Source organism: Oncorhynchus gorbuscha, linkage group LG24, assembly GCF_021184085.1.
Source record: "Oncorhynchus gorbuscha isolate QuinsamMale2020 ecotype Even-year linkage group LG24, OgorEven_v1.0, whole genome shotgun sequence".
Lineage (NCBI taxonomy): Eukaryota > Metazoa > Chordata > Actinopteri > Salmoniformes > Salmonidae > Oncorhynchus > Oncorhynchus gorbuscha.
Window position 1 is genome coordinate 43,442,677 of NC_060196.1, and position 72,089 is coordinate 43,514,765.

Sequence of the window (72,089 nt, forward strand, 5' to 3'; positions counted from 1 at the left end):
GCAGGGTGTTGTGTTGTTGTTGTGGAGGGGTTCAGGGTGTTTTGGTGTAGTTGTGTAGTGGTGGGGTTCAGGGTATTGTGGTATAGTTGTGGGGTTCAGGGTGTTGTGGTGTTGTTGTGGTGGGGTTCAGGATATTGTGGTGTAGTTGTGGTGGGGTTCAGTGTGTTTGTGGTGGGGCTCAGGGTGTTTGTGGTGTAGTTGTGGTGGGATTAAGGGTATTTTGGTGTAGTTGTGTAGTAGTGGGGTTCAGGGTATTGTGGTGTAGTTGTGGTGGGATTAAGGGTATTTTGGTGTAGTTGTGTAGTGGTGGGGTTCAGGGTATTTTGGTGTAGTTGTGTAGTGGTGGGGTTCAGGGTATTGTGGTGTAGTTGTGGTGGGGCTCAGTGTGTTTGTGGTGTAGTTGTGGTGGGGTTCAGTGTGTTTGTGGTGTAGTTGTGGTGGGGCTCAGTGTGTTTGTGGTGTAGTTGTGGTGGGGGTCAGGGTGTTTGTGGTGTAGTTGTGGTGGGGTTCAGAGTATTGTGGTGTAGTTGTGTAGTGGTGGGGTTCAAGGTGTTGTGGTGTAGTTGTGGTGGGGTTCAGGGAGTAGTTGTGTTGTGGTGGGGTTCGGGTATTGTGGTGTAGTTGTGTTGTGGTGGGGTTCATGGTGTTGTGGTATCGTTGTGTTGTGGTGGGGTTCAGGGTGTTGTGGTTTAGTTGTGGTGGGGTTCAGGGTGTTGTGGTATAGTTGTGTAGTTGTGTTGTGGTGGGGTTCAGGGTGTTGTGGTGTAGTTGTGTAGTGGTGGGGTTCAGGGTATAGTGGCGTAGTCCTGTTGTGGTGGGGTTCAGGGTGTTGTGGTATAGTTGTGTAGTTGTGTTGTGGTGGGGTTCAGGGTGTTGTGGTGTAGTTGTGTAGTGGTGGGGTTCAGGGTATAGTGGCGTAGTGGTGGGGTTCAAGGTGTTGTGGTGGGGTTCAGGAAGTAGTTGTGTTGTTGTGGGGTTCAGGATGTTGTGGTATAGTTGTGGTGGGGTTCAGGGTATTGTGGTGTAGTCCTGTTGTGGTGGGGTTCAGGGTATTGTGGTGTAGTCCTGTTGTGGTGGGGTTCAGGGTGTTGTGGTGTAGTTGTGGTAGGGTGTTGTGGTGTAGTTGTGGTGGGGTTCAAGGTGTTGTGGTATAGTTGTGGTAGGGTTCGGGATATTGTGGTGTAGTTGTGTAGTGGTGGGGTTCAGGGTGTTGTGGTGTAGTTGTGGTGGGGTTCAGGGTGTTGTGGTGTAGTTGTGGTGGGGTTTAGGGTGTTGTGGTATAGTTGTGTAGTGGTGGGGTTCAGGGTGTTGTGGTGTAGTTGTGGTAGGGTTCAGGGAGTACTTGTGTAGTGGTGGGGTTTAGGGTGTTGTGGTATAGTTGTGTAGTGGTGGGGTTCAGGGTGTTGTGGTGTAGTTGTGGTGGGGTTTAGGGTGTTGTGGTATAGTTGTGTAGTGGTGGGGTTCAGGGTGTTGTAGTGTAGTTGTGGTAGGGTGTTGTGGTATAGTTGTGGTGGGGTTCAAGGTGTTGTGGTATAGTTGTGGTGGGGTTCAGGGTATAGTGGCGTAGTGGTGGGGTTCAAGGTGTTGTGGTGGGGTTCAGGGAGTAGTTGTGTTGTTGTGGGGTTCAGGATGTTGTGGTATAGTTGTGGTGGGGTTCAGGGTATTGTGGTGTAGTCCTGTTGTGGTGGGGTTCAGGGTGTTGTGGTGTAGTTGTGGTAGGGTGTTGTGGTGTAGTTGTGGTGGGGTTCAAGGTGTTGTGGTATAGTTGTGGTAGGGTTCGGGATATTGTGGTGTAGTTGTGTAGTGGTGGGGTTCAGGGTGTTGTGGTGTAGTTGTGGTGGGGTTCAGGGTGTTGTGGTGTAGTTGTGGTGGGGTTTAGGGTGTTGTGGTATAGTTGTGTAGTGGTGGGGTTCAGGGTGTTGTGGTGTAGTTGTGGTAGGGTTCAGGGAGTACTTGTGTTGTGGTGGGGTTCAGGGTGTTGTGGTGGGGTTCAGGGTGTTGTGGTATAGTTGTGGTGGGGTTCAAGGTGTTGTCGTATAGTTGTGGTAGGGTTCGGGATATTGTGGTGTAGTTGTGTAGTGGTGGGGTTCAGGGTGTTGTGGTGTAGTTGTGGTGGGGTTTAGGGTGTTGTGGTATAGTTGTGTAGTGGTGGGGTTCAGGGTGTTGTGGTGTAGTTGTGGTAGGGTTCAGGGAGTACTTGTGTTGTGGTGGGGTTCAGGGTGTTGTGGTATAGTTGTGGTGGGGTTCAAGGTGTTGTCGTATAGTTGTGGTAGGGTTCGGGATATTGTGGTGTAGTTGTGTAGTGGTGGGGTTCAGGGTGTTGTGGTATAGTTGTGGTGGGGTTCAGGGAGTACTTGTGTTGTGGTGGGGTTCAGGGTATTGTGGTGTAGTTGTGGTGGGGTTCAGGGAGTACTTGTGTTGTGGTGGGGTTCAGGGAGTACTTGTGTTGTGGTGGGGTTCAGGGTGTTGTGGTGTAGTTGTGTTGTGGTGGGGTTCAGGGTGTTGTGGTGTAGTTGTGGTGGGGTTCAGGGTGTTTAAGTGCAGTTGTGGTGGGGTTCAGGGTATTTGTGGTGTAGTTGTGGTGGGGTTCAGGGTATTGTGGTGTAGTTGTGTTGTGGTGGGGTTCAGGGTGTTTGTGGTGTAGTTGTGGTGGGGTTCAGGGTATTGTGGTGCAGTTGTGGTGGGGTTCAGGGTATTGTGGTGCAGTTGTGTTGTGGTGGGGTTCAGGGTGTTTTGGTGTAGTTGTGGTGAGGTTCAGGGTGTTGTGGTGGGGTTCAGGGGATTGTGGTGTTGTGGTATAGTGGTGGGGTTCAGGGTATTGTGGTGTAGTTGTGTAGTGGTGGGGTTCAGGGTGTTATGCTGTAGTTGTGGTGGGGTTCAGAGTGTTGTGATGTAGTTGTGGTAGGGTTCAGGGTTTTGTGGTGTAGTGGTGGGGTTCAAGGTGTTGTGGTGTAGTTGTTGTGGTGTAGTTGTGGTGGGGTTCAGGGTGTTGTGGTATAGTTGTTGTGGTGTAGTTGTGGTGGGGTTCAGGGTGTTGTGGTGTAGTTGTGGTGGGGTTCAGGGTGTTGTGGTGTAGTTGTGTTGTGGTGGGGTTCAGGGTGTCGTGGTGTAGTTGTGTTGTGGTGGGGTTCAGGGTGTCGTGGTGTAGTTGTGTAGTGGTCGTGGGGGTCAGGGTGTTTGTGGTGTAGTTGTGGTGGGGTTCAGAGTATTGTGGTGTAGTTGTGTTGTGGTGGGGTTCAGGGTGTTGTGGTGTAGTTGTGGTGGGATTCAGGGAGTAGTTGTGTTGGTGGGGTTCAAGATGTTGTGGTGTAGTTGTGTTGTGGTGGGGTTCAGGGAGCAGTTGTGTTGTGGTGGGGTTCAGGGTATTGTGGTGTAGCTGTGGTGGGGTTCAGGGAGTAGTTGTGGTGGAGTTCAGGGAGTAGTTGTGGTGGGGTTCAGGGTATTGTGGTGTAGTTGTGGTGGGGTTCAGGGAGTAGTTGTGGTGGAGTTCAGGGAGTAGTTGTGGTGGGGTTCATGGTATTGTGGTGTAGTTGTGGTGGGGTTCAGGGAGTAGTTGTGGTGGGGTTCAGGGAGTAGTTGTGGTGGGGTTCAGGGAGTAGTTGTGGTGGGGTTCAGGGTATTGTGGTGTAGTTGTGGTGGGGTTCAGGGAGTAGTTGTGGTGGGGATCAGGGAGTAGTTGTGGTGGAGTTCAGGGAGTAGTTGTGGTGGGGTTCAGGGTATTGTGGTGTAGTTGTGGTGGGGTTCATGGTGTTTGTGGTGCAGTAGTGGTGGGGTTCAGGGTGTTTGTGGTGCAGTTGTGGTGGGGTTCAGGGGATTGTGGTGTTGTGGTATAGTGGTGGGGTTCAGGGTGTTGTGGTATAGTGGTGGGGTCCAGGGTGTTGTGGTATAGTTGTGGTGGGGTTCAGGGAGTAGTTGTGTTGTGGTGGGGTTCAGGGTGTAGTGGTGGGGTTTAGGTTATTGTGGTATAGTTGTGTTGTGGTGGGGTTCAGGGTGTTGTGGTTTAGTTGTGGTGGGGTTCAGGTTGTTGTGGTGTAGTTGTGGTGGGGTTCAGGGTGTTGTGGTGGGGTTCAGGGTGTTGTTGTGTAGTGGTGGGGTTCAGGGTATTGTGGTGTAGTTGTGTTGTGGTGGGGTTCAGGGTGTTGTGGTGTAGTTGTGGTGGGGTTCAGGGAGTAGTTGTGTTGGTGGGGTTCAAGATGTTGTGGTGTAGTTGTGGTGGGGTTCAGGGTATTGTGGTGTAGTTGTGTTGTGGTGGGGTTCATGTTATTGTGGTGTAGTTTTCTAGTGGTGGGGTTCAGGGTGTAGTTGTGTCGTGTTGTGGTGGGGTTCAGGGTGTAGTTGTGTAGTGGCGGGGTTCAGGGTATTGTGGTATAGTTGTGTTGTGGTGCGGTGGGGTTCCAGGTATTGTGGTGTAGTTGTGGTGGGGTTTAGGGTGTAGTTGTCTTGTGGTGGGGTTCAGGGTGTAGTTGTGTAGTGGTGGGGTGGGGTTCAGTGTGTAGTTGTGTAGTGGTGGCGTTCAGGGTGTAGTTGTGTAGTGGCGGGGTTCAGGGTATTGTGGTATAGTTGTGTTGTGGTGGGGTGGGGTTCCAGGTATTGTGGTGTAGTTGTGGTGGGGTTTAGGGTGTAGTTGTGTTGTGGTGTGGTGGGGTTCAGGGTGTAGTTGTGTTGTGGTGGGGTGGGGTTCAGGGTGTAGTTGTGTAGTGGTGGGGTTCAGGGTGTAGTTGTCTTGTGGTGGGGTTCGGGGTGTAGTTGTGTAGTGGTGGGGTTCAGGGTGTAGTTGTGTAGTGGCGGGGTTCAGGGTATTGTGGTATAGTTGTGTTGTGGTGGGGTTCCAGGTATTGTGGTGTAGTTGTGGTGGGGTTTAGGGTGTAGTTGTCTTGTGGTGGGGTTCAGGGTGTAGTTGTGTTGTGGTGGGGTGGGGTTCAGGGTGTAGTGGTGGGGTTCAGGGTGTGGTTGTCTTGTGGTGGGGTTCAGGGTGTAGTTGTGTAGTGGCGGGGTTCAGGGTATTGTGGTATAGTTGTGTTGTGGTGGGGTGGGGTTCCAGGTATTGTGGTGTAGTTGTCTTGTGGTGGGGTTCAGGGTGTAGTTGTGTTGTGGTGGGGTGGGGTTCAGGGTGTAGTTGTCTTGTGGTGGGGTTCAGGGTGTAGTTGTGTAGTGGTGGGGTTCAGGGTCTGTCTCATCATCTTGCAGGGATCAGGTGGGTTATTGTTGGGGGGGGGTTCACAGCAGTAGGACCTGCAGGCAGAGCTGACCCCCCCTGGCCCTCCACTGTCAGAGGATGATGCAGCAGCGACACAGCCTCTGGCCCCCGCCGTGCACCGAAGGAGGGGGTGTCACCGGGGCAAAGTAGGCGTGGACTTTTATCTCTGGGAGATGAGCCTGTATGGAGACGGAGGAGCAACGTCATTCCCAATGTAACATACACATCCAACAATATTTCACACAGTTGTATATTCTCCCATGTATTTCATATGACAGTTGCAACGTTGCAATAAACTATATTGGCGTATATTACAACAGTGTGCAGGTCATTCTATTATTTATACAGGAGCAACATCAGCCTCAGTAAACTGCGACTCCCACCAGGCCATGCAGGAGCTTTGACATTACAGCCACAGTGATGCAGCTTGGGAGATGTAGTGCAGTAAGAGAGTCATGGTGATGACTGACCCGTATGCGTTTGATGCCGGCCCTGGTGACCTGCTGGCAGTCGTAGAGTTCTATCCTTTCCAGACGGTGGCAGTTCTTCAGGTGCTCCAAAGTCCCGTCTGTGATCAGAGGGCAGTTATCCAACTCCACCACTGTGAGGCGCTCCTGTCCACACACACTGCTGCTCAGCGCCCTGATACCATCGTCTGTTATCAACTCACAGTGGGAGAGAGACTGGTGGAGAGGATAGACAGTAGAAACTATATTACATACTGTAATGTACACACACGCACATGCACACAAACACACACAGTTTGATAGGGGGGAGTTATGAATGAAGACACACACACACACACACCAATAAGTACCAGTGCTTGCAGGCGAGGGCAGTGAATAGCGAGCTGGACTAGTGTGTTGTCAGTCACCTGTGAGAGGAGACAGACTCAATCAAACCCAGATACAGGACATATAATCAGACAGGCTCAATCGATCTCTGATTGAATGCAACTGTAGATTGAGTCTGAGAAAAGAACCCCATGAAATCTTACCAAAATACATTCTTCTAAATCCATCTTTTCCATCTCATGACAATTCTGTTGAAACAAAAGATGCATCAGGTCAGCATTTCAGGGATCGAAACACACAGATCAAGACAGAATAAAAGTGAGGAAGGAGACAGAGAAGCACTTACCCTGGCCAGTACAGTAAACCCAGCGTCTGTAACCTGTGAACATCGCGCAGCCTCCAAGATCCTGACACACACACCCAACCATTGGTTATGCATTGGTTATGCATTGGTTATGCATTGGTTATGCATTGGTTATGCATTGGTTATGCATTGGTTATGCATTGGTTTAGTGTATGTATGGGGTGTTTATCAGTAGACCTAATCCACAATTACAAGAAAGGGACACATTTCCCATTTCTTACTTCAGTCGGGGACAGTTGAGACCCAGAGCAGTGAGAGAGGCGTCTGTAATGTTACTGCAGCCAGAGATACACAGGACCTGCAGCTTGTGGCACCCCCGACACAGACTGACCAAGCCATCATCAGTTATCTGCTGTTAACAAACACACATTACGCGTGCATATCTGTCTGTCTCTCGGTCTGTCTGTCTGTGTCTCTGTTTGTTTCTGCAATCACTTACAGTGCCTTCAGAAAGTATTCACACCCCTCGACTTCCACATTTTGTTGTGTTACAAGGTGGGACTAAAATTGATTTAATTGCTAGGCAGCCATTTTCAAGTCTTGCCATAGATTTTCAAGCCGATTTAAGTCAAAACTGTAACTAGGCCAGTCTGGAACATTCAATGTCATCTTGGTAAACAACTCCAGTGTATATTTGGCCTTGTGTTTTAGGTTATTGTCATTTTTATCCAAGTGTCTGCTGGACAGCAGACCGAACCAGGTTTTCCTTTCGCTCTATTCTGTTTATTTCTATTCTAAAAAACTCCCTAGTCCTTGCAGATGACAAGCATACCCATAACACGATGCAGCCACCCCCATGCTTGAAAATATGAAGAGTAGTACTCAGCGATGTGTTGTATTTGCCCCAAGCATAACACTGTATTCAGAATATAAAGTTAATTTCTTTGCAGTTTTTCTTTAGTGCCTTATTACAAACAGGATGCATGTTTTGGAATATTTTTATTCTGTACAGGCTTCCTTCTATCAGTAACTACACTGTTATGGATCCATCCTCCGTTTTCTCCTATCACTGCCATTAAACTCTGTAGCTGTTTAAAAGTCATCATTGTGCTCATGGTGAAATCCCTGAACGGTTTCCTTCCTCTCCGGCAACGGAGTTAGGAAGGAGGTCTGTATCTTGGTAGTGACTGGGTATATTGATACACCATCCAAAGTGTAATTAACTTCATCATGCTCAAAGAGATTTTCAATGTCTGTTTTATTCTACCAATAGGTGCCCTTCTTTGCGAGGCAATGGAAAACCTCCCTGGTCTTTATGGTTGAATCGGTGTTTGAATTTCACTGCTCGCCTGAGGGACCTTACAGATAATTGTATGTGTGGGGTACAGAGATGAGGTAGTCATTAAAAAATGTTAAAACTATTATTGCACACAGAGTCCATGCAACTCATTATGTGACTTGTTAAGCACATTTTTACTCCGGAATTTATTTAGGCTTGCCATAGTAAAGGGGTTGAATGCTTGACTCAAGACATTTCATCTTGTCATTTTTAAAAACATAATTCCACTTTGACATTATAATCTCAATTTAATTCATTTTAAATGAAAAAAGTAAAGGGGGTGTTAATCTCCTGCTTATAAATAACACACGTTACACACATGTTCTGTCTTTCAATCCCTACAAATTAATACACACACTCTCTCCATCTCTTTCTCTCGGTCTTACTGAGCAGGACTGCATGTTGATAGTGGTTAGTTCAGGACAGTGTTTCTGAAGGGGTTTCAGTGCTCCATCCTCCAACTGTAGAGAACACAACACAAAGAAACCAATCACTACTGATAATCAATCAGTGGCGACCCGTCATCCACACCTGTTTTGAGCACCACACTTAAGGAAAACAAATAAAGATTCTATATACAGTTGAAGGCGGAAGTTTACATACACTTAGGTTGGAGTCATTAAAACTCGTTTATCAACCACTCTACAAATTTCATGTTAACAAACTATAGTTTTGGCAAGTCAGTTAGGACATCTACTATATGTGCATGACACAAGTAATTTTTCCAACAATTGTTTACATACAGATTCTTTCACATATAACTCACTGTATCACAATTCCAGTGAGTCAGAAGTTTACATACTCTAAGTTGACTGTGCATTTAAACAGCTTGGAAAATTCCAGAAAATGATGTCATGGCTTTAGAAGCTTCTGATAGGCTAATTGACATCATTTGAGTCAATTGGAGGTTTACATGTGGATGTATATCAGGGCTACCTTCTAACTCAGTGCCTCTTTGCTTGACATCATGGGAACATCAAAAGAAATCAGTCAAGACCTCAGGAAAGAAAATTGTGACCTCCACAAGTCTGGTTCATCCTTGGGAACAATTTCCAAATGCCTGAAGGTGCCACGTTTATCTGTACAAACAATAGTACGCAAGTATAAACACCATGGGACCACGCAACCGTCATACCGCTCAGGAAGGAGACACGTTCCGTCTCCTAGAGATTAACGTACTTTGGTGGGAAAAGTGCAAATCAATCCCAGAACAACAGCAAAGAACCTTGTGAAGATGCTGGAGGAAACAGGTACAAAAGTATCTATATCCACAGTGAAACGAGTCCTATGTCAACATAACCTGAAAGGCCGCTCAACAAGAAAGAAGCCACTGCTCCAAAACCGCCATAAAAAAGCCAGACTACGGTTTGCCACTGTACATGGGGACAAAGATCATACTTTTTGGAGAAATGTCCTATGGTCTGATGAAACACAAATAGCACTGTTTGGCCACAATGACCATCGTTATGTTTGGAGGAAAAAGAGGGAGGATTGCAAGCCGAAGAACACCATCCCAACCTTGAAGCACGGGGGTGGCAGCATCATGTTGTGGGGTGCTTTGCTGCAGGAGGGACTGGTGCACAAAATAGATGGCATCATGAGGTAGAAAAATGATGTGGATATATTAAAGCAACATCTCAAGACATTAGTCAGGAAGTTAAAGCTTGGTTGCAAATGGGTCTTCCAAATGGACAGTAATCCCAAGCATTCTTACAAAGTTGTGATGAAATGGCTTAAGGACAACAAAGTCAAGGTATTGGAGTGGCCATCACAAAGCCCTGACCTCAATCCTATAGAAAATTTGTGGGCAGAACTGAAAAAGTGTATGGGAGCAAGGAGGCCTACAAACCTGACTCAGTTACACCAGCTCTGTCAGGAGGAATGGACCAAAACTCACCCAACTTATTGTGGGAAGCTTGTGGACGGCTACCCGAAATGTTTGACCCAAGTTAAACAATTGAAAGGCAATGCTACCAAATACTAATTGAGTGTATGTAAACTTCTAACCCACTGGGAATGTGATGAAAGAAATAAAAGCTGAAATAAATCATTCTTTCTACTATTATTCTGACACTTCACATTCTTAAAATAAAGTGGTGATCCTAAGACAGGGAATTTTTACTTGGAATAAATGTCAGGAATTGTGAAAAACTGAGTTTAAATGTATTTGGCTAAGGTGTAAGTAAACTTCCGATTTTAACGGTGTGTGTATATATACACTGCTCAAAAAAATAAAGGGAACACTAAAATAACACATCGTAGAACTGAATGAATGAAATATTCTTATTAAATACTTTTTTCTTTACATAGTTGAATGTGCTGACAACAAAATCACACAAAAATGATCAATGGAAATCAAATTTATCAACCCATGGTCTGGATTTGGAGTCACACTCAAAATGAAAGTGGAAAACCACACTACAGGCTGATCCAACTTTGATGTAATGTCCTTAAAACAAGTCAAAATTAGGCTCAGTAGTGTGTGTAGCCTCCACGTGCCTGTATGACCTCCCTACAACGCCTGGGCATGCTCCTGATGAGGTGGCGGATGGTCTCCTGAGGGATCTCCTCCCAGACCTGGACTAAAGCATCCGCCAACTCCTGGACAGTCTGTGGTGCAACGTGGCGTTGGTGGATGGAGCGAGACATGATGTCCCAGATGTGCTCAATTGGATTCAGGTCTGGGGAACGGGCGGGCCAGTCCATAGCATCAATGCCTTCCTCTTGCAGGAACTGCTGACACACTCCAGCCATATGAGGTCTAGCATTGTCTTGCATTAGGAGGAACCCAGGGCCAACCGCACCAGCATATGGTCTCACAAGGGGTCTGAGGATCAGTCAGGCTACCTCTGGCGAGCACATGGAGGGCTGTGCGGCCCCCCAAAGAAATGCCACCCCACATCATGACTGACCCACCGCCAAACCGGTCATGCTGGAGGATGTTGCAGGCAGCAGAACGTTCTCCACGGCGTCTTCAGACACTGTCACGTCTGTCACGTGTGCTCAGTGTGAACCTGCTTTCATCTGTGAAGAGAACAGGACGCCAGTGGCGAATTTGCCAATCTTGGTTCTCTGGCAAATGCCAAACATCCTGCACGGTGTTGGACTGTAAGCACAACCCCCACCTGTGGACGTCGGGCCCTCATACCACCCTCATGGAGTCTGTTTCTGACCGTTTGAGCAGACACATGCACATTTGTGGCCTGCTGGAGGTGATTTTGCAGAGCTCTGGCAGTGCTCCTCCTGCTCCTCCTTGCACAAAGGCGGAGGTAGCGGTCCTGCTGCTGGGTTGTTGCCCTCCTACGGCCTCCTCCACGTCTCCTGATGTACTGGCCTGTCTCCTGGTAGCGCCTCCATGCTCTGGACACTACGCTGACAGACACAGCAAACCTTCTTGCCACAGCTTGCATTGATGTGCCATCCTGGATGAGCTGCACTACCTGAGCCACTTGTGTGGGTTGTAGACTCCGTCTCATGCTACAACTAGAGTGAAAGTACTGCCAGCATTCAAAAGTGACCAAAACATCAGCCAGGAAGCATAGGAACTGAGAAGTGGTCTGTGGTCACCACCTGCAGAACCACACCTTTATTGGGGGTGTCTTGCTAATTTCCTATCATTTCCACCTGTTGTCTATTCCATTTGCACAACAGCATGTGAAATGTATTGTCAATCAGTGTTGCTTCCTAAGTGGACAGTTTGATTTCACAGAAGTGTGATTGACTTGGAGTTACATTGTGTTGTTGAAGAGTCCCCTTTAGTTTTTTGAGCAGTGTATATATTTTTTTCGTGGGGCCTTGCCTGATTTGCTTGCATTAATACGTGTTACATATCAGTTTGCAAACAAAATGCAGGTGTCTCAGCCTAGCTCAGTGCTTTCTGTGGTGGTGGGGCTAGCCAGCAGAAAATACAGAGCGTTGCGCCTGATTGGCTCAGTTTTCTGTCACTCATGGGACAGTATGTCATCCCCAATTCTAAGGTTAGAGCTCGAAAATTGTAGCCCCTTGGGTTCTGCTATAGAGTTATATTAGAAGTGCCCATCCAAGAAGGCTCAAGATCATTGGCCACAGATAGAATGACATCAAATCACGCTATATTTACAGTAGCTTTGATTGGACATGTCAACATCTTACTTTCAAAGTCTTAGCTTGCAGTCATCATTAGTTGTCATCAAGTTGACAATCTACTGGTAAATCCTTTTTAATCCTTGTCATATGAAGAGAAATAACGAAGAGAAATTCTAGATAAAACGTATCGGTGCTCATAGGCCATTGTACATAAAGATTACACAACAAGTTGGAAATCGCAAATTTAACAATGAGTCGTTTGGAAGGAATCAGTGGCTAACTGCAAGCGTTGCAAGGAAAGCACTAACGTAAGCCTGCTATTCAATGGAGTGGCTGTTTTTTTTCCTGAGTTCCCACCATAAATCCAGAGAATGACAGACTTTGATACCAAATTTTATCAACAAAGGACCACTGCGCCAACTTCACAAGATGAGTCCACGAGACTATTGTATGCTGCTGCATAAATGATGTAATATGCAAGGGAGAAATGTATACTATAGTGGAGAAAGTAATACTAAGTGTATGTTGTGTAGTAAGCTGTTAGTAGCCCATGTGCCTCACTAATAATGTGGTGTATTTTCACCAACGTGGTATTGTAAACACATCGTCCGTGGCCAGTGTGTGTTCTTGTTTGGCTAATTATTTTGTACAGCTTTGACAATGCTACTGATAGTAGTGGTGGCGCTTGGCTTGCACGTGCAAATTCAGCACACACAACATTCTATAATATAATTGTGTTATTTGACGTGACAAATTAAAAGCTTATTTAAGGCATCAAATAGTGTTACATGACGTGTATCTTTTTTGACACGCAAAGACCCAAATGGTGTTCAATGTACCTCACCCTAATCATTTGGTCTATTTTCACCTCTTCATTTCACCTACTGTTCTAACTTGGTGGTGCACAAATAGCCTATAACCTGTTTTAGAGAAACGCAATCATTGAATACTGCCTGTTTATATGGCTCTGACTGTAAGAACGGCCCATGTTCTGAATTCTGTCGCTGTACATTTCAAAAGTGCTGAACACATAGTTATACTGGCTATGTCCGTCCTAGCTCTCTCATTAATGTCTTAATCTAAATTACGGATCGTCTCTTATCCGCTTGTCCTCCACTTATGCCATAGTTTGTACATCTCAATTGTCAGTAGAAACCACATTACTTTAAGCAAGTCTGCCATATCAGCTATGTTTTTATATGTAGTGGCTTTGCTGGCATGCATCCCACTTCTTATTTGCTTTTTGCCCCAACCAGATTTACATGCTAAAATCGCCGCTGTACTCAATACAAAGCGTGTGTACAGTATGTGTGTGTACCTGTGTGCAGCCGCGTAGGAACAGGACTCGTAGGTTGTTACAGCCCCTGGTCAGAGCCTCGATGCCATCTCTGGTGATCTGGTCACACCACGACAGGTTCAACATCTCCAACATACGACAGCCATCACTAAAGGGAGACGCACATATTCACCAGTGGAGGCTGCTGATGGGAGGACGGCTCATTATAAATGGCTGCAATGGAGTCAATGGAATGGGTAGCAAACGTGGTTTCCATGTGGTTGATACCATTCCATTGACTCCATTCCAGCCAATACTATGAGCAGGCCTCCCCTCAGCAACCTTCACTGATTCACACCCTGTTTTCTATCTACACTGAACAAAAATATAAACGCAACATGTAAAGTGTTGGTCCATGTTTCATGAGCTGAAACAAAAAATCCCAGACATTTTCCATATGCACAAAATGCTTATTTCTCTCCAATTTTGTGCACAAATTAGTTTACATCCCTGATAGTGAGCGTTTCTCCTTTCCAAAGATAATCCATCCACCTGACAAGTGTGGCATATGAAGAAGTTGACCATAACATGATCGTTACACAGGTGCACCTTGTGCTGGGGACAATAAAATGCCACTCTTAAATGTGCAGTTTTGTCACACAACACAATGCCACAGATGTCTCAAGTTTTGAGGGAGAGTGCAATTGGCATGCTGACTGCAGGAATGTCCACCAGAGCTGTTGCAAGAGAATTTAATGTTAATTTCTCTACCATAACCTGCCAATGTAATTTTAGAGAACTTGACAATACGTCCAATCGGCCTCACAACCTCAGACCACTTGTAACCACACCAGCCCAGGACCTCCACATCCGGCTTCTTCACCTGCGGGGATCGTCTGAGACCAGCCACCCGGACAGCTGATGAAACTAAGGAGAATTTCTGTCTGTAATAAAGCCCTTTTGTGGGGAAAAACTCATTCTTATTGGCTCTGCCTGGCTGTCCATTAGGTGGGCCTGGCTCCCAAGTGGGTGGGTCAATGCCTCCCCAGGCCCACCCATGGCTGCGCCCCTGCCCAGTCATGTGAAATCCATAGATTAGGGCCTAATGAATTTATTTCAATTGACTGATTTCCTTATATGAACTGTAATTGAGTAAAATTGTTAATTGTTGGATGTTGCTTTATACTTTTGTTCAGTATAGGATGTATTAAACTGCACGTTACTGTTTCAATTGGGATTTATTTATCTGGGACTTACTAGAAAATGATATGGTGACAATGGGTAATTTGTGTTACCTGGTACTAAATGATGCTTGTAGTGATGAATTCCAAAGAAACAAACATGTAAAGGTATTGGTGATTATTATGCAATTACCATTTTACCCTTACATTAAATACTTTGTCATTTCTGTATCGTAAAATAAACGGCAACACTTGGCCAGAAGTAGCACAGTATATGGGGAATAGGGAGTCATTTCAGACACTTACCTGAGAGCTTTGAGGGAGTGGTTGGTAACAGACACACAGGAGGTGAGGTCCAGCTGTTTGAGTTTGCAGCAGAACTTGGAGAGGCTGAGACAGGTGCTGTCTGTGATCTTAGTGCAGCCGTTCAGGTTCAACACCTCAATGCTACGGCAGTTCTGGGAAAACGTCCTGACAGGTGACAAATACCACAGTCATCATAGGTAATCAAATCATAGTCACGGAGAAGTAACTGAATCAGGGAGCTAAATAACATTCCAAGTTGAAAATGTGAATGGAAAGCAACATTGGTTGTCCTAAGAGTGTAAGAGGTCCTATGGAGAAGGACTCACTTCATGGATGCGTCCCCCACACTGAGACAACCCCTCAAGCTCAGCTGCCTCAGGAAGCCTCCACATCGCTTGGAGATGTTCTCCACCACTCTACCCTGGAGAGAGAGAGAGGAGGAGGAGTCAGTGGCGTGTACTCATGGGTGCCAAGGGAACGGACCATTAAATGAAATGTATATATGTACCAGTCAAAAGTTATGACATACCTACTCATTCAAGGGTTTTTCTTTATTTTTTACTATTTTATACATTGTAGAATAATAGTGAAGACATCAAAACTATGAAATAACACACATGGAATCATGTAGTAACCAAAAAAGTGTGTTTTGTCCTATAATGAATGTATTTGTATTTTTAAACAGCGCCCCTCTTTCTCAGTGTGTGTAGCCATCTATCTGATGCTGTCAGGTCAAATAGAGTATGACATTGTTGCCACCTGTAGCATTGCGAAGTCAGTGAGCATTTGGCCTCCCTTGATAATTCTTTTAAATTATAATAATAGTCAATCGGTGTTGAGCTAAACTGAGTGATCTCAACTGTGAATGGTCCTGGTGCACCAAAACAAAGTGTCAAGGGAAGCCAGTTTGGATTTGGCTTCACACCAATCACATCAAAAGCAGAACGTCACTCAGAGAAAAAAAATGATTTTCCTCTGGTGGCTAGCTAGCTAAAATCGTACCTTTCCTAAACTAGCCATGGAAGGAGATAGGGATTTAGATTTGTGGTTTTACTTAATTATGATCTAATCAAAAATGCATAAATTGCTCCCCTGGCCTGAGAGGATAGAAGTTCAATATGTAGCTATATGTAGAAGGCTAATGTTAACTAGCTAGCCTGGCGCATCGTTGCCCATGAAAGGAAGTTACGCTAGCGAACAAGCATTGTTAGTCAGGTAGCCTAGGATAACAAAAGCTAAAAGAGTTTACTGTATGACAATCATAGACCATTTCCGCAACATGAAAGAGAGGAGGATGTCATTGGTGTTTCTCTACCAGTCAGGTGAGTCAACATGTTTTTCCACACACACACACCCCAGTAACATGGACAGCCACATAATATTTAGCTTACATTGATGTGACTAAATAGTTTATGGGATATTTTAGTTGTCACTGTATTAGACTAAGCAGAGGTGATTTGATGAAGTTGAAATGGTGCTGGAATAGTGGAGGCAGCTCCTGTTTTCTTTACGACTTGCAGTAACTCTCCATGGTTCTAAATCAATAGTTGTTTAGAAGTTTGAAAATGTCGGAAGCATTCACTTGCTTGACCTGCTGTATGTAGGTCATGTAACTGTTTGCGACAGACAAAATGACATACGAATCAATAGGTTATATTAAAGAGCAAACAATGCAATTATTACAACACATAGGATGTAATATGGCTTTTTTTCCCTGGCTTAGCTTCCCCTGTGATTCACCCATGCACCGCTACTGGGAAGAGTGGGGAGATTTTTTTACCATTCTTTATTGGTACAATACAGCTTACACATACACACATTACAAGAGAGACAGAGACAGAGTGAAAGGGAGATGGATAGAGTGGGAAAAAGAGAGAGAGAGAGAGATGGAGAAAGAAAGAGATCGAGAGAGACTGGTGTGACCTACGTGACTCAGAGAGAGGATCAGTGACGTCACCAGACATTCAACAAAGCCTACTGACACAGTACTAAGCCCTGGGCGAGCAGCCCCATAATACTGCTCACACACACACAATGCTAAATATAATAATATATGCCACTTAGCTGGCACTTTTATCCAAAGTGACTTACAGTGCAGTGAGTGCATACACTTTCCGAATGTGTATATGTAGGATCACCTCCCTCACCCTTCACCCTGACCTCTCACCTCTATGTCTGTCTGGAAGTTGAAGAGGTCAATCTTCTGCCAGTTACTACCATCCAAGGCCAGGACATTCCACGCCTGAGATGGGGGAGACAGGAAATAAGAGAGAGTGGGAAAGAGAGACAGAAGAGAGTGATGGTGTTATCAGTCCTATAACACACACCAGGGCTGTGTTCAGTAGGACAGGTTGGGCCAGATGGGGTGTGCTATATAACCAATAAGACACGGCTAAGGGCTGTTCTTATTCACAACGCAACATGCTATATTGGCCCTATATCACAAACCCCTGAGGTGCCTTACTGCTATTATAAACTGGTTACCAACGTAATTAGAACAGTAAAAATAAATGTTTCGTCATATCCGTGGTATACGGTCTGATATACCACGTCTGTCAGTCAATCAGCATCCAGGGCTCGAACCACCCAGTTTATAACTGAAGAGCAACGAAGTTAGACAGACAACATCATGATGTGACAGACAATAGTTTGGATATTCGTTATTTTTATTTTTTTACATGACTGGCACCGCCGGAGTTGGGCAGCACACAGCAGGGCGACATGCCAAATTACCTACATATTCCTATTTATTATAGCCAAATTACCTACATATTCCCATTTATTATAGCCAAATGACCTACATATTCCCATTTATTATAGCCAAATGACCTACATATTCCCATTTATTATAGCCAAATGACCTACATATTCCCATTTATTATAGCCAAATGACCTACATATTCCCATTTATTATAGCCAAATGACCTACATATTCCCATTTATTATAGCCAAATGACCTACATATTCCCATTTATTATAGCCAAATTACCTACATATTCCCATTTATTATAGCCAAATGACCTACATATTCCCATTTATTATAGCCAAATGACCTACATATTCCCATTTATTATAACCAAATGACCTACATATTCCCATTTATTATAGCCAAATGACCTACATATTCTCATTTATTATAGCCAAATTACCTACATATTCCCATTTATTATAGCCAAATTACCTACATATTCCTATTTATTATAGCCAAATGACCTACATATTCCCATTTATTATAGCCAAATGACCTACATATTCCCATTTATTATAGCCAAATTACCTACATATTCCTATTTATTATAGCCAAATGACCTACATATTCCCATTTATTATAGCCAAATGACCTACATATTCCCATTTATTATAGCCAAATGACCTACATATTCCCATTTATTATAGCCAAATGACCTACATATTCCCATTTATTATAGCCAAATGACCTACATATTCCCATTTATTATAGCCAAATGACCTACATATTCCCATTTATTATAGCCAAATGACCTACATATTCCCATTTATTATAGCCAAATGACCTACATATTCCCATTTATTATAGCCAAATGACCTACATATTCCCATTTATTATAGCCAAATGACCTACATATTCCCATTTATTATAGCCAAATGACCTACATATTCCCATTTATTATAGCCAAATGACCTACATATTCCCATTTATTATAGCCAAATGACCTACATATTCCCATTTATTATAGCCAAATGACCTACATATTCCCATTTATTATAGCCAAATGACCTACATATTCCCATTTATTATAGCCAAATGACCTACATATTCCCATTTATTATAGCCAAATGACCTACATATTCCCATTTATTATAGCCAAATGACCTACATATTCCCATTTATTATAGCCAAATGACCTACATATTCCCATTTATTATAGCCAAATTACCTACATATTCCCATTTATTATAGCCAAATGACCTACATATTCCCATTTATTATAGCCAAATGACCTACATATTCCCATTTATTATAGCCAAATGACCTACATATTCCCATTTATTATAGCCAAATGACCTACATATTCCCATTTATTATAGCCAAATGACCTACATATTCCCATTTATTATAGCCAAATGACCTACATATTCCCATTTATTATAGCCAAATGACCTACATATTCCCATTTATTATAGCCAAATGACCTACATATTCCCATTTATTATAGCCAAATGACCTACATATTCCCATTTATTATAGCCAAATGACCTACATATTCCCATTTATTATAGCCAAATGACCTACATATTCCCATTTATTATAGCCAAATTACCTACATATTTCCATTTATTATAGCCTATTTCAATAAATATGTGGTAAGTAGGAAGATAGACAGCCTACTATAAACATAATGCAAGAACAGATTGTAGACAGGGTGGGGAGCGCCAAAAGCTGCACAAAATGTCAGGTAACACTGCTCTCTCACACGTCTCCAATGTCGAATGATCGTGGGCCTTTTGCAGTGGACACTGTGTGTCCGGCTTGTTGTGTTAAAAGCTTCATTTCCCTTTTTCCTCTCTATCCCCATTAGATTTGAATGGGACTTGTTGGCCTAAGCTTATCGCCTACTCTTTCATGATTAACCATTGAATGAATTTAGGAGATCAGTAACAGCATTCACAGAAAGTGTTATGTTATTTCAAATGGCCTAAATAAAAACATGTTAAGGTCATAATAAGAGAGAGAGAAACAATAAGAGAATAATCGAATAGGAAGTTTAAACAAACCATACGTTTCTGGCCTCCACCTGACCAAAGCTTTAGTTTTTCCCCCTATTGGGTGCTCCTGGAAAATCCATCCTTGCAAACCAAACAGCCCAAAATATAGGCTTATACTAGACTACTACGGGCAATCAAAGTTGCAGTAAACGTTAATTGTATCAGTTAAACTTAGAAACTAACCAGTGCTTAACTTAGACTGAAATTGGTGCTGGTACTGTTTATATTTAGGAGTAGGAGCTCCACAATACTTTTGATCCAATATTCTAGAAGCAGTAGAACATTTGAGGTGCCGGTACTCAGCTCTGGTGAGCTCCTGCCCAAGTCAAGCACTGAAACTAACATTTCTATTATTGTCTAAGTGTTTATTCATATCCTTGAATTGCGCAACGGGCATTAGCCTACATAAAGCTCCCACAGCGGCGCTTTAAAAAGCCGGAACAACAAAATAAATGCATGAAGTGTCAGGGTAGTCTCACAATCAACTTTATTTTGAATATCTATTACGAATAGTGCATTTATTTCACAGCCAACAACAATCACATAAAACATTTGTTTATAACACCTGAATAACGAATGAACCTTATATAAAAATGAACACATATTGAACTTATGCATTTGTTCCTATCGAATAAGCATGCAAAAAAAAATACACCTATAAAAAGAATGGGACAGGGTACAAATGACAAAATAAATCAAGTAAACAAAATGGACGAAATTAACCAAATAAATAACAGTGTAAAAAAGTAGTATTCAAAGACACACTGGCACAATTAACATAATATTTTTACTAGGCCCAGGATACAGTTCTAGGCCCAGGATACAGTTCTAGGCCCAGGATACAGTTCTAGGCCCAGGATACAGTTCTTTCTTATAAGATGCATCTGTGAATTGGCTTTTGAAAAGTTAAAAAAATACTAAATTTAATGAAGAACCATTCAGGCTTTTTTTCTTTTCATCACACCTTACATAAACGTTTCTGAACACAAGCATGTTCACCTTTTCTGGCTTTAATAGACTGTGGAGTTGGGTAACAATAGCCTACTGCCCGCTTCACTGAAAACACGCTCAGACGGAACTCTTGTTGCAGAGGTATTTTCGGGCATCGTTGGCCAAGAGCGCTCCTTACACCCTCTTCACCATGCCAGTGGTTCATCATCTCCTCTGAAGAGAAGACATCTTCAAGTAAGTAGGATGTGAGCTCTGCGCTGGGCGGCTGCTGCACGCTGAGTGTGACTGTTTGCTACGCACTCCCAAGAAAACTGCCCAGTGATGTTTTCTATGGTGAACAGGTGCACTCGGTCTCTGTTGAAATTGTCCAAAATCACCATTGAAGTGTCTAGTATCCGCCATTGTAAATATGAATTTGTTCTTACCTGACTTGCCTAGTTAAATAAAGGTTTAAAAAAAAAAATTGAAATTAAACAGACCTACGACGTGGGGTTCCAAATCACCATTCAAAAGGTATCGGGTACCACATTTGACCATACGATTGGTTTATATGTATTTAATTGCACACAAGAAAAGACAATATTGGTAAGATGATTTTCACTTTGTAATCTAATGATTAGACTCTAATCGGGTGGTTTGTGCATAACACAGATTGTTTACGGCCGTTCTAGGCAACGCCACAACGCGCTCCTCCCCAGCCCCGGGGATGATCAAATATATATCAACCATGTTTGGACCTGCCGACGGAGCGATGTGCCATTCCAGACATGGCCAGTGCTTGACTTGGGATAAGTCGGTCCTGTTTAATAGAGTGAAATCCCTGCTTCACAACGGTGCAGTGCCTGTGGAAAGGCAGCAAAGACATTAATGCTTAGCTGTAGTTAATTAGAGATAGCCAATTCACAACAACTTGTAGCAGGTATCTAGTTAGTCTGTTGTCTGTCATTATTTTATACCTGCTGAAATGTTGTGTTCTCTCTCTCTCTCCTCTCACAACCGCCACTTGCATTGGCACACACACACACACACACACACACACACACACACACACACACACACACACACACACACACACACACACACACACACACACACACACACACACACACACCCATAATGGCTGATATGTAGATTTAAGTGATTGATCATATTTAAAAAAGTGTGCCTTCATGAATTACATTAACAAAAATGATAAAACTAATTTCCATGACCTTACAAACCCTCATTTGACAATATGGAACAGCGCATCATGCGCATTCAGGCTGACTGATTTTCAACCTCAAACAGCCTACTGTCACGCACAGCTTCACAGACTAGCGACAAATAAAGGTGAACAAAGCGGAATCAGGAAATGCATGCCCTCTCTCCATTGCAGATTCTGACTTCATTCCGCTATAATCAACCGTAGTTTGCCTCTGTGTGTGAATCTGGGCAGGCGATAGGCTACAGTACGCAATAGCCCCAAAATTAGAAGTGCCGGTATGGCGCTCTGGATAGGTCCGGGCCAAATGACATTAGGTAGTCATGATACCAGTCACTCTAAAACCACCAACTGCAATGTCTGTAGGGGTGGGCCTTACCTTGGATACCTGGGCACACCTGCACAATGTGATCACATCAAGATAGGAGAAGATTCTACAGAGAGAGAGAGGGAGAGCATTTTTTTTAGTTGTACTTAGGGACAGGACAGTGAGGTTAGCATGTAGCCTGGCAGAGGGACTGGTTGTGAATTTAGCAATAGCATGTAGCCTTCCAGAGAGATTGGCCAGTGAATTTAGCAATAGCATGTAGCCTTACAGAGGAATAGGCCAATTGAATTAGCTTGAAGCTATTAGCCAACAGGGGTAAGCCAGTGGGCCAGGTCAAACACACAGACAGAGCTCCTCCTATTCATATCAGTAGTTTCCCCTTAACCCCACATACTCCCACCCTCAGGAAACTAGCACTGTCCATTGTTCCCTCTCATGGACAGAGACAAAGGCGGTGTGTGTGTTTGTGTGGTCAGCGAGGGCATGTTGGGGCATGTATGTCTGACATGTATGTGTCAGGAGTCCAGAAAAGAACTGATGCAAGCTCATGTACACACACTCCCACTCAGTGGCTAATGAAGCACCTGACCAATCAGACAAGCGCAGATCGATGGTCTCTCTGATGACTGGCTAATGAACGTGGCAGAGGCCATTGATTGGCTGTCTACTTTAATCACACACACACTCTAGGTTCCATTACACACACACACACACTGGTATAATGGTGTATGTAGGTGGGTTCTGTCTGTCTGAAGTTCACACAGCTGGAGCTGAGCACTGCAGAATTCCCCACCAACACAGAGGCTATTTATAGCACATACTGTACATACACAAGTTATATTAGCAGGATATGTTAAATGTGTATGTTAGACATTGATCTCAGTTAGATTAGTAGGATTACACACAGCCGCTGTAGGACGTTATGATGCTCTGTAGGTCGCATAACTAGCAGACAATCTTTTCCAAGGCAACACACACACACACACACACACACTTAACCACTCAAGGTTAACCATCTGCTAAGGGACTCCAGACAATGTCCTTGTTTAATAAATTAGCCTCACCTTAAGCCCTGGGGCGAGCACTCAGGTGTGTGGGTGTGTGTGTCTCACCTGAGCAGAAGCTCCTTGGGAAGCTTCTTGTTAATGGGAGCTTCATCACTGTTGGAGAACACCTGGAGAGAGAGAGAGATATCCACATCAGAACCACTGTCTCCATGGTAACAAGCACCCGATAGAACACACACACACAACACTAGTGATGAGCGACTAAAAGGAAATGTAGGTTATTTTACCTTTTTTAAATAAATTGACCGACAGCAGTTCAATTATTTGAATTCCATTTTGTTCATTTTTTTTATGTGCGCTCAATGCTCAGTTTCTGTAGAGAAAAATCAGATCAAGCCCGTACCGTGTAATGGAGTAGGGAGTTGTAGTTTCCAACAGGCCAATATTCTACATAGTTTAGCTCTGAAAATGTGGTAATGAACTACAATGACCATAATTGCCCGCTTACTTGTCCGGTCTATGTAGAGCAGATGCAGAGCCCTCGAAAGAGAGAATGCGCAAGAGGGATAGAAAGCCGTTGCTTCACGAGGTATCTCTACCTGAACATATGATCTAAGTGATTGATAGTTGGTATTCAGCAGTCATAAAAGTATTCCTTATGTACTTTGAAGAATTACTAAAATTGTGATTTTGTCAGACAGCAATGGCAGCAGCTCTATAGAGATGATGACTTGGAATTAAATAATAAAGTCAACAAAACAAATGTTATTTAAGTGAATAAATGATGGTTAATAAGTGATAAGCAGTAATGGGCAGTCACTACCACCATGGGACTTTATTCATTATTTTATTCTGTGCTGTTACAGCATTCAACCAACAATGCACAGTGCATTTAATGTCAATTTTATTTAGCGAAAAGCCGAAATCCGTGATTATTTAAAAAATAATCAAACCAAAACCAACCTCAAAAAGAACTAATCGCTCAGCCCTACAAAACACACACACAAAAAAACATTTTAGCTATGAAGAGGGAGTAACCTAGACTCAGAGGAACCCTGAGCCTAATGCTTATTTGTACTTGTTGGGCCCCTTTAGAATCCACAGCTCTTGTTTCCTTTCATGACATTTTTTGAATGTGAATGTTCCAGTGTTCCCCAGCTCTATGCTTCCTACAGCCGGCAGAGCAGCATTCCAACCTGGGGAGTTCCTCTCCCAGACCAGTCTGCAGGCGCTCCCAGACCTCTGGCTACATACCGGTCGGGAATGTCCAGCAAGAACTGGGAATGCTGCTGGGTCTGTGGGTAATATTTTCCCCAAACTGCAGCTCCTCACACTCAACCATGTAGGCATGGTTTCCAGCCTGGTTCTAAGATGGTTAGGGTTAGTGTGCAGCACAATTGAGAAATCCACTGATGGAAACACACACCGCCACCCTCTCTGCACACACACTCTCTCACTAACCTCACTAACCTCACTAACCTCACTAACCTCACTAACCTCCCTATATGAGAAGGTCAAGTGCTGTCACATCAACCCCAGATGTTTAACGAGGAATCTGTGTTATTTATACACAGTGACACACACATACAGGCCTGGGGAAGCTAAGCCATCAGACAGGAGCTGGTTCATGACATACTGAGGAAATGTCAACACAGCAAGATAACCATCACAGACCACATGCTACCCTACCTACTGTGTTCAGTAAGGCACAATCCCTTCACATAGAAATATATTATGTACAACAGATATAGCCTACCTTTGTTAAGTGGGGAATTATGTTAGCTTTAATCATGACATTTCTGTCTGCAAAATGTTCTGCTCCCTCCTGTCTAAACTCAACTAGGCTGGTTGGTTGGTTCCCAGTGGGAGGAAATTGGAGCCTGGTGCCACTGCCTACATAACATGTATGTTGTCGTGACCGTTGTATAGCCTGACCAACCCAATGATTCTGTTACCGACAGAGGGGTGGGAGACCCTCGGCGCTTCTCTACCTGGCTAAATCATCTCAGCCACAGCCCTATAGCCCAAACCAATCCCCAGCCCTATAGCCCAAACCAATCCCCAGCCAAATTACCCCAAACCAATCCCCAGACCTATGGCCCAAACCAATCCCCAGACCTATGGCCCAAACCAATCCCCAGCCCCATACCCCAAACCAATCCTCAGCCCTATAGCCCAAACCAATCCCCAGACCTATGGCCCAAACCAATCCCCAGCCCTCTGTCAAGGCCCAGTCCTGGTCCCAGTTCCTGCCCTATACCTCGGCACCAGTCCAATCTAGTCCCAATCTCTCTCCAGCCCACCACCTATACACCATATTGTTTGCTTACACATACATTGTAGTTCTGACTCAAATCAAATTTTATTTTTCACAAACAAATGGTTAGCAGATGTTAATGCGAGTGTAGCGAAATGCTTGTCACTCCCAGAGAACTATAATGACTGTAGCTGAGTAAACAATGATTGGGTTGTGATAACAGTTACCCCAGTCCTGTCCTTAGAAAAGCCCCAGCAAGCCCAGGGCCATGTCAGCCCCAACTAGTCTTCTAATACCCAATCCCAGCCCTATCCATCAGCCCAGCCCCAACCCTGCCTTTCACCCCAGCCTGTCCCGCAGACTGAGCTCGGTGTTGCCGCTGTCAGCTGAGGCGTATGTCTGGACAATAACAGGATTTCGGATTACCCTTGACCAACAAAGCCCCAGCTCCCTCCAGCATATAAAATTAGAACAGTGCACGGTCCGAAACACACACACACACACACACACACACACACACACACACACACACACACACACACACACACACACACACACACACACACACACACACACACACACACACACACACACACACACACACACACACACACACACACACACACACACACACACACACACACACGGTGTCACCCTACGGAAAACCTACTACCGTTCATATCGGTTTACATACACACTCTCCGGCCCGTTTCCGTAGCTCTTACCTCGAACCTGCCCTTGGTGATGCCGTTCATATCTGCGGAGGCACGTCGCGGTGTGTTACCGCACACATACAAGTCTGGGGCTAGCGTTAGGTTTGCCGAATACCGTATTGTTTTTGTCGCCTGTGACGGTCGAAGAGGCTGGGCGCTCCCCCCTGTTTGCGACTGTGCTCCTTTTTCGGTGGTGGCTGTGAAGTTTAGTCTGGGGCGGCCTGGAAGAGCAGTAGCCTAGTCTTGGAGCCCGACGGCTCTCCAGTCCGTCTCATCACACTGCCAGCGACCAAAATAACAATAATAACATGGACGAGCTCCTGGTGACCTCACTTCCGCCTCTCAGACGGCTCCCAGACCAAATCAGCTGGCCTCAGTATACATCCCTCTTGCTCGAGCGGTTTGAAACGTCAAAAATGTGCAAGAAATTATCAAATATATTTGATCAGTTTACAGATGGAAGAACAACCCGTAATTTAACTGTGTATTCTGTTATTCTAGGAGCTGTTGCCGATCGTGGACATGGGAAGGGACCGTGGTGGTGACGTCATTTCTGCGGGAAAAGCACGCGTGGCCGACTTGTTTTGATTGCGAGTTCTCTTCGCATCAGAGATGTTCAGCCACGTAACATCAAAATATCCGCTGGTCCGTTAACGGTGAGGTATGTCGCTGAACATGTCAAACGTGCGCGGTCCGATTTTGGACCTGAAAACATTGGTATACAGGGACCCCAGAATCTGTTACCAGCGTTGATCACTGATATACTACTCCTTCATCCCTTCCGTCTAGTCTCGTTTACACAAAAACACACATTCGAGGGAATTCCATATCATTTAATACCTGATTGCATCCCATCATATGTACATGCATAGTATGTCTAATGTATTTAATCGAATGAGACGTGGTGACTTTGGATGAGGAGGGTACAGCGACGGTTATTATAATTGCTATGTCAAACGGTTGAAGGTGGATGTAAGAGGGAGTTGAATATTTCATACAAAAGCATTAAACTGGGTTCTCGGCACTTGTTCCCAAAGCTTCACTAGAGGGAGCACTTACACTGCGACAAACTATTACTTTACTGTGGTCTACTTTCTAAGCACTGTGACATCTTGGGCGGCCTAATAGGCAGCAGTAATTGCATTGTGTGTACACCAGTCCTTCTGCCTCGTTACAGTCACACCCTCAAACATGGAGGAGGGGTTATCACCATGGATGGACTGATAGAGACAGTGTGTGTGTGTGTGTGTGTGTGTGTGTGTGTGTGTGTGTGTGTGTGTGTGTGTGTGTGTGTGTGTGTGTGTGTGTGTGTGTGTGTGTGTGTGTGTGTGTGTGTGTGTGTGTGTGTGTGTGTGTGTGTGTGTGTGTGTGTGTGTGCGTGCGTGCGTGCGTGTGTTCACTGTTCACATATACAGGTGTATGCCCCGGTACCACCTCCACTCTCTCTGCATTTCATGATAATTAAGAATGTCTCAGTAAAAGTCAAATTAATTAACTGAATTCTTTAAATAGAACTCTTCTCCTCCAATCCTGGCCAACCTAGCAGCCTGGTGTAGAATATGTTCTGGTAGTCTGAGTGTATCCTCTCATTTAGAACAAGGACCTTATATTTGATATATTTGCAAATGTGTTAGTTTTCTTAGAGTATAAATCTAAAATTTGGAGAGAGGTATTGTGTGGCTTGTTCACACACACACACACACACACATATATGCTCACACACGCACACACAAATACATGCATACACAAACTTGCACTGCCCAGGCTAGAGCCACACCCTGAAATCCCACATCCAATCACCAGGCCTGCTCAGGAGACCATTACCAAGGAGACCTGTAAGGTCAGCAACTCTGCCTCAGTCTCAGTCTAATATACATAGCTGTGGTATAGGAACAGTCCTGTATTGGCCCCTGGACATATGCAATATAATTCTCACCCTCCTCTGTCAGATAGCACAGGTGTGAATCATTGTCTCTCTACTCCCTGCTATTTCTCACTCATCTCATTCTCCCTCCCCCTTCTCTCCCTCCCTCTCTCTTTTTGTCAAATAACAGGTGTGAATCATTGTCTCTCTCCTCCATGCTACCTCTCACTCATCCCTCTCTTTTCCATCAAACACTTTTTTCTCCATAAATAGCCCAGGTGTGTGTCAGAGGGTCCCCTTCTGAGTGTGGTAAATCTTCTCTCCCACTCCCTCCCTATCTCCCACTTCATCTAACCTCTGACCTCAGAGAATGTCCCATGGGTGGCAAACAGAAAACACGTGAAAGGGAGATAGAACGGAAGAGAAAGATGGAGAGTAAGAGAAAAAGTGGGGAATAGCACAGAAACAGGTATCAGAGAGGACAAGAGAGAAAGGGAAGAGAGAAAGAAACTTGAATTTGACTGGAGAGACAGGAGGGAATACGTTTTAATGTAAAAAAAATTACTAACCTCCTCCCTTCTCTCCACATTATGTGAGAGAGGACGAGAAAGGATGAGAAACTGGGAGAGGGAGAGAGAGATGAATAGGTGTGATTTCTCAGGACAATGAGACATTTCAGAGAGATTTGTATTCCCTACTCCCCCATCCCTCTCTTCTCCCCCCTAGGGAGGGGCAAGATCAGTTTTCTTCAGGTGTGGAAAGAGAACAGGAGAGACCTCAGCCCCCCCTCCCCTCCTTCCCCTCCCTCCCTCCTTCCCTGCCTCTCCCTCTCCTCACAGCAGGAGAGGTAGAGAGGGAAGCCAGGTCACCCATGACACAAGTCAGTATTCAACATCCATCCATGTCTGAGGATGTCGAGAAATTAAGTGGAAACTGGCCACTAGGAGCAACAGTGAGCACTGTTACCTTCAAGTAGGTTTTGATTTTCCTAGGGAGTTGTGGACGGGGATGGGGGTTGTGGACGGAGATGGGGGTTGTGGACAGGGATGGGAGTTGTGGACAGGGATAAGAGTTGTGGGCTGGGATGGGAGTTGTGGACAGGGATGGGATGGGAGTTGTGGACAGGGATAAGAGTTGTGGGCTGGGATGGGAGTTGTGGACAGGGATGGGATGGGAGTTGTGGACAGGGATAAGAGTTGTGGGCGGGAATGGGAGTTTTGGACGGGGATGGGAGTTGTGAACGGGGATGGGAGTTGTGGGATGGGATGGGAGTTGTGGACAGGGCTAAGAGTTGTGGGCGGGAATGGGAGTTTTGGACGGGGATGGGAGTTGTGAACGGGGATGGGAATTGTGGGATGGGATGGGAGTTGTGGACAGGGATGGGAGTTGTGGACAGGGCTAAGAGTTGTGGGCGGGAATGGGAGTTTTGGACAGGGCTAAGAGTTGTGGGATGGGATGGGAGTTGTGAACGGGGATGGGAGTTGTGGGATGGGAGTTGTGGACAGGGATGGGATGGGAGTTGTGGACAGGGATAAGAGTTGTGGGATGGGATGGGAGTTGTGAACGGGGATGGGAGTTGTGGGATGGGAGTTGTGGACAGGGATGGGATGGGAGTTGTGGACAGGGCTAAGAGTTGTGGGATGGGATGGGAGTTGTGAACGGGGATGGGAGTTGTGGGATGGGAGTTGTGGACAGGGATGGGATGGGAGTTGTGGACAGGGCTAAGAGTTGTGGGATGGGATGGGAGTTGTGAACGGGGATGGGAGTTGTGGGATGGGAGTTGTGGACAGGGATGGGATGGGAGTTGTGGACAGGGCTAAGAGTTGTGGGCGGGAATGGGAGTTTTGGACAGGGCTAAGAGTTGTGGGATGGGATGGGAGTTGTGAACGGGGATGGGAGTTGTGGGATGGGAGTTGTGGACAGGGATGGGATGGGAGTTGTGGACAGGGCTAAGAGTTGTGGGCGGGAATGGGAGTTTTGGACAGGGCTAAGAGTTGTGGGATGGGATGGGAGTTGTGAACGGGGATGGGAGTTGTGGGATGGGAGTTGTGGACAGGGATGGGATGGGAGTTGTGGACAGGGCTAAGAGTTGTGGGATGGGATGGGAGTTGTGAACGGGGATGGGAGTTGTGGGATGGGAGTTGTGGACAGGGATGGGATGGGAGTTGTGGACAGGGCTAAGAGTTGTGGGCGGGAATGGGAGTTTTGGACAGGGCTAAGAGTTGTGGGATGGGATGGGAGTTGTGAACGGGGATGGGAGTTGTGGGATGGGAGTTGTGGACAGGGATGGGATGGGAGTTGTGGACAGGGCTAAGAGTTGTGGGATGGGATGGGAGTTGTGAACGGGGATGGGAGTTGTGGGATGGGAGTTGTGGACAGGGATGGGATGGGAGTTGTGGACAGGGCTAAGAGTTGTGGGCGGGAATGGGAGTTTTGGACAGGGCTAAGAGTTGTGGGATGGGATGGGAGTTGTGAACGGGGATGGGAGTTGTGGGATGGGAGTTGTGGACAGGGATGGGATGGGAGTTGTGGACAGGGATAAGAGTTGTGGGCGGGAATGGGAGTTTTAGACGGGAATGGGAGTTTTGGACGGGGATGGGAGTTGTGGGCTGGGATGGGGGTTGTGGACAGGGATGGGAGTTGTGGACGGGGATGGGAGTTGTGAAAGGGGATGGTAGTTGTGGACAGGGATGGAGGATGGACATAAGCATCTGCCTCTGAAATTGCTGAGATATTTGTCTACCTTCCTCTCCCATCTCTCTTCTCCCGCCTAGGGAGCAGTAAGATCAGTTTTATTCAGGTGTGGAGAGAGAACAGGAGAGACCTCAGCCCTCCCTCACCATCTGCCTCTGATTCCAATGGTTGCATTTTCGAATCCAGCAATCGCAAGTTTTTTGATATTTTTGTTTAAAGTCTATCCCTTACCTTAACCATTCAGAGTTAATGCCTAACCTTAACCATTCAGAGTTAATGCCTGAACTTACCCTTAACCTTCAAAATGCCTGACATGTGACTGTGAGAGCTGGTGGAGAGAGACCAGAGCTATTAAAGATGCATAATTTTGACACATTTTCAATCTGGTTGAAATAACTTAATTACCAAAGATTTAACTCTAGTTGAAATAATGTAATTACAAACAGGTTGAAATCTGGTTGAATTAATGTCATTACAAACAGGTTAAAGTCTGGTTGAAATGATATCATTATCAGCCCACACCCAAACTCTTCACTGCGGAATACAACCCCATCTCATATCAAACCCCTATTCACAGCACTCTGTATGGCTGAGAGGAGGCATTTTGTTTGGCTCAGGGTGTTTGATTCTAGGTACTTCTTAAACTTGACAAGTATCTGTGCTTGTATGGGACTGTGTGTGTGTGTGTGTGTGTGTGTGTGTGTGTGTGTGTGTGTGTGTGTGTGTGTGTGTGTGTGTGTGTGTGTGTGTGTGTGTGTGTGTGTGTGTGTGTGTGTGTGTGTGTGTGTGTGTGTGTGTGTGTGTGTGTGTGTGTGTGTGTGTGTGTGTGTGTGTGTGTGTGTGTGTTGTCTCCATGCCCACCCAGACCATGACAATCCTCTGGGAGCAGGGTCCTGGTCTCTCAGGGAAATGGCTGTCCATCTTTATCTCGCAGTAAAAGTGGACACACACACACAGCTCTGGGCCTAGAGCTGGGACCTCAATTATAACAGGCCAGAGTGCCAGAGGATATCAGTGGTGGAAAATAACATGGCGATGTCAGTGTCATGGTTACTATTTCCCCACAACATCACATAACGGTGTAGGCATACTGCAGCTACTTCTTCAAGTTGTAGATATAAAACGTGTAAATATAAAGACAAGTATGCCTATATGCTAACATATAGAAACAGTTAGGCTATCGGGGGAGCATTAAATAACGGTTTTCCTAAGGATGTGGGGACAAAAACATGCACACTTTTGGGCATGAGTGTTTGAGGATGGAATCATTGAAAAAATATGCCAAATAGCCTTGCGACACGCACACCAGACACCCCCCTCTGAGAAACGTTTTCTCCTCCTCCTCCCCCTCTCTCTCTATTCGTGCGTAAAGACGCACAGCCGGCTTGCTTGACCGTTGCTGTTGCTCAAACCTTGACCGTTGCTGTTGCTCAGTTCGCGCCACTGCCCATCCTTCAGGTTGGGAGCCGTGACGTATTTACTGACAGGGACACGCGAGTTTTCGCGCCGGTGCTCTATTTGCTCGCGAAGGCACTATTTGGGGAGATAAACCGAACCAACCGTCCCGTTCCTTTCCGTTTTACCGTTTTGCGTCAACAAGTTCACCTCCAGACTCTTAGTCTGTGTCTGTCACCGGGAGGGAAATAACGGGACCGCTGCTCTCTCCTGCTTCACAAACTCACCAAATGAGATTTATTTCCATGAAACTCTTGATTTGTTTTTAAAAACCGGTGAAAACCCGAATCGGAGCGCGCATAGAATGATGGCACGCCGCATTGACCGAAATCTGGTTTCTTTGTCCATGTTTGGATACTTGGTTTGGCAAACGGTGGTTTCTGTCGTTCACGCTGACGGTAAGTTTTTCTACATACGTTGTGACACCCTGTCCTATTGTAACGGTGTCGGTTGGTTACCTGTGGCGCCGAGCTGTCAACATCTGGGGTCTTGCGCACAACTGGACAGCAAAGAGGGAGTGGAACCTCTACCTGGGACTTTGAAGGACAAACTTTTCGACCAACATTCAGAAACATATACTACTATTCCAACCTGGTTTTCAAAGTAAAACTGGGGCATACAATTGAACAGCTACGCTACCAAAAGCTTATACGTATGGTAGCCTGTTGCGCATGAACGCTACTTTGATTAACCTTTGTGAACAGGATTCTGACTTGGTGTTGGGCTGGCAGTCAGTTTCTCTCTCTCTCTCTCTCTCTCTCTCTCTCTCTCTCTCTCTCTCTCTCTCTCTCTCTCTCTCTCTCTCTCTCTCTCTCTCTCTCTCTCTCTCTCAGCTTTCTTTGCCCTTATGAATTCTAAAAGATGAAATGTAATGATGTAAAGATGTAAAGATTTCTCTATGAAATGAAAAAAGCTCAATACATTTTAGTTGTAAAGTTTACTTGATATGTTTTGTGTGTCATGCCAAAGTAGCCCTATTTATTTAATTATGACATTTCTTTGAAATCTGAACATGGACAGCCTAACTGTCATAATGAAGCTGTTGATGATGATGATTGATGATGGTCTATATAGGGATAGTCACTGCAGGGTGTGTATATCGAATCCTCCTTCTATTGTCCATAATGTCACTCGGGGGCACTAATCCTAATATGCTGCTGATATAGTACAGTATGATCCAAGATCAGCCCTGCTGTTTGCCTCCCAATGGAATGGAATCAGATAAGCTGATCCTGAATCTGTACTGTAGTTATGATCACTCTTTACTTTGGAGAGATCTTGATGGGGGAAGAAAATGAATCAAAGTTAATTTACAATATTACTTTGTGTGGAAAGTAACATGTTATATGTAAGCAATAAGGCCTGAGGTGGTGTGGTATTTGGCCAGTATACCACGGCTTAGGGCTGTTTTATGTATGACGTAACACGGAGTGCCTGGACATATATCACAAACCCCAGAGGTGCCTTATTGCTATTTTAAACTAGTTACCAACATAATTAGAGCAGAACAATTCATGTTTTGTCATACCCGTGGTATACGGTCTGATATACCGCAGCTGTCAGCCAATCAGCATTCAGGGCGAGAACCACCCAGTTTATAACACTAGTTATATTGCATTGTGTTACTTTCATGGGAAGAAAAAAAATATGTCGGAAGGAGCAATGCTAGCCTGTGTGCTCTAACGAAGATAGTCTACTTACTAACTCAGGTTTGATCACTAGTTTCTCCTTTCATCTGTGGCGATGCTTTCCTGTGCTAGTCTACAAGTGCCACGCTATCACATGGGCTGCTTAATTAGTTATGTATACTGTAATCTTACAGATTTCCTATCTTTTCATTCAAAATCTTTTTCTCAAGCAGCCAGTTCTGGTTATAGACCACACTTCCACAGACCCATAGAGATGTATAGAAGGCACACTTGCCACTAAACAGGAAAGCCCTCAGGGGGCTATTCTATCACAGAATCTATCAGTGGCAAAGATCAGCGGTGTGGCCTCTATACATTTCTATAGACTAAATTACGAAACAGTTAGGGATCGGATCATGGAAACACATGCCTGGTAGAGATATGATTCTGAAATATAATGAGCACGTTACTTTACAAGTCATCTGATTATGTAACAGTTGCCGTTACCTTCTACAGTGATTAACAGTCCATAAATGACCTTTAAAGACAGCGTTACCAAGGTATCTGCTGTGTTCCTGTTGTAAAGGTGTTCTTTCCCCAGGTCGTGTGTTCCTATTGGACCAGAGAAACACGTCTGACTCCGGGGGATTGGCTGAGGCGGAACATGCATGTGCTTCCCATGATGCCCGGCTGGCATCAGCCGAGGAGCTGCGTCATGCCGTAATGGAGTGTTCCTTCTCTCCCTGCACACGAGGATGGCTGGACGGGGGCAGCGTGGGGTAAGACACACACACTGACATGTTGTAGGTGGGTCTGGGTGTGGCCTGTATTCGGACTGTCAGGCTGTGTTAGATATGTATGTGTGCTGCGTGTTGGGCTAAACAGTTGTGTGTGTGAAACAAGACACACGTTTAGAGAAGAAAAAGCGACAGAGGAGAAAGATTCAGGGGAAAGAAGGAGAGAGAAGGAGGGAGGGCAGAGAAAGCCTCCTCTGTTCTTCTCTAGAGGGGGAGGGAATTCTGAGCCAGGGTGTCATGCTGACAGCCACCTCCATTTACACATTTATCTCCACAGCAACATGACACACAGCTCCCAGAGAGCGGGAGGGAGAGAGGGAGAGAGGGAGAGAGGGAGAGAGGGAGAGACATCTACAGAGAGAGTGACGTCTAGAGAGAGAGAGAGAAAGACGTCTCTAGACGTCTCTCTCTCTCTTTCTCTCCCTCTCTCCCTCTCTCCCTCTCTCCCTCTCTCTCTCTCTCTCTCTTTCTCTCCCTAGATCAACAAAAGTGAAATAAACAATACAAAATTAACAGTAAACATTACACTCACAAAAGTTCCAAAAGAATAAAGACATTCAAATGTCATATTATGTCTCTATACAGGGTTTTAATTATGTGCAAAAAGTACAAAAGGGAAAATAAATAAACATAAATATAGGTTGTATTTACAATGGTGTTTGTTCTTCACTGGTTGCCCTTTTCTTGTGGCAACAGGTCACAAATATTGCTGCTGGGTTGGATTTGATTTCAAATTCTTTGTGGGTCTGTGTAATCTGAGGGAAATATGTGTCTCTAATATGGTCATACATTTGGCAGGAGGTTAGGAAGTGCAGCTCAGTTTCCACCTCGTTTTGTGGGCAATGTGCACATAGCTTGTCTTCTCTTGAGAGCCAGATCTGCCTTCGGCGGCCTTTCTCAATAGCAAGGCTATGCTCACTGAGTCTGTACATAGTCAAAGCTTTCCTTAATTTTGGTTCAGTCACAGTGGTCAGGTATTCTGCCACTGTGCACTCTGTTTAGCATCAAATAGCATTCTAGTTTGCTCAGTTTTTTTGTAAATTCTTTCCAATGTGTCAAGTAATTCTCTTTTTGTTTTCTCATGATTTTGTTGGGTCTAATTCTCTCTCTCTCTCTTTCTATCTCTCTGCTTTGACCAGTTCACACCCTCTTCCTAAGTTTCACAGCTTATCAATCATCTATCACTCATCTATATCTCTCTACATCTTTATGTGGATTCATCTCCTATTCCTCCTCTCCATCTCTCTCTCATCCCTCTCTCCCCCTGAGTGAACTGACTGTTATCCACCACTTTCCTCACTAACACACCAATACGGAGCTTTACACCAGACTAAATACTTGGATATAGACTATGGACTAAGGTGTTATCAACAGAGCTAGGCAGGTAGGAAAAGATTTGATGCATTTTCTTTATATCAGAAAGGGGAACACCCTGTCTTGAGAGACTGATTCAAGTGTGTGTTTGTATGTGTGTGCCTATGTACTTGCATGTGTGAGTACTCATATACTGTCACTTATATTGTGTGATGTCATATATCCAACCAGTTCTAGTGTACAATACAGGCTATCATGTAATGGAGCCTACCACTCAGATGTATGGACTGTATGTATGGACGAGATGTATGGACTGTATGCATGGACTAGGTGTATGGACTAGATGTATGGACTGTATGTATGGACTAGGTGTATGGACTAGATGTATAGATTAGATGTATGGACTGTACATATGGACTAAATTTATAGACTGTATGTATGGACTAGATGTATGAACTGTATGTATGGACTGTATTTATGGACTAGATGAATAGACTAGATGTATAGACTAGATGTATGGACAAGGTGTATGGACTAGATGTATGGACTAGATGTATGGACTGTATTTATGGACTAGATTAATAGACTAGATGTATAGACTAGATGTATGGACAAGGTGTATGGACTAGATGTATGGACTAGATGTATGGACTGTATGTATGGACCGTACGTATGGACTAGATGTATAGATTGTATGTATGGACTAGATGTATGGACTGTATGTATGGACTAGATGTATGGACTGTATGTATGGACTGTATGTATGGACTAGATGTATGGACTAGATGTATGGACTGTATGTACGGACTAGGTGTATGGACTAGATGTATGGACTAGATGTGTGGACTGTATGTATGGACTAGATATATGGACTAGATGTATAGACTGTATGTACTAGTTGTATGGAACAGATGTATGGACTAGATGTATGGACTAGATGTATAGACTGTATGTACTAGATGTATGGACTAGATGTATGGACCGTACGTATGGACCGTATGTATGGACTAGATGTATGGACTAAATTTATGGACTGTATGGACTAGATTATGGATTGTATGTATGGACTGTATGTATGGACTGTATGAATGGAATAGGTGTATGGACTGTACGTATGGACTAGATGTATGTATGGTCTAGATGTATGGACTCTACGTATGGACTAGATGTATGTATGGTCTAGATGTATGGACTCTACGTATGGACTAGATGTATGTATGGTCTAGATGTATGGACTAGATGTATGGACTAAATTTATGAACTGTATGGACTAGATTATGGATTGTATGTATGGACTGTATGTATGGACTGTATGAATGGAATAGGTGTATGGACTGTACGTATGGACTAGATGTATGTATGGTCTAGATGTATGGACTCTACGTATGGACTAGATGTATGTATGGTCTAGATGTATGGACTCTACATATGGACTAGATGTATAGACTGTATGTATGGACTAGATGTATGGACTGTATGTATGGACTAGATGTATGGACTGTATGTATGGACTAGATGTATGGACAAGATGTATGGACTAGATGTATGGACTGTATGTATGGACTAGATGTATGCACTCTATTGATGGACTCTACGTATGGACTAGATGTATAGACTATGTATGGACTGAATTTATGGACTAGATGTATAGACTATGTATGGACTAGATGTATGGACTGTATGTATGGACTAGATGTATGGACTGTATGTATGGACTAGATGTGTGGACTCTACGTATGGACTAGATGTATAGACTGTATGTATGGACTAGGTGTATGGACTAGATGTATGGACCGTACATATGGACTGTATGTATGAACTAGATGTATGGACTGTATGTATGGACTAGATGTATGGACTGTATGTATGGACTAGATGTATGGCCTGTATGTATGGACTAGATGAATAGACTATGTGTATAGACTAGATGTATGGACAAGATGTATGGAATAGATGTATGGACTCGATGTATAGACTGTATGTACTAGATGTATGGACTAGATGTATGGACTAGATGTATGGACCGTACGTATAGACCATATGTATGGACTAGATTTATGGACTATATGGTCTAGATTGTATGTATGGACTAGATGTATGGACAAGATGTATGGACTAGATGTATGGACTGTACATATGGACTAGATGTATGGACTGTATGTATGGACTAGATGTATGGACTGTATGTATGGACTAGATGTGTGGACTCTACGTATGGACTAGATGTATAGACTGTATGTATGGACTAGGTGTATGGACTAGATGTATGGAGTAGGTGTATCGACTGTACGTATGGACTAGATGTATGGACTGTATGTATGGACTGTATGTATGGACTGTATGTATGGACTAGATGTATGGACCGTACGTATGGACTGTATGTATGGACTAGATGTATGGACCGTACGTATGGACTGTATGTATGGACTAGATGTATGGACTGTATGTATGGATTAGATTATGGACTGTATGTATGAACTAGGTGTATGGACTAAATGTATGGACCAGATGTACGGACTAGGTGTATGGACTAGATGTATGGACAAGATGTATAGACTAGGTGTATGGACTAGATGTATGGACAAGATGTATAGACTAGGTGTATGGACTAGATGTATGGACAAGATGTATAGACTAGGTGTATGGACTTGATGTATGGACTGTATTTGTGGACTGTATCTATGGACTGTATGTATGGACTAGATGTATGGACTGCATGTATGGACTAGATGTATGGACTGTATGTATGGACTAGATTATGGATTGTATGGACTGTATCTATGGACTGTATGTATGGACTAGATTATGGATTGTATGGACTGTATCTATGGACTGTATGTATGGACTAGATGTATGGACTAGATTATGGATTGTATGGACTGTATCTATGGACTGTATGTATGGACTAGATTATGGATTGTATGGACTGTATCTATGGACTGTATGTATGGACTAGATTATGGATTGTATGGACTGTATCTATGGACTGTATGTATGGACTAGATGTATGGACTAGATTATGGATTGTATGGACTGTATCTATGGACTGTATGTATGGACTAGATGTATGGACTGTATCTATGGACTGTATGTATGGACTAGATGTATGGACTGTATCTATGGACTGTATGTATGGACTAGATGTATGGACTAGATGTATGGACTAGATTATGGATTGTATGTATGGACTAGATGTATGGACTGTATGTATGAACTAGATGTGTGGACTTGATGTACGGACTAGATGTACGGACTGTATGTATGGACTGTATGTATGGACGCGATGTATAGACTGTATGTATGGACTAGATGTATGGACTAGATTATGGATTGTATGGACTGTATCTATGGACTGTATGTATGGACTAGATTATGGATTGTATGGACTGTATCTATGGACTGTATGTATGGACTAGATGTATGGACTGTATGTATGGACTAGATGTATGGCCTGTATGTATGGACTAGATGAATAGACTATGTGTATAGACTAGATGTATGGACAAGATGTATGGAATAGATGTATGGACTCGATGTATAGACTGTATGTACTAGATGTATGGACTAGATGTATGGACTAGATGTATGGACCGTACGTATAGACCATATGTATGGACTAGATTTATGGACTATATGGTCTAGATTGTATGTATGGACTAGATGTATGGACAAGATGTATGGACTAGATGTATGGACTGTACATATGGACTAGATGTATGGACTGTATGTATGGACTAGATGTATGGACTGTATGTATGGACTAGATGTGTGGACTCTACGTATGGACTAGATGTATAGACTGTATGTATGGACTAGGTGTATGGACTAGATGTATGGAGTAGGTGTATCGACTGTACGTATGGACTAGATGTATGGACTGTATGTATGGACTGTATGTATGGACTGTATGTATGGACTAGATGTATGGACCGTACGTATGGACTGTATGTATGGACTAGATGTATGGACCGTACGTATGGACTGTATGTATGGACTAGATGTATGGACTGTATGTATGGATTAGATTATGGACTGTATGTATGAACTAGGTGTATGGACTAAATGTATGGACCAGATGTACGGACTAGGTGTATGGACTAGATGTATGGACAAGATGTATAGACTAGGTGTATGGACTAGATGTATGGACAAGATGTATAGACTAGGTGTATGGACTAGATGTATGGACAAGATGTATAGACTAGGTGTATGGACTTGATGTATGGACTGTATTTGTGGACTGTATCTATGGACTGTATGTATGGACTAGATGTATGGACTGCATGTATGGACTAGATGTATGGACTGTATGTATGGACTAGATTATGGATTGTATGGACTGTATCTATGGACTGTATGTATGGACTAGATTATGGATTGTATGGACTGTATCTATGGACTGTATGTATGGACTAGATGTATGGACTAGATTATGGATTGTATGGACTGTATCTATGGACTGTATGTATGGACTAGATTATGGATTGTATGGACTGTATCTATGGACTGTATGTATGGACTAGATTATGGATTGTATGGACTGTATCTATGGACTGTATGTATGGACTAGATGTATGGACTAGATTATGGATTGTATGGACTGTATCTATGGACTGTATGTATGGACTAGATGTATGGACTGTATCTATGGACTGTATGTATGGACTAGATGTATGGACTGTATCTATGGACTGTATGTATGGACTAGATGTATGGACTAGATGTATGGACTAGATTATGGATTGTATGTATGGACTAGATGTATGGACTGTATGTATGAACTAGATGTGTGGACTTGATGTACGGACTAGATGTACGGACTGTATGTATGGACTGTATGTATGGACGCGATGTATAGACTGTATGTATGGACTAGATGTATGGACTAGATTATGGATTGTATGGACTGTATCTATGGACTGTATGTATGGACTAGATTATGGATTGTATGGACTGTATCTATGGACTGTATGTATGGACTAGATGTATGGACTGTGTCTATGGACTGTATGTATGGACTAGATGTATGGACTAGATGTATGGACTAGATTATGGATTGTATGTATGGACTAGATGTATGGACTGTATGTATGAACTAGATGTGTGGACTAGATGTACGGACTGTATGTATGGACTGTATGTATAGACTGTATGTATGGACTAGGTGTATGGACTAGATGTATGGACTAGATGAATGGACTAGATGTATGGACTGTATGTATGGACCAGATGTATGGACTGTATGTATGGACTAGATTATGGATTGTATGGACTGTATCTATGGACTGTATGTATGGACTAGATGTATGGACTAGATGTATGGACTGTATGTATGGACTAGATTATAGATTGTATGTATGGACTAGATGTATGGACTGTATGTATGGACTAGATGTATGGACTTGATGTACGGACTAGATGTACATAGAGTGCATACATCTAGTCCATACATACAGTCCATACATCTAGTCCATACATACAGTCCATACATCTAGTCCATACATCTAGTCCATACATACAGTCCATACATCTAGTCCATACATACAGTCCATACATACAGTCCATACATCTAGTCCATACATACAGTCCATACATCTAGTCCATACATACAGTCCATACATCTAGTCCATACATACAGTCCATACATCTAGTCCATACATACAGTCCATACATCTAGTCCATACATACAGTCCATACATCTAGTCCATACATACAGTCCATACATCTAGTCCATACATACAGTCCATACATCTAGTCCATACATCTAGTCCATACATACAGTCCATACATCTAGTCCATACATACAGTCCATACATCTAGTCCATACATCTAGTCCATACATACAGTCCATACATCTAGTCCATACATACAGTCCATACATCTAGTCCATACATACAGTCCATACATCTAGTCCATACATACAGTCCATACATCTAGTCCATACATACAGTCCATACATCTAGCTGCAGTGCAGCGCCAGCTGTGCCACCAGAGACTCTGAGTTCGTACCCTGGCTCTGTCATAACCGGCCGCGACCGGGAGGTCCGTGGGGCAACGCACAATTGGCATAGCGTCGTCCGGGTTAAGGAGGGATTGGCTGGTAGGGATATCCTTGTCTCATCGCGCACCAGCGACTCCTGTGGCGGTCCGGGCGCAGTGCGCGCTAACCAAGGTTGCCAGGTACACAGTGTTTGCTCTGACACATTGGTGCGGCTGGCTTCCGGGTTGGATGCGCGCTGTGTTAAGAAGCAGTGCGGCTTGGTTCGGTTCTGTATCGGAGGACGCATGACTTTCAACCTTCGTCTCTCCCGAGCCCGTACGGGAGTTGTAGCGATGAGACAAGATAGTAGCTACTAACAATTGTATTCCACGAAATTGGGGAGAAAAAAAGGGGTAAAATTCAAAAAAATTAAATTAAATAAAAAATTCAATAAAAACCTTTTTATTGTAAACTGTTTAAATCACTTAAATGACATGTACAGTACGTTAGCTTTTAGAACTTAAACCCCCTGTTTACCTCAGTTTACTCAGTTCAGAAGGTTTTTCACAACAGAGTGACACACGTTGTGTGTGTCGTGAGTCATCATCAACAGGAAGGTGTCAGAATCAGGAGGTAGACCTCACCTTCCTTTACCTCATTCCTTACACACACACACACACACACACACACACACACACACACACACACACACACACACACACACACACACACACACACACACACACACACACACACACACACACACACACACACACACGTTATTCGATAAGCCCCTAGTCAACTCTTAATTTCAGAGTGTTGTCCGTTCTACGAATTGTGTTCCTGTGGCATTAAGACCCTCTGCTATAGTTACATAATCTACTGACTACACCTAAGGGTAACCACACACACACACACACACACACACACACACACACACACACACACACACACACACACACACACACACACACACACACACACACACACACACACACACACACACACACACACACACACACACACACACACACACACACACTTACCTTTGCACCTCCTTCCCACCTGTCACTCACACATCTGGCTGCCACGGTGACCAAACAAAACACAGAGACAAATTTAGACTGCACACACACACATTAACAGTGAAAGCACACACACAATCCTGCGGCTCTTTCCAGTAATGTTATGTAATTTAAGGTGAAGGTGGCTGGTGAAGGACTGTAGACACAGCAACAGGGGACACAGACTCCCACAGATTCACAAAACACGCACACACACAGCCTTGCGTCTTGTCTTTTCGCAGACCCTGTTGGGTTTAGTCTGAAAACAGTCTCTCAGTGTTTTCTGTCTGTCTGACTGGGTGTTTCTCTTTTGGGTCATTTGTCCTTATAAGCTGATAGAGAGACCAAAGTAAGATGGTAGTAGAGTATGAGTCAGACACACACACACACACACACACACACACACACACACACACACACACACACACACACACACACACACACACACACACACACACACACACACACACACACACACACACACACACACACACACACACACACATAGAATTACAGCACTGGATTGTTGGATTGTTGTGTATCATCAGCAGGGTAGGACTATATGTCTACAGTTGTCAGATCTTTATTTAATCATTATTTTTTTGCGGAAATGTTTCCTGCACTTCGGGAAATTAAAATGAGATTGAAAACCCGCAGTTCTCCTTCTCTCCATGAAGGGGCAGTCAAGTCACCCAGACTAGTGCCAGCTCTCGCTGCTAAAAGCACCAGACAGAATATGAATAAATGTCCTACTGCTACTTTTGGTCTGTAGGTCAAATTACTGCAACATTCAAATGTACAAACATGTATCTGAAATCCAGCCGTACACATCAACAACAAGTGTTTTATATCGCTTGATAACACAAATGACATATTGGTCTCCACTACCACATACAAGTGTCAAATATATCCGAAATGCAGCCGCACAGTAGGCTACACCAAGATTAAAGCCTACTGTAGCCTGTGTGGTTCAAAATGAATCACACACAGGCCTATAATATCAGATGTAAAGACAAGATGACATTGAGAATAGTTAGGTAGCACAATGGCGCATGAAAGAGACCGACTCTGATTTTGAAACCAAAATATGCAACCCATGATTTTAGAGATCTACAGTATATATTATCAAAAAAAGAGGACATCTTATGGGTTCCAGCCCCTGCCTTCAGTGAGCACATTGACCACATTGACCACAGGCTTACCGTGCCGCCGTGACTTTGATTATTGGCCAAGCGCTTCTGGCACCAATAACAAAATTCCCTCAATTGACTTGAATTTAGTTACACATTTCAAATATGGATATTCCAGGGATAGTTTACCCCCCCGATCTTGATAAGAAATGACGATACCAGACACTTTTATTTTACACAGTGGTCCTGTGTAGCTCAGTTGGTAGAGCATGGCGCTTGTAATGCCAGGGTAGTGGGTTCGATCCCCGGGACCACCCATACGTAGAATGTATGCACACATGACTGTAAGTCGCTTTGGATAAAAGCGTCTGCTAAATGGCATATATTATTTAATGGATGAGATAAATAGGAAACAAATAAAATAACAACAGTAGGCTACACCAACTTTAGTTTCCATTCATACAAAGTGCCACAGTAGAGTTGCCATGGTAAACTTATTTATTTTATGCTTGTTAAAAAGATAAATCGCCCTCAGTCTGTTCAAAAGGGACTACGTTGTTCCGATGACAATACCAACCAGAGGGCGAACGAAACTTGAAGGATTTTGGTTGCAAGCAGGACTAAGGGTAACACCGGAGAGATAATGAGGTAATGAGTTGACCAACAGTGGTTGCAATTGAGATGAGCTGTGTGGGTGAATTTAGCGCGTATCGATGCGATAATCTAGTGCCATCGATGGTTGCAATAGGCTCCTTGTTCTTTGATTATATTCCAATGAGTTCTGTAGGCTACCCGTTAGCCTATCCATTGTCAGATAATGGAAAGTGTTTAAAGCGACTGTTTGCGTTTCCCTGGCTGAGTTCGGCCATCAGTTGATTGACAGATGTAGGCCTACTGTAGAATGATACATTTTCCTCCCGTGTGGATGCTCGCCCACGTTTTATAGTTAGGGTCTGTCAGTATAGTTGTGACCTTGGCCCTGGGGTTGGCCCTTACATAGGTGACATTTCCATTGCTAAGCAGTTGTGTGCCAGCTGCACTACTTTCAGTTTGATGCCTTGATGCATGTATTGTGTGGCTTTAATATTTCATTTCATAAAGCTGTCAAGATGTTTATGCATTTGAGCCTATCCAAAGATGATGTCATTGAGCTGACATTCGAACTGTAGCCTGCACGCTGCCCCCTGGCGGTGATTCTAAATATTTCTTCAGATATTCAAATCCTCCTGCTCCAGGATTATTTTACTCCTACAACTGAATGTGTCAAATAAAGATCCGACATCTGTAGATGTAGTGTCCCATACCTCTATCAGGGCTGCTGATATAGCAGGATATACTGTGCATTCGGAAAGTATTCAGGCCCCTTGACTTTTTCCACGCTTTGTTATGTTACAGCCACATTTACATAAGTATTCAGACCTTTTACTCAGTACTTTCATGAAGCACCTTTGGCAGCGATTACAGCCTCAAGTCTTCTTGGGTATGACACTACAAGCTTGGCACACCTGTATTTGGGGAGTTTCTCCCATTCTTCTCTGCAAATCCTCTCATGCTCTGTCAGGTTGGAAAGGGAGTATTGCTGCACAGCTATTTTCAGGTCTCTCCAGAGATGTTCGATTGGGTTCTGGCTGGGCCACAGGATATTCAGAGACTTGTCCTGAAGCCACTCCTGCGTTGTCTTGGCTGTGTGCTTAAGGTTGTTGTCCTGTTGGAAGGTGAACCTTCGCCCCAGTCTGAGGTCCTGAGCGCTCTGGAGCAGGTTTTCATCAAGGATCTCTCTGTACTTTGCTCCATTCATCTTTCCCTCGATCCTGACTAGTCTCCCAGTCCATTGCAACTGAAAAACATCCCCACATGATGCTGCCACCACCATGCTTCACCGTAGGGATGGTGCCAGGATTCCTCCAGACATGACACTTGGCATTCAGGCAAAGAGTTCAATCTTGGTTTCATCAGACCAGATAATTTAGTTTCTCATGGTCTAAGAGTCCTTTAGGTGCCTTTTGGCAAACTCCAAGTGGGCTGTCGTGCCTTTTACTGAAGAGTGGCTTCCGTCTGGCCACTTTACCATAAAGGCCTGATTGGTGGAGTGCTGCAGAGATGGTTGTCCTTCTGGAAGGTTCTCTCATCTCCACAGAGGAACTCTGGAACTCTGTCACCTCCCTGACCAAGGCCCTTCTCCCACGATTGCTCAGTTTGGCCGGGCAGCCAAACTGTTGGTGGTTCCAAACGTCTTCCATTTAAGAATTATGGAGGCCACTTTGTTTTTGGTACCCTTCTCCAGATCTTTTCCTTGACACAATCCTGTCCCGGAGCTCTACGGACAATTCCTTTGACCTCATGGCTTGGTTTTTGCTCTGACATGCACTGTCAACTGTGGAACCTTATATAGACAGGTGTGTGCCTTTCCAAATCATCAACCACAAGTTGTAGAAACATCTGAAGGATGATCAATGGAAACAGGATGCACCTGAGCTCAATTTCGAGTCTCATAGCAAAGGGTCTGAACACTTATGTAAATAAGGTATTTTGAATTTTTAGTACATTTGCTAAAATGTCTAAAAACCTGTTTTCACTCTAGATGTAGTGTCCCATACCTCTTTCACAGCTGCTGATACAGCAGGATATATAGGAGGTTTGGCTGATAATGTACAGTGCCAGTCAAATGTTTGGACACACCTACTCATTCGGGTGGTTCCCGAGCGGCGCAGCGGTCTAAGGCACTGCATATCAGAGTCACTACAGACCCTGGTTCGATTCCATGCTGTATCACAACCGGCTGTGATTGGGAGTCGCGTAGGGCGGCACGTTAATTGGCCAAGCGTTGTCCGGGTTAGGGTTTGGCCGGGGTAAGCCGTCATTGTAAATAAGAATTTGTTCTTAACTGCCTTGCCTAGTAAATAAAGTTTAAATAAAATGAAATAATATACATAGAAACATGTAGTAACCGAAAAAGTGTTAAACAAATCAAAATATATTTGTATTTGGGAGTCTTCAAAGTACCCACCCTGTGCCTAGATGACAGCTAGGCACACTCTTGGCATTTTGTCAACCAGCTCATGAGGTAGTCACCTGGAATGCATTTCAATTAACAGTTCAAAGTTAATGTGTGGAATGTCTTTCCTTCTTAATTCGTTTGAGACAATCAGTTGTGTTGTGACAATGCAGGGGTGGTATACAGAAGATAGCCCTATTTGGCAAAGTACCAAGTCCATATTATGGCAAGAACAGCTCAAATAAGCAAAGAGAAATGACAGTCCATCATTACTTTAAGACACGAAGGTCAGTCTATCCAGAAAATGTCAAGAACTTTGAAAGTTTCTTCAATTGCAGTTGAAAAAAACATCAAGCACTATGGTAAACTGTCTCTCATGAGGACCGCCACAGGAAAGGAAGACCCAGAGTTACCTCTGCTGCAGAGGATACGTTTATTAGAGTTAACTGCACCTCCGATCGCAGCCCAAATAAATGTAAAAGTAACAGACACATCTCAACATCAAGGAGGAGACTATGAATCAGGCCTTCATGGTCAAATTGCTGCAAAGAAATCACTAAAGGACACCAATAATAATAAGAAACCTAAGCAATGGAAATTAGACCGGTGGAAATCTGGCCTTTGGTCTAATGAGTCCCATGTTTTTGGTTCCAAAAACGGTGTCCTTGTGAGACGCAGAGTAGGTGAACGGATGATCTCTGCAGGTGTGTATCAGGTATGAAGGTAAGAACCAGATGCAGACAACATCAAATTAACAATGGTTTAATAATCCAACAGGGGCAGGATAGACAGGTCAAGGCAGGCAGGGGTCAGTAAATCAGAGGTGGGGCTAAGGTACTGGTCGGCAGGCAGGCTCAGGGTAGGCAGAGTGGTCAGGCAGGCTCAGGGTCAGGGGCAGGCAGAGTGGTCAGGCAGGCTCAGGGTCAGGGGCAGGCAGAGTGGTCAGGCAGGCGGGCTCAGAGTCAGGGGCAGGCATAGTGGTCAGGCAGGCTCAGGGTCAGGGGCAGGCAGAGTGGTCAGGCAGGCTCAGGGTCAGGGGCAGGCAGTGGTCAGGCAGGCTCAGGGTCAGGGTCAGGCAGAGTGGTCAGGCAGGCAGGTTAAGGGCCTGGAGGAGAGTAGGAGAGTGAGTAGGTTAAGAGAGTAGGTTAAGGACCTGGAGGAGAGTAGGAGAGTGAGTAGGTTAAGGACCAAGAAGGAGAATGATGAAGTGCTGCATTGAGATGGTTTGGGATGAGTTGGACCACAGAGTTAAGGAAAACCAACCAACAAGTGGTCAAAATATGTGGGAGCTCCTTCAATACTGTTGGAAAAGCATTCCTCATGAAGCTGGTTGAGAGAATGCCAAGAGTGTGCAAAGCTGTCAACAAGGCTGGTGGATAAAGGGTGGATACTTTGAAGAATCTCAAATATAAAATATATTTTCATTTGTTTAACACTTTTTTGGTTACTACATGATTCCATAAGTGTTATTTCATAGTTATGTTTTCACTATTATTCTACAATGTAGAAAATAGTAAAAAATAAAGATGAGTAGGTGTGTCCAACCTTTTGACGGGTACTGTATGTTTCTGGATAATATTTGACTAAACTGGAGACTAAGAGAGGGCAGCGTGCTGTGTGCGATATCTTTTTATTTAATTTTTCCTTTATTTAACTAGGCAAGTCAGTGAAGAACAAATTCATGTTTACAATGACGACCAAGGAACAGTGGGTTAACTGCCTTGTTCGCGGGCAATATGACAGATTTTTACCTTGTCAGCTCGGGGATTCAATCAAGCGACCTTTGTGTTCCTAGTCCAACGCTCTAACCACTAGGTTACCTGCCGCATGTGATATCTGAACTGTAGTATGTAACTTAAATTCTACAACCACCTAAAAGGAAGCGATTCACAAACCTTCCATAACAAAGCCATAACCTACAGAGAGATGAACCTGGAGAAGAGTCCCCTAAGCAAGCTGGTCCTGGGGCTCTGTTCACAAACACACCCTACAGAGCCCCAGGACAACAGCACAATTAGACCCAACCAAATCATGAGAAAACAAAAAGATAATTACTTAACACATTGGAAATAATTAACAAAAAAACTGAGCAAACTTGAATGCTATTTGACCCTACACAGAGAGTACACAGTGGCAGAATACCTGACCACTGTGACTGACCCAAAATTAAGGAAAGCTTTGACTATGTACAGACTCAGTGAGCATAGCCTTGCTATTGAGAAAGGCCGCCGTAGGCAGACATGGCTCTCAAGAGAAGACAGGCTATGTGCTCACTGCCCACAAAATGAGGTGGAAACTGAGCTGCACTTCCTAACCTCCTGCCCAAAGTATGACCATATTAGAGACATATTTCCCTCAGATTACACAGATCCACAAAGAATTCGAAAACAAATCCAATTTTGAAAAACTCCCATATCTACTGGGTGAAATTCCACAGTGTGCCATCACAGCAGCAAGATTTGTGACCTGTTGCCACGAGAAAAGGGCAACCAGTGAAGAACAAACATCATTGTAAATACAACCCATATTTATGCTTATTTATTTTATCTTGTGTCCTTTAACCATTTGTACATTGTTAAAACACTGTATATATATATATATATATATATATATATATATATATATATATATATATATATATATATATATATATATATATATATATATATATATGTGACATTTGTAATGTCTTTACTGTTTTGAAACTTCTGTATGTGTAATGTTTACTGTTAATTTTTGTTGTTTTTCACTTTATATATTCACTTTGTATGTTGTCTACCTCACTTGCTTTGGTAATGTTAACACATGTTTCCCATGCCAATAAAGCCCTTGAATTGAATTGAATTGAATTGAATTGACAGAGCAGCTCCATTCAGTGTGACGTTATTCTGCAGAAACGCTGAGGACTTACACTGGAATATATAAACGACGTGATACTCATGTACACATGTGCTCATACATTAAACTGTGTGTATGTGTGTGCGTGTGTGTGTGTGTGTGTATGTATGTGTGTGTGTGTGTGTTGTGTGTGTGTGTGTGGTGCAGTCTAACCCCCCCCCCCCACTGTGTGGTAATATTTGTGTTATTCTCCAGGACTACAGTGTGTAGTAATGTTTGTGTTATTCTCCAGGACTACAGTGTGTAGTAACGTTTGTGTTATTCTCCAGGACTACAGTGTGTGGTAACGTTTGTGTTATTCTCCAGGACTACAGTGTGTAGTAACGTTTGTGTTATTCTCCAGGACTACAGTGTGTGGTAACATTTGTGTTATTCTCCAGGACTACAGTGTGTGGTAACATTTGTGTTATTCTCCAGGACTACAGTGTGTGGTAACGTTTGTGTTATTCTCCAGGACTACAGTGTGTGGTAACGTTTGTGTTATTCTCCAGGACTACAGTGTGTGGTAACGTTTGTGTTATTCTCCAGGACTACAGTGTGTGGTAACATTTGTGTTATTCTCCAGGACTACAGTGTGTGGTAACGTTTGTGTTATTCTCCAGGACTACAGTGTGTGGTAACATTTGTGTTATTCTCCAGGACTACAGTGTGTGGTAACGTTTGTGTTATTCTCCAGGACTACAGTGTGTGGTAACGTTTGTGTTATTCTCCAGGACTACAGTGTGTGGTAACGTTTGTGTTATTCTCCAGGACTACAGTGTGTAGTAACTTGGGCAGTGCTCTGAAGGCAGTGGATGTGAAGATAGAGAACACTACAGAGGACAACACACACCTGGATGTCTTCTGTGTCAAAGACAAGGGTCAGTACACACAGACACACACAGACACACACAGACATGCACACACACACTCACGCACACATGCACACATACACACACACACAAGTGACGTGCATGCACACATACACACACACACAAGCGACGTGCATGCACACATACACACACACACAAGCGACGTGCATGCACACATACACACACACACACAAGCGACGTGCATGCCCCACCCTGAGTATCAGTCTTTTTCAGCCATTCATTTCCTGTGTTTGAGGGGAGCAAAATCTACTTGTCTCTTATATCTTGCTGAATTGTTTGCTTTCATACTCTGGTAATTCCTTCCCACTCTTCCATGTGCCATTTGTTTTTCCCCTTAACGTTACAATCGCAGAAACGTTTGTAATGACCTGTCAAACACACTGGTAATGGCTCAAATGGGCTCAGTGGAATACATTGTCATTCCGTTGCATCTATATAAGAACAGAAAAGCTTGGTCTGGGATTTAATTAACGCACCGTCTCTACACTCACATCACAAGAAAGAGAAGAAAGATCACTTTATTTTGGTGTGTTTTGATTTTTTGTGCAATTAAAAAAAGTTGTGATTTAATACAGTTGAAATGTTTACAAATGATATACACTGAAATGAAAGCAACTTCTGAAAGGAACACCCGGATTATAGTAATATTATGTCTGATCTCACAAACAGTGTAATCTAGAGCTAAGCCTGTTGATTTTAAATTGTGTGGGTCAACATTGGTTGAGTTATGCAAGAGAATGCCTGAACTCATTACTCATTATTTGCCCATGCCAGTACAAAATTTTGTGCTATAATTCAGTAAATATAGTGATGGATTTAAAAAATGCAATCTTCGTCCATCTGTTGCATTTTAAACCATTTAACAATTTAGATGACTGTTGTGACACACATTTCACAGTTCTCTGCTTTAAGATCTACTGAGGTCTGAAAGAGGTAGTGTTCCCTCTCGCTCTCTCTCTCTCTTTCTCTCTCTCTCTCTGTGTGTTCCCACACCGGTGTTCTCTCTCTGTGTTCCCACACCAGTGTTCTCTCTCTGTGTTCCCACACCAGTGTTCTCTCTCTGTGTTCCCACACCAGTGTTCTCTCTCTGTGTTCCCACACCAGTGTTCTCTCTCTGTGTTCCCACACCGGTGTTCTCTCTCTGTGTTCCCACACCAGTGTTCTCTCTCTGTGTTCCCACACCAGTGTTCTCTCTCTGTGTTCCCACACCAGTGTTCTCTCTCTGTGTTCCCACACCAGTGTTCTCTCTCTGTGTTCCCACACCGGTGTTCTCTCTCTGTGTTCCCACACCAGTGTTCTCTCTCTCTCTCTCTCTCTCTCTCTCTCTCTCTCTCTCTCTCTCTCTCTCTCTCTCTCTCTCTCTCTCTCTCTCTCTCTCTCTCTCTCTCTCTCTCTCTCTCTCTCTCTCTCTCTCTCTCTCTCTCTCTCTCTCTCTCTCTCTCTCTCTCTCTCTCTCTCTGTGTTCCCTCTCACTCTCTCTCTCAATCTCTCTCTTTCAATCTGTGTGCCACAAGATTGTGTTAGCCCACTGAGCTAAAGCTTCAGCTTACCCATCATCCGAGCGTGGTTCACCTCCATTACATATTCACCTCTCCAGTCCAATGGACATAGAAGAGGATGGGGTTAGAAGTTGTTTTTGGACTGGGCCCCTGTTGGACGACACCCAAGGCTGATGTTTGGGTTTTAACTGAGGAACAGGAGAGTTACTGTAGGAGCTGTAACACCGCAAAGAGAGAAGAGTAAATAGGCAAGAAACATTTAAATCTGTGTCCACTTTATTAGACATCCGCCATGTTGTACATGCCACATAAGTAACTTTGAGGACCAACCAGGCTCCAGTTATAAGCCAACCAATCCATGACAACCAGCCTTTGTCTCCACTACTGAGGAAAAGGACAGAGAGAAAAGCATGTCCTAACACTGTATGTTATAACTTATAATGGTATATATAAGCTAACTGTGTCATAACATAATTGTGATATAATCGAACCTAACCTAATTATGTATTACCTTTCAGGTGTTCCATGTGGAGACCCCCCTGCATTCCCCAACACGCATCTCCAGGGCCACACCGGGTTTGAGATGGGGGACGAGCTGCTGTACTCCTGTCTACCTGGTCATGTGTTGCCCAGCGGCCACTCAGCCTTCAGCCTGCTGTGTGACAGCTGTGGAGAGTGGTACGGATTGGTACAGCTCTGTGTAAAAGGTAAATGTGTGTGTGTCTGTGTGTGTCTGTGTGTGTGCGTCACCTGGTTTCATGTTTCCCTGACATCTCACGTCAGAGCTGTGTCCTCTGACCACAGGAATCTGTGATGAGTTCACTCTGTTCCCTTCCTGGTTATTAGTCATCCCTTTAGTGGGAACAGTGCTGCGGTCCAAGATGGCGTCTCTTTGAGTGGGTGTATTTGAACGTACATCCCGATAAACAAGAAAGATTATGAACAATAGTATTTCTGGTAAACTGACCCGTACTTATATGAAGTAACGTAAGGTGATTGGAAAACACGGTGACCACACAACTACATGGGCAGAAGAAACCGAGAATGAAAGGCATGACTGAACAGATGTCAGCAGCAGACAGAATCATGTAGGCCACGTGAAGACTTTCCAGAACTCATTGTAAAAGATGCTTTTTACCACTGCCACTGACGTGGAGTAAGAGCCCTCCTACCCAATACAGGGCAGTCACAAAATGTTCTGCAACCCTGACATTCTCAAGGACACCTTTGAAAAACTGGCCATCATTGAAAAGACGACAGAGACAAACCCCATATCAATGGAGTCTCTCTCAGCCACTGTGCAGCAGCTCCTCAACCAGGTGTCAACCCACAGTGAAAAAATACTAACAATGGAAGCTAAAGTACAGAAACTGCAGCAGGTGAATCGCCAGCTGCGACAGAATGTCATGGAAATCCAGCACCACAGCCAGAGATGGAACCTGAAACTACATAGGGTGCGAGAAGAAGATGGGGAGACCATTGACAACCTCGGGAAAGTAGCACCCAGGATTCAAGACAAGCTCCCGGATGTCAACGACGTGGTGCACCGCCTGGGAAGACTAAGGTATCACGGATCTCCGCGGACAACCATCATGCGGTTCACAATGATAATCTACAGAGATGTTGTATGGAAAGAAGCCAAGAAGATCAAATGCCAGGATGTCAAGTGAATGTCATGAGAGTATTGAATGTTTTGACAACACTGTGGTCAGGTATATAGCTACATTGAATTGAAATCGATGTTGTCCTATTCTTTCTAAGTCAAATGAAAATGTTAAGAGTAATTTAGCTAGCTCTTGAGTAATAAGTCAGTTGTCATTTTTACCATCATCCCGTTTTATATCACCAGGTTCGTACATGTGAATACGGTTTCATCAAGTTGATCACAACTACCTCGGTTTAGGGTAGTCCAGTTCTTTCTCTAAGCTCAGGTTTACTTACTAGCTACCTAGCTTACTAGTTCAACTAGTTAACCAGTTATTCATCTCACTACTCTATTTGTTGTATTATTGTTATTTTATTTCTGTCAGGTTATGCAACGTTTTGAATACAATGCACTAAATGTTGTATCTCTACATGTCAGGGGTTTGTGAAACACAACTAAAAGAAAAACACTTTTATTTTGTCAATTCTACTCCAGGAGACTCACTCCTGCGATTCAGATTCTAGTTTTTGTAAATCACAAATAGTGTTTATTATAGTCACGGGTCTAACCACTCAGCTGGCACTATGATATCGCTTCATACGGTGATATTTCGGACTCATGTGTGTCTGCAGATGGGAGATGAGTTACATTGATCTCCATACAAGATAATGCTTGTTTTATTACATGCAATATGTATGGATACAATTCTCAAATAAGAGTTTCTTTTTGGACCTTGCTGATAAGCTTACTGAGCTGCAAAACAAGTATACAATTGCATGGCTTATAATAGCTGGAGACTGATAACTCTAGAGTGATATCCACTTAGAATAGCTTAAATATCTCAAAATCTCTTTCTGCCTGAAATATTGACAACACCTTGTGTAAAGACCCAAATATCATCTCTAGCTTTGTGTATTCTTTCAATGGAAAATCTGTATATACCTCATTTTAATGGGATTGAATGTGAACATTTTAGGAAACATGTCCATGGTCATGTACCAATGATTTCTGATGAGTTCAAGTCCATACGGGAAGATGATTTTTCTTTAGTGGAGATTAGAGATGCTCTTAAATCTATGAAGAAGGGCAAAGCACCTGGAACAGATGCTCTCTCTGTGGAATTGTATTTACACTTTTGGGAACATTTAGAGGGATCAGCATTCAACATGATCCAAGAATGCCTAGCTAAGGGTGAGATGATTACTACCATGGAACAAGGGGTTATTTCCTTAATACAAAACCAGATAAAGATCCCCTTGTCACAGATAATTAGAGACCTATTACATTATTAACTACAGATTATAAATGGATAACTTAAGCATATGCTAAAGACTTAAAATGGGCTTAAACCACCTTATTAACAAAAACCCAAACTGGTTTCATGAAAGGTTGCCAATCTACTTAAGTACCTACATGTTTTCATTTATTAATAAGACCCATGTATTTACAATGAAAAATGTAATATGGTATTATTCAAATGAAAACAAACTACTGAATTCATTCTCTCTCTCATTCTAAATCTTATATGCACAAAAGCAAATATTTGAAATCTGTCCCCAAAAGCAATATATTTTTACTTGAAATCCAATATTTAATCAAATGAACAGCAACAAAAAACCCCACTGTATTCTTACAACTCTATCATAGGTTTGTACATTTGTAATCCCTGACCTTATTTTATTTGAGGTACTTTAACTTTTGAAACTCAATTCATATGTGGTGTTTTTATTATTTTACTTTAATGTTATTTTATGTTTCTTCACAGAAATATACATGTAGTGACGTCCTATGTTTGTTGTTATTGTATTGTAATTTGAAATGTAATAATAATATTAATAATACACATTTTAAAAAGACAATAAATAATCTAAAAAATAAAAAATAAACAGTCATCACTTCAGTTCCATACTTTTCTATAATTATATTTTCATGTGAAGTGCAATACTCAAGTCAATGCACTACATACAGAATAGGGTGCCATTTTAGATAAGCCCAAGGCCAAGGGTTTGATTTATGCCTGGTACAAAACAGCATCCCAGTTGTGAGTGAGAGATATAAACGGGTGTCATGACACCTCTGTGATAGATGCCATCACTAGGCATGTGGAGTAGAAGAAGAGGGGGAGGAGGGAAGGAAGGGAGAGAGGAGAAAACCGGAAGACAGCTAGCTCGCCTGGACTAGCAGACAGAATGCCAAGTCCACGTTGACTACGAGTCTCTATACTGTGTGTGTGCACGCTGCATTCTGGGTATGTGCGTGCTTGTGGCTGATTGTGTTTTCTCCCCTCCACCCCCCCCACCCTCTCTCTCTTTTTCTCTCTGTACCTACAGACAAGACAGAGGCCCACATTGACTATGAAGATAAGTTCACTGATGACGATCACCAACTCTCCTACGACACCCCTACTGAGGAGGAGGACACACATGAGGAACCGGTAGAAGAGGAGGTGCAAGAGGAGACAGCATATGTAAATGTGGAGGAGGACACAGGAGAAGAGGGGCGCAGGGATCAGGAGCAGCAGGAGGCCAGCTTCAGCATGACTGAAGTAGAGGAGCAGGATGTGGAGACGGGAGGAGAGGAGGAAGTGCAGGGAGGAGAGGAGCTGTCTGTGGGAGAGGAGGAGGAGCAGGAGGAGAACGTGGGGGAAGGACTGGTGACTGGAAGAAAAGAGGAGGAGCTGGAAGACTCGACAAACCATCCCGTCGATGAGGAGAAGCAGGAAGAGGAGCAGGAGGAGGGGATGGGCATGTCGGAGGCGACTGAGGCGCCCGTCTCCCTGCTTTCCCAGAAGCACCTGTTCTGGTTCCCCTCAGAGGCCTTCCAGGAGGCGGGACATGTGGAACCCACCCACTCGCCAGTCACACAGGTAACACCCCCTGAGGGAGACAACCGTGTCAGGGCCTCCGGCAGCGAATCAGAGGAGAGCAAGGACGACAACAGCCAACCAGAGGAGACAAAAGATCATGACAGCCATGAGGGTCAATTCCAACAACCAATTGACCACAATGACCATGATGACCACGAAGATGATGTTGACCATGAACATATTGACCGTGAATATGATCACGACGATCGAACAGATCCTGACCACGATGAAAGTTCTGAACAAGTTTTTGATGGTGAAGACCATGCCGTTGAACACCTTGACCACGATGATCCAGACACCCATGATGGCCATGAACATGACAACCATGAAAGCAATGATGGTGAAGAGGCCCACCGTGAGGACCAAGGAGAACACAGGGAGGATGACCATGAGAAGGGGGGTGCGTATGATAACAGACACGACGAGCATTACAACATGGGTGAACACGAGGAGGATGACCGCATTCAATATCACAGCCACGGTGAACATGATGATCATGAAGACCATGACCACGATGATGTAACGGATCACCATGACGATGATGATCATGACCACTCAGATCCTAGCGATCACCACGATGACCATGAAGACCAAGACCATGTCCACGACCATGATCACCTTGATGACCATGAAGACCAAGACCATGACCATAACGATCAAGATGATCATGGCCATGATGACCATGACCACGACGACCATGAAGATGGCCATGTAGTCCCTCCCATTGGAATGACAACAGGCGAGCCTCAGAATGTAACCCAGGAGGCGGCGGGAGGAGAACCCACAGCCAGCACAGACGAGACCTGGTTGGACGGCTACCCTGTCAGTCAGGAGGAGACTGACACTGATAAAGTGGGAGGCGGCTCCACAGAGGAAGGGGTGGGGCCTGAGGTGCGAGCGGAGGAAGAGGAGGGTCTTGTGGTTGTCGGGGTGACGGACCGGCCCAATGAGGTGGAGATGAGTCGTCCCGTCCCATTCACGGGCGTCCCTGAGGTCCCCCTGTCCCCCACGCAGGAGGCGGACCCTGTAGAGCAGGATCAGGACCAGGTGGGAGGACTCAGCCCTAAAGCCTCACCCGACTCACCCCTCTCCCCTGAGGCCACATCCTCAGGTTCCTATTCAGCCGACTACACCACGCCCTCTCTGACATCGTCACTGGACGGCGTCACCCCCAGAAACGCAGCCAGGCCTTCTCCCACAGACTCCTGGGAAACCATGGATCATGTGCACCCCTTCCTGGAGCACGGCCCCGCCCCCACGGCGTGGACTGATGATGTCATTGACGAGGAGGAAGGTGGAGCCGAGCACAACCTGACTCGACACAGTGGGGAGAGGGAGGGGGAGGAAGGGGAGAAGGAAGGCAAGACAGGGGAGGCAGGGTGTACCGGAGGTGAGGAGGACTGCCCTCCTCCCCCTCCTCCCTCCTCCGGCAGGGGGCCCACGGTGGCGGCCATTGTCATTGCTGTGTGCACGGTTGCCCTGGCAGCCGCCGTCGGTGCGTGGTGTTACCGACAAAAACAGCAGAAGAGCTCGATGTACGAGATGAACGGGAAGGGTCAGAGTCACAGCAGACATGGACAACAGATAGAGATGCAACAGAAGGTCTAAGAGAGAGAGAAAGAGAGAGACAGTGCGGCTGTAGAGAGAGTGGAGGGAGGCTCCAGGGAGGGAGGTGATGTGGGTTAGGGTATTTGGGGTGTGTGAGTTGAACAGCCACACACTACACCTGCAGACACAGAAGAATGAGTTGACGGGTGAGGAAGGGGTTGAGGGTTGAGGGTATTTGAATGGTGAGGTTTGGGGCTGAGGAAGTGTTGAGGGTTGGTGGTTAGGGTCGGGTAGAGGGACGAGGGAATGAGATGAGTGGCTATGCTATGCTAATGCTAGCAGGAGTTTTCAACTCTGGTGACGAACAAGAAGGGACTCCTCCTCCAGAGCTCTGGGACATTGTGGTTCAGAATCATACCTGTTTATTAATTTGTAATTACCATGTTGTTACTGTGTTATTACCATATTATTACTGTCTTTGATGATATTTTGATTTCATTGTTCTTGTGTGAGACAATTGAACTTTGTTATGTTGTATTATTAGGGCTCTACCTTACTATGTAGTTGTGTAACATTGTGCATGATTGTAAGGATTCCTTGTTTCTCACCATGACATCAGCAATTGAAATTGCTGTCAGAGTTGGCACCCTGATTTGAGTGGATGCATTCAGGGTCCTATTCATTAGGCACCAAATGCAAGAAGAAAAAATAGATACAGTGAAGGATTACCTGAACTTGTCCCATAAGAAACGCTAGTTTTCGTTTTCCATTACAAAACGTTCTTCCCACAGTGTGATCTATTGAATACAACCAATTAGTATTGAATACAACCAATTAGGTGTTCTAACGTCCATACCTCCTCTGACACTACTTAGAGGGGATTCTAATATCCCATAACTCTTTGCATAAATGTGGAAGAATTTTAAACTAAGGGACCAGCGATGCTAGTTATTAACGGCTCTGGTCCAGTAATGCTGCGTTTAGACGAGGGACGCAAAAACCGTTATACATATCGGCATAGCGGGACAAGAAAGCAAAAAAGATGGTCACGGCAAAAACAACAGTACGAGTTTCTATGGTGATTTCAGTAAACAATCCGTGCAAATCAACACCCAGTGGAAAACAACGTTACCGCAGACGGCTAAAGTTGAACGATTTGCTCTCATTGAAAACAATCACACCAGTTTGCCATCAACTTTCTACCTTGTACCATTTAAACGCGGCATAAATCTGATTATTTCGTTTTCCGAACCTGGGTATCTTCAACCTAGCCTAAAGATAGGAAGTAGAAAATAATAGAATAGACATTACATATATAGTTTTAGAATTCAAATTAATAAACCATAGAATGAACCATTTTTGTATGTAAGGGAACGCTAAAGCCTTGTTCACACTGCAGGCTTTAATGCTGAAATCAGTTATGTTTTCACATCCGCTTTGGAATACTGACTATCGATCCAAATGCAGCAGTGGTGGAAAAAGTACACAAATGTCATACTTGAGTAAAAGTAAAGATATTGTAATGAAACAGCAGGGAGCAGGTCTCCAACCCTCGACCTTCGAGCCCGAGGTCCGGCGCTATCGACTGTGCGGCAAAAGCACGCTCGTGCGGCAGGGTCGAATACCGCGCTTATAAACCCAGGGTCGTTACAATACCTTGATAGAAAATTACTTGGATAAAAGGGACTGTCACCCGGTAAAACACAGCTTGAGTAAAACTCAAAAAGTATCAAAAGTAAAACTATTAATAATTTTAAATTCCTTATATTAATCAAACAGACACCACCATTTTCTTGTTTTTTAAAATGTATTTACGGATAGCCAGGGCACACTCTAACACTTAGACATCATTTACAAAGCGTGTGTGTGTAGGGAGTCAGTCAGATCAGAGGCAGTAGGGATGTTCTCTTGATAAGTGCATGAATTTTACAATTTTCCTGTCCTGCTAAGTATTCAAAAATGTAACAAGTACTTTTGGGTGTCAGGGAAAATGTATGGAGTAAAAAGTACATTATTTTCTTTAAGAATGTAATGAGGTAAAAGTAAAAGTTGTCAGATATTTAAAAAGTAAAGTACTTTCAAGTATTTTTACTTAAGTACTTTACACCACTGCCAAATAGCAAGTTACAAGTGACCATATGGGATTTGTGTGTGTTCAGACAGCAGTCATTTGCTGACATGGCCACGCTAGTTGTCATAGTTATGACGGGTGAGTGTGCAGTGGTGTAGGCTGATTGGTGCTCGTGCTTCTTATCACTCAGAAGTTATGTAACAAGCTATGATGACAACAATGTCTGCCATGGACGTTTCCCAGTCTCTTTGAATGTTCAAAATCATAGTGATAAAACACTTTTAATTAAAGCCTCAAAGGGAGTCTTTTTTCTCAAGCCACAGCAGTCAACTAGCTAGATAGGTAGCTGTTTAGCTTTTGTAGCACATTCACTAATTTGTTTAGAAACAATTAAAGGGAGAACAAATATTTTTTACTACATATTCATCTCCAGCACCACCACAACATCAATATATACGGAAATGTCTCGTTTCTATGTTTTGTAATAAAAAAGATAGTGGAAGATAAGTGTTTCCAATGACATCATCAGTGTGCATCATGTCATTTTAACCAATTATGGTTACAATGATGAGTAGGTATTGCCACACCAATGATGTAATTGGAAACACTTATTTTCCTCTATGTTTTTTTACTACTAAACATAGACATTTTCACATACAGTATGTTGATGTAGAGGTGGTGCTGGAGATGATGAATGTGAAGTTGTTCTTGTCAAACTGTAAGCAGAGTAGCTAGCATTCAACAAGACATGACAAATAACATTCTAAAAATGACTTGAGGGCAAATGTATCAGATTTGACTGTTCAGACACAAGTCGCATGGCGACAGATTTGTATCTGACTTCAAACCACCTACAAAGGTTGTTTGAAATGTGGCTTGACTGCAAATCGGATATGCAAAGTCACTTCATACTGCCAATGTGAACAAGGCTTTAGATTGGCACCATATTATGGGGTGTATAAAATGTACATTTTTGAGTGGATGGAAGTTTGAACATTTCTGGGCGTTAACAAGAGGTGAGATATATTATCAGACAGTCATTGCAAGGTAGAGAGGAGAGGAAAGTGGGGAGGGGAAAGTGGGGAGAGGGGAGTGGGGAGAGGAAAGTGGGGAGTGGGGAGAGGAAAGTGGGGAGTGGGGAGGGGAAAGTGGGGAGAGGGGAGTAGAGGTAAAGGGAGAGGGGGGGAATCAAACATATAGAGACTTGTCTAGATGGAGTGTGTGTGTCTGCTAAACGACTAAAATGTCAAACCTTTGTGCGTGTGAGTGTTGGTTTTGACAGAGACGGCTGGAGAGAGTATTAGAGTAGGAGTCCAGACTGCAGACTCAGTTCAGAGACAGAGACGGGGGCTAGGGGCATAATCTGGTGTTTGTGTGCGTGTGTATATGTGTGTCTCACACCGGTGTGATCTGCTGGTCAGCGGTGTGACGTGTTTGAAGCTGTCCAGACTGCATTGGGAGACACCGCCGAGTGATCAGAACATCAGACTAACTGACGCTACCATGACAACACAGGCAGACAGACAGACAGACAGACAGACAAAGTCCAGAAGTGCCCCCCAACCCCCCCCCGATTTTGATCTCTATATTTGGGTCAATTAAAATAAATGTACTAAGTTAGTCAGAAACTTCTAAAATCTTTATCAATGCAGAGTTGAAATGGAGGATGTTATGTGAACTAATATACAAGGGTATCTGCATTCGTTAGCATGTGGCCTTGATTAATATGTTAGCTTTTTTATTCATAAGAATAAATGTTTCAGAGGAATAATAAATGTTTATAATGTAATAAATGTTTCAGATGACAAAGACTACAGAGATGGACTAATAACATACAGTACATGGCTCCATTTTCCTCACACACAACAGCACAACATTGTAAAACTCACTACTATATTTATTGGGCTGCAGGTAGCCTAGCGGTTTGAGTGTTGGGACAGAAACTGAAAGGTCATTAGTTTGAATTCTGAGCCGAAAATGTGCAAAATCTGTCGATGTGCCCTTGGGCAAGGCACTTAATCCAAATTGCTCCAGGGTTGCCGTTGATATTGGCAGACCCTGGCTGTGACCCCACTCTCCGAGGGTGTCTCAGGGAGAGTTGGGATGCAAAAAAACATACATTTCTAATACACGTGTGAAATTATTATAAAGGTTTATACTGCAGTGTAATTTAGGATTTGTTGTAGCTTCTTTAACCATGTCCATGACAGAAAGAGACCATTTATTTGACTGGAGTTTAAATAAACTAACAGCACAAAACAAATGTAACATAATACATACATAATATTGCCAAACCAACCCATCTATCAATGTTATGGTTCTTTTCATTGTTTGTGGGGAAAATAATGGCCATAGCGTTCTATAGTTGTAAAAAGTATCAGTATACTATTCAGTATTAAATGTCTTGTTTTTTGTAAACTGTGTTTTGAAGAGTGATGTTGGTGGTGAAGATGGGGGTTATGTAAAATAATTGTGTTTTTCTGTAATGAGGATTTAAGTGCTGTTATGTAAGAGTAAAATAGCCAAATACCACACTGTCTGTACCTTCACGACAGTATTTGAGTCAATGATTGATTGATCGATAAATTCAGTTTCTTACCCACACAGGTGCCCAGCCCATTAGGTTTTGTAATATAATTATTATTGACAGAAACTGCTCAGATGTCCTCACAGGGTGAACTCTACTGCTTCCTGGTCTCTTTATGACATCATCTCTGTCTGGTCCATCCGTTTCTAGATATTGGTTCCATTGAACAACAGTGTTAGGATGAAGTGTGTTTGTGTGTGTTCTAATAATAAACTCATAAATCTATACTTTTGTGATGCTAAGCGGTGTGTGTGTGTGTGTGTGTGTGTGTGTGTGTGTGTGTGTGTGTGTGTGTGTGTGTGTGTGTGTGTGTGTGTGTGTGTGTGTGTGTGTGTGTGTGTGTGTGTGTGTGTGTGTGTGTGTGTGTGTGTGTGTGTGTGTGTGTGAGTGCGTGCTGGCACTTTTCAAACATAATGGAAAAGAACGAGACAATATGTACATGGCTAGTTTTCCAACATGAAGACAATGATTTTCAAAATAGGTAATATCAACTCTCAGTCGCTGTTGACTAAGTTTGGAATCTTTTCCTTGCTCTTCTCGACTTTGGCTGCCTCTTGATAATGATGTCACTTTCTTTCTCATCTTAATTTCATCTTGTGTATGTGTGTGTGTGTGTGTATTTGTGCGTGCACATGTGGTTGACTAAGTAAGTATAAGTGTCTCTCACATCTAATGGTCTCTCTGTGAGCTACAATCTACAACCTACTCTTCACAATCAGAATTTAACAGTGACCTGGTCTGAACTATGAACTCTGACCTCTAGCTGGCTCTCTGATGTCTGTACACTCACTCCTTCCACGTCTGCAAATTTCCTTTAGAAAAAGTTCGAGAAAGAGGCAGGAGGGCAGGAAAAGAGAGAAAGACAAGGAGAGACAGAGAGAGGAGGATGAAGACAGAGAGAGAGAGGGGGGTAATAGAGAGAGAGTGACAGAGTAAGGGTGAGAGAGAGAATGTTCCCCAGTGGGTTTTTCTCACCACTGTGTGATAAATGGCACTGAGACTCGATGTTCAAACATGACTGTTTTCTCTGGCTGCTATCCTCTTCTCCGCTTAGCTCTCTGTCTCTCTCTGTCTCTCTCTCCTGCTTCCTCCACTCTCTCTCTTTCTCTCCCTTCCTCCACTCAGGTTTCTCTCTCCCTCGGATCCGCTTTGGCCCAGGCCCGATCCAGATTCATCAAATGGACCCGCACCATCTCATCCCCTCCTGTCCAGTAGAAAGACAGCTCTGTCAGGCTATATGTGTGCCATGACCCACCTTTTTTTTTACAAAGAATACAATATTAATTTTAATGTACAGTAAAACAAAGCACTGCAGGTTTTTCCTTCACAAGATCAGTGAGAAGGTGACAACAGGAGCAACAAGGAAAAATCTAAAATACATAGTTTGATCAAAACAATAAAGATTATTAGAAACATTATTGGAGCTCAAACAACTCCTATTATTCCTCACAACTCCTATGATGCTCTGTTGTCTATGGAATACACTGCAGGAGTAATAGGACTGGCACAGGGCTGAGTGTTGGGTTGAGAGCTGGGCATTGGGTTGAGGGCTGAGGGCTGGGCACAAGGCTGGGCGTTGAGTTGAGGGCTGGGCACAAGGCTGGGCGTTGGGTTGATGGCTGAGTGCTGGGCACAAGACTGGGCATTGGGTTGAGGACTGGGCACATGGCTGGATGTTGGGTTGAGGACTGGGCACATGGCTGGATGTTGGGTTGAGGACTGGGCACATGGCTGGATGTTGGGTTGAGGACTGGGCACATGGCTGGATGTTGGGTTGAGGGCTGGGCACATGGCTGGATGTTGGGTTGAGGACTGGGCACATGGCTGGATGTTGGGTTGAGGGCTGGGCACATGGCTGGATGTTGGGTTGAGGACTGGGCACATGGTTGGATGTTGGGTTGAGGACTGGGCACATGGCTGGATGTTGGGTTGAGGACTGGGCACATGGCTGGATGTTGGGTTGAGGGCTGGGCACAAGGCCGATCCTCTCTCCCTCGCTGGCTCACCTGCTCCTCTTTTTCTTTGCAATGAAAAACACTAGTGTGCATTTGGTCTTCGGTCTGTTGAGTGTATAATAGCTCAGCCTACTCATTGATAGCCCCTACTTTAGTGAACTTGCACGAGACATTGCATGCCAAGAAATACAGCATTGCGATAGCCTACATCTTTTGATTACCGATGCACAGTTCTGACTGTCTGCCTTGAGGCCGACATGCCTACCTATTACCTATGCATGGCTGTGCCCCTCCCATCTCTCTCTCTCCCCTGCTAGCGCGCTCTGTCTTTGCTGTGTAATATGCGAGAGTTTGTGTTCTCGAAGTAGACTATGGAAAATAGTTTTCTCCGTTGCAAAAATACGGAATCTTAGGAGTTGATAGGTTGAAGCTTTGACCCCCAGAAATGTGAGTCGACACCGGGAGTCTACTGGCAAGGAGTCGAGGAATCGATTATTTTGGAGTCGACTCCCACTTCTACTCTAAAACGGCTCAAACTAAAAATCACTGTTCTAAATCAACCTTTGGAAGGAAAGTTCACCTGTGTTGGACTGGTAAAAAAAACATAGCGGGATAGGATGGCCTGAGATGGAGGTAAAAAGAAAGATAGACTCACCAGCGATAGAGAGGTAGAAGTTGTTGACTTCCCTGGCTCCTTTTGAAACAGCCAGACACGTCTGACAGAGATTTAGTGCTTCCTTGTATAGCACTTACATTTTCCAAGCTGTGTACAGAGTCCTATCAAAATATCTTATCCCAGTCACCTCAGGTGAACTTCATGAAGGCATCAACACCTGTGCTTTCATATCCTGACACCCACTCCCTCAATTTGAGGGAATGAAAATAACTTCCTTGTTTATTAACTGATTTGGAAGATAATTCATACAATAGGTCAATTTATTAGCAATGGAGAGGTTTTAGATTAGAACGGAATGATTACTTATACATTCAGATATACCTTTCTGTTTTTTCTGTGACATTCAATTCCGCATTGAAAAAGTAGCAAGTTTAAGTGTTTCACCTGAGAGTGTCTGACCACAAGTCAGAGACCGATATGATGACACACCAAATGTGTTTGATGGATTATTTGTCTTCTTCTAATGCCTCTTAATGGGAAAGTCATCCAAAAGTAACTGAAAATAATCTGATGATTACGTTACTGAGTTTGGATAATCCAAAAATTACGTTACTGATTACAATTTTGGGCAGGTAAATAGTAACTCTAACAGATTACATTTGTGTGTTTGTGAAGTCAAGATTTCTATTCCACTCTATTCTCTGTGGATCAGACCCTTAAAAAAAAAAAATCCACTTAAAATGTCATGCCCAAATCTAACTGCCTGTAGCTCAGGACCTGAAATGACATGCCCAAATCTAACTGATTGTAGCTCAGGACCTGAAATGACATGCCCAAATCTAACTGCCTGTAGCTCAGGACCTGAAATGACATGCCCAAATCTAACTGCCTGTAGCTCAGGACCTGAAATGACATGCCCAAATCTAACTGCCTGTAACTCAGGACCTGAAATGACATGCCCAAATCTAACTGCCTGTAGCTCAGGACCTGAAATGACATGCCCAAATCTAACTGATTGTAGCTCAGGACCTGAAATGACATGCCCAAATCTAACTGCCTGTAGCTCAGGACCTGAAATGACATGCCCAAATCTAACTGCCTGTAGCTCAGGACCTGAAATGACATGCCCAAATCTAACTGCCTGTAGCTCAGGACCTGAAATGACATGCCCAAATCTAACTGCCTGTAACTCAGGACCTGAAATGAATGTAGGAGAAAATAACACATTAGATCTGGTTAAAGATAATACAAACAAAAAAAACATGCGTTTCTATTTTGTTTTATCTTTGAAATACAAGAGAAAGGTGCTTATACACCTGCATTGCTTGCTGTTTGGGGTTTTAGGCTGGGTTTCTGTACAGCACTTTGAGATATCAGCTGATGTACGAAGGGCTATATATATACATTTGATTTGATTTGATCATATAATATTACAATTTAGGCGCAATTTAGATTTTAGAGCAGTGTGTGTGCAAAGTTTCAGATGAAGCCAATGAAACATGGCAATACTGGACAATATTGTGTATCAGTCTGCCCATATGTGCCGAATTGTTCAATTGATACATTTTCAAGTACATAACTATAGAAAACATACACAAATAATATGGTGATACAACATGTAAGTTTACACACTCCCAGGAATGTCATACATGATGGATCATTAGCTTATACACTAACTTCCACACATCTAGATGGCCGGGGGGGGGTGGAGCCAGAGATAGCAGGGGTTCAAACTGTAGAACCCAGTTCCTACATTTGAACATAAACATTTATTTTATCAAACAAAACTATGCTACATTTTATCTCTGGGATCCTCAGGATGACAAATCAGAAGAAGATTCCTGAATATAAGTACATTAATTACCTTCAGAGGTGAATGTATCAAACCAGTTGCCGTGATAAAAGGGTTTTGTTGTTGTGCACTCTCCTCAAACAATAACATGGTATTATTTCACTGTAAAAACTACTGTTAATTAGACAGTGCAGTTAGTAAATTAGACATACAGCTGTATCTATGTCCTGGAAAGTTTGCTGTTGCTTATAACAGTCATGCTAATCACATTAGCGCACGTTAGCTCAACCGTCCCAATATAGGGACACCGATCCCGTAGTTAATAACATCATACTAAACAGAAAGAAACGATCACTAAAGAGGGCTTGGTTTTACCATGTGGTTTTATTATTAAAGAACCATGTGAATATCTTTATATATTTCCTTGTAAGACAGTGAACAGTTTGATTTAAAATGTGGACAATAGACAAGAGGGGTGTGAACATACATAACAGAGAATGGCCACATATCACTATCATCACCAATTTAATACCACAATATCACTCACTGTCCGTACCTCTGCACTGTACATGTTAGTGCACATGATCCAGAACTATAAAAAAAAACATGATTTAAAAGGTCATATAAGCACATAAAAAAAATTGAACCAATTTGAGCCAATCAGAACCTCCGAATAAATACGACCCAGTGGGAGGAACCAAGGCCCGGCGGCATTCTGGGAAAACCTGCCGTCGCTCGTTTCTGTCATTTAGTTCAGCTTTTTCTTTCTTTCTCTACATCTTTCTTTTCTTCTTTATTTTCAGTGCGTCCAGAGTGTGCTACTGATCCTAAGCATCCAGGAACTCATCTAGAAACTCCATCACTTCCCCCTGTACACACACACACACACACACACACACACACACACACACACACACACACACACACACACACACACACACACACACACACACACACACACACACACACACACACACACACACACACACACACACACACACGTATCATTGAACCTGTAAGTATTCAACTGTAAGTATTGAACCTGAAGACTAACCATTCTCTATGGTTTCCTGATGGATATGCAGTGTAAATAAGGACTAACTACACTCTGATCAGACAGAGCCTCCAATTGGGTCTCCAGTTCCAGTCCTGGAGAACTACTGGGTTTACAGGCTTCAGTTCCAGTCCTGGAGAACTACTGGGTTTACAGGCTTCAGTTCCAGTCCTGGAGAACTACTGGGTTTACAGGCTTCAGTTCCAGTCCTGGAGAACTACTGGGTTTACAGGCTTCAGTTCCAGAACTGCTCTAACACACCTTATTCGGCTAATCAAGGTCCTGATGAACAGCTGGTTGGCTTATCTACATGTGTTAGAGTTGGGCTGGCGCAGAATCCTGCAGTAGGGTGGCTCTCCAGGAGGAGGATTGGCCACTCTTATCTAGAGGCGAGTCATGCTGCCCCCAAGTTAACAACTCTGGCACTACATCTATGGGTTATTATTAGACATGCCTTTATTGTTGTGAGTGAGCAGTGTGTGAGTGATCAGCGCCTCCTTGTGGTGAGGTCAGATACAGCAGTCTGGTAAACACTAGTCACATTGTACTGCTTGGACACAGGTCATGTGATGTGAGAGGAATCTGTAGTTTATCACTAGTTTACAGAAAGATTACATAGAAGACCCACTTCTGGACACATATATTGTATGACTCAACAATTGTGACATTAGAGACACACACACACACACACGTACCTCGTCATCGCTCGCTAGGTGTTGTCTGGAGAACTCAAGCATCTCTAGCTGCATGGTGGTCTGGTTCAAGTACCGTACTGCCTCCTAAAACACACACACACAACACACACACAAACCACACACAAGTCAGATCAACATCAATAAACAAACCCAAATGAAGACCTCAGCATTCAGTGAACCGGTTAAAACAAAAATCGATGACAGGGGCCAAATAACCTGCATAAGGAGATAGTGGAAATGCATGCGGTTTGTGTGTGTGCGCGCGCGTGTGCTGAAAAATGTCTGTATAATATGTGTGTGTGTCTTACCGATCTAGGTAGGAAATCTTCGTCGCTGAGTCCGTATTTGTCTCTGTGGTACTGGTAATACACCACGTTGTTCTTCATCACCTCATCACTGGGGTCAAACAACATGTAGCTGGTCACACACGGAACCGCGTTCTTCAGGTCATTCACTGGGGGGCAATGACAGAGTCAGTGTGTGTGTGTGTGTGTATAACCACACAGAACACAGAAGTCCTAAATGTACATGTTTGTAATAATATTGTAGTAACATACTCACTTGTGTCATAAGACTGCTATAACACATGCATGTGTAATAATAACAGTGGTATTTGTGATAATACAGCAATATGACACTCACGTTTGTAATAGGCGAACTGTAGGTAGTGGTACATGGTTGCTACAAACTTCTCTACGATGAATCCTCCAACCACAGGAGTCAGCTCGGCCTCACACCTCACCTTCCTCTCCAACACCTCTGTGTAGTGGTCTGGGAGGGAGAGGGGGGAATGGGAGAGAGATAGAAGAGGTGGAGGGGGGGTTATCATCACGAGTGACCTGTTCAAGATGATGAAGAGAAATCATAAATCCATTTGTCTAAATCAACCTTTGGATAGGTAAATATATCTGTGTTGGACTGGTAAATGACATGGAGGACATCCTCGCCTTAGATGGAGAGGATGAAAGAAAGATAGACTGACCAGCAATGGAGGGGTAGAAGTCTTTGAAATCTTTGACCTCCCTGGCTCCTTCTGAAGCAGCCAGACATTCGTCGTAGACCTTGAAGAAATCCCTCAGAGCCAGCTCCATGTCTGACACTGAGGTACGGTAGTTATCACCGTTATACGCACGCACCGCTCGCACAAACAACATCTGGAACAACAACACACATACATTGATACAGATTACATTACGATTCATTTGAACTATTGAACTAGATTAGACCAGGGCTCAAATTAGCCCAGGGCTCCCGAGTGGTGCAGCGGTCTAAGGCACTGCATCTCAGTGCTACAGACCCTGGTTCGATTCCAGGCTGTATCACAATCGGCCGTGATTGGGATTCCTATAGGGCGGTGCACAACTGGCCCAGCGTCGTTCAGGTTTTGCCGGGGTAGGCCATCATTGTAAATAAGAATTTGTTCTACATGACTTGCCTAGTTAAATAAAGGTTAAATAAATAAAAAGACCAGATTTTATTCACCAGAGCACAACCTGCATCTGTGCAACACTACAGAGCTCCCTAAACCAGCCCAACTGAGACCTCAGACAATTGTCCTAAAGAGGAAGTGGCTACGGTCCATGTTTAGTCTTAGAGCTCTGAAAGGCTTTACATCCTCCTGTGACTTCAGTCTGCTCCCCTAACCACCTCTAACCCCAGCCATGGAGAGAAGTATTGGTGCATGTGTGTGTGCATCCATATGTGTGCGTGTGTATGCGTATGTACGCAAGTGTACCTCGTAGGACTTGGTCTCCAGGTCTGTGAGGTGTTCTTCAGCTCCAGGTAGAGTCCTGTAGTAGGCCATGTTCCTCTGCATCATCTCATCATCAGGGTGCTTCAGGAGGAAGGTGTGGGCAGCAGACACTGCCTTGGCCAGGTTATCAGACTGGGGGAGGGAGGAGAGTTACACACACACACACACACACACACACCACACACACACACACACACACACACACACACACACACACACACACACACACACACACACACACACACACACACACACACACACACACACACACAGAAGCAGACTGGTTCACACACAAAACAGAGGCAGGCCTATACATACACACACAAGCTACTCATATAAAGTGAACAAAAGCACAGGGCCCTCTTCCTTAGTTTAGCCACATTACTTAATAGAGTACAGTAGCATAACAGAGTGCAGAGTAGTGCTTGTAAACTACACAGTTCTAGTTATTGAAAACACACAATTTGTTTTGATCTAAAATACAACTTAGAAATTACATCTTTAAATATCAAATGCATTCAGTTATATTAGTTGAGAGACAGGCAGCTCGTCCACATATTTAAATTAACCCTCTCCTGCTCATAGAAAATACAAATTAAATACAAAATATATACTGCAGAGAGCCGCATTGATTTCACTCTTTCTCAAAGTGATTTCACTCACTTTGAAGTAGGCGAACTGCAGGTATTTATATGGTTCCCGTTTCTCGAACTCCTCCACGGTGTCCCGGCTGGGCATGGTCTGTCTGAAGGCGGGCAGCCCCTGTTTGCACCGCTTGAGACACTGGGCCCTCTTCATAACGTTACCAAACACACGCAGCTCCGGGAAGTCGGTAAACTTCTCCTCGTTGTCAAGTCGCACTGAGCTGCAGTTGAGGTTGCAGAAGGCCTCGCTGTCCCTGAGCAGCCTGTACAACCGGAGAGAGACCTCGAGATAGTCAACTGTCTCCTGCCATTTCTCTCCGGTGTACTGGTCCAGCGCGTATTTATACGCGGAGTCCAGCGGCATTAGTTCATTACGTGGAAAACTCCGGAAGCTGTATTTCTCGTACTGACAGAAGACTATTGTAACGGAAACCGCGAATAGAAGCAGAGAGATTAGCGGAGTGCTGGAGGTTGCCATCTTTAGTTTTTGTGTAGAGGTGGGACGGCTGGGCTACGTCTCTACTCTATTCTGCTCTCTGTGCCGTGCGAGGGTGGGACAGGGACCGCCTCTAACCCCACCACGTATCCGGATACAACTCTCCCTCCCCTGGCTGCTCTGGGCAGGGTGACGGGGTGAGGGGTGGCGAACCACCGGGGCTCCATGCACCTCCCCCTAAATCAGTGCTGTTCTAGAGAAATCTGGGAGTAACATGGGTTGGGAAAATCAGACCACTGCACTAGTTACACTGGACTATTTTACATCAAACTACATGTAAACGATTGCCAAAATGACAGCTCAAGTTAAGGAGTGACTTCCATTTGTGGCCCTCCAGACTAGATGCCAAATGGACACACAATGTAATGTGATTAATCTGACGCAGCGACATTGAGAAGGAGCATAGTGAAACGGCTTGTTCAGTAGAAGACTTTGGAGAGAGTCTGCAGTTGAAAGTCTGCTGCATATACCTATTTAAACATGCCTATTTTTTATATTTATGTTCGGCTATG

The 72,089-nt window shown here is 43.9% G+C and overlaps 3 protein-coding genes across 4 annotated transcripts; 1 reads left to right on the top strand and 2 right to left on the bottom strand.

The window, feature by feature from the left end:
* Positions 1-3,127: 3,127 nt before the first annotated feature.
* Positions 3,128-26,198, bottom strand: fbxl2 (F-box and leucine-rich repeat protein 2). Of its 2 annotated transcripts, none has more exons than XM_046326545.1 (14): positions 25,678-26,198; positions 22,801-22,862; positions 21,740-21,794; positions 16,630-16,704; positions 14,789-14,883; positions 14,463-14,627; positions 13,018-13,144; positions 8,021-8,095; positions 6,577-6,704; positions 6,338-6,398; positions 6,195-6,239; positions 6,015-6,071; positions 5,668-5,880; positions 3,128-5,376 (listed from the first exon to the last, which is right to left on the bottom strand). In XM_046326545.1, the coding sequence occupies exons 1-14, from the start codon at positions 25,705-25,707 to the stop codon at positions 5,269-5,271; spliced, it is 1,296 nt and encodes a 431-aa protein (XP_046182501.1). In that variant the 5' UTR covers positions 25,708-26,198; the 3' UTR covers positions 3,128-5,268. The 2 variants fall into 2 exon arrangements, with proteins under 2 accessions (XP_046182501.1, XP_046182500.1); XM_046326544.1 differs by having other exon boundaries at positions 6,577-6,707; positions 25,678-26,196.
* A 5,483-nt stretch (positions 26,199-31,681) lies between these two features.
* LOC124013155 (sushi domain-containing protein 5-like) lies at positions 31,682-58,025 on the top strand. Its single transcript, XM_046327357.1, has 5 exons — positions 31,682-32,076; positions 33,908-34,085; positions 50,235-50,344; positions 52,374-52,562; positions 55,831-58,025. The coding sequence occupies exons 1-5, from the start codon at positions 31,983-31,985 to the stop codon at positions 57,972-57,974; spliced, it is 2,715 nt and encodes a 904-aa protein (XP_046183313.1). The 5' UTR covers positions 31,682-31,982; the 3' UTR covers positions 57,975-58,025.
* Positions 58,026-67,300: 9,275 nt separating this feature from the next.
* LOC124012371 (cartilage associated protein) lies at positions 67,301-71,667 on the bottom strand. The gene is made up of 7 exons (XM_046325919.1): positions 71,101-71,667; positions 70,420-70,569; positions 69,667-69,838; positions 69,327-69,455; positions 68,993-69,138; positions 68,685-68,768; positions 67,301-67,804 (listed from the first exon to the last, which is right to left on the bottom strand). Exons 1-7 carry the CDS (start codon positions 71,557-71,559, stop codon positions 67,763-67,765), a joined length of 1,182 nt encoding a protein of 393 aa, XP_046181875.1. The 5' UTR covers positions 71,560-71,667; the 3' UTR covers positions 67,301-67,762.
* Positions 71,668-72,089: the final 422 nt, after the last annotated feature.

What these genes read in the sequence shown, in the direction of transcription:
- LOC124013155 (XM_046327357.1), top strand. Translation starts at nt 31,983, where the DNA reads ATGATGGCACGCCGCATTGACCGAAATCTGGTTTCTTTGTCCATGTTT. An exon ending in TTCTGTCGTTCACGCTGACG is followed by an intron (nt 32,077 to 33,907) that starts GTAAGTTTTTCT and finishes TTCTTTCCCCAG; the next exon opens with GTCGTGTGTTCCTATTGGAC. An exon ending in CTGGACGGGGGCAGCGTGGG is followed by an intron (nt 34,086 to 50,234) that starts GTAAGACACACA and finishes GTTATTCTCCAG; the next exon opens with GACTACAGTGTGTAGTAACT.
- fbxl2 (XM_046326544.1), bottom strand. Translation starts at nt 25,707, where the DNA reads ATGAACGGCATCACCAAGGGCAGGTTCGAG. An exon ending in CCCAAGGAGCTTCTGCTCAG is followed by an intron (nt 21,795 to 22,800) that starts GTGAGACACACA and finishes CTCTCTCTGTAG; the next exon opens with AATCTTCTCCTATCTTGATG. An exon ending in CACTCCCTCAAAGCTCTCAG is followed by an intron (nt 13,145 to 14,462) that starts GTAAGTGTCTGA and finishes GTCTCCCTTTAG; the next exon opens with TGATGGCTGTCGTATGTTGG.
- LOC124012371 (XM_046325919.1), bottom strand. Translation starts at nt 71,559, where the DNA reads ATGGCAACCTCCAGCACTCCGCTAATCTCTCTGCTTCTATTCGCGGTT. An exon ending in ACAGTTCGCCTATTACAAAC is followed by an intron (nt 69,139 to 69,326) that starts GTGAGTGTCATA and finishes ATTGCCCCCCAG; the next exon opens with TGAATGACCTGAAGAACGCG. An exon ending in ACCTAGCGAGCGATGACGAG is followed by an intron (nt 67,805 to 68,684) that starts GTACGTGTGTGT and finishes GTGTGTGTACAG; the next exon opens with GGGGAAGTGATGGAGTTTCT.